We start from the raw sequence: 72,089 nt of genomic DNA, 5'->3' as shown, positions 1-72,089 counted from the left end.
GAATGTCTTACACGAAGATCCTGAAGCAAATAGAAAATCCATTGAAACTTACATGTGGTAACAGTTAAGGTCCTGTACTCTACTTCAGAAGAAGACTTAGACAACACATTCTATTTCTTGGATTTTCAGCTTATCAAGAACTATCAAGAAAAACGTTATACCCAGTAACAGATCTTCTTTTGTCTTTACAGCCACTCCAATCTAAATCACTAAAGTGAGTAAGTTTTATCATAGAATCAGAAAGAAAAAGTAGACCCAGTTCAGGAGTGGTTTTAATAGATGTAAGCACTCTGTGAAGAGCCTTTTAATGTTGATCAGTTGGAGCTGATAGAAACTGACTTAATTGATGAGTAGCATAGGAAAGATCATGCCTAATTATAGTCAAATAGATCAACTTGCTTACTAGCTTTTGAAGGAAGTGATATCGGCCAAAGGGATGTCTTTATCTTTAGACCGTTTAAGACTAGAATATATAGGTGTCTTTGTAGGCTTGCAATCTAAGTATCCAATTTCTAAAAGTAACTTTAGGGTATATTTCCTTTGATAGATAGAAATGCCAGTTCTAATTCTGTCAATTTCAAGTCCCAAGAAGAATTTTAGTTCACCAAAGTCCTTGATCTTAAAAGAAGAATTTAGAAAATTTATTGTGTTTATCTCATTGAGACCATTCTCATCCAATACCAAGTCATCTATATATACTAAAATTGACGTGAAAGAACCTAAAACAATTTTAGTGAACAAGGAGTAATCAACTTTGGATTGAACACATCCACAAGAAATAAGAGACTGAGATAACTTGAAAACTCATTGCTTACTAACTTACTTTAAGCCATATAGTGAATTTTTCAATCTACAAACTTGATTATCTTTGGTAGAGGAGAATCTAGGAGATAATACCATATAAACTTCTTCAAGGTCTCTATGTAAAAATACATTGTTAACGTCCGATTATTGCAAATACTAATTGTTGATTGAGGCTAAAGACAATAAAATTCTCACAATAGTCATCTTATAAACCGGAGACAAGGTGCCAAAATAGTCAAGGCCCTCCGTTTGAATGTACCCTTTAGCCATCAATCTTACTTTATATCTTTCTATTGATCCATATATTTTATACTTGATTTATAGGGTTTTTTGCCAATTTAGGTGTAGAATATTTTTTTATTTGTGGATTTGGAGTTGAGAAAAAATTATTTGTGAATTTAGGGTTGGACTGTCAAGTGGCAGCAGAAAAAAATGTCTTGCGTCTATTTGATAAGCGCCAAAGCATTATTTATTTATTTTATTTTTTTTAAAAATGGCCTAAGTGGTAGGGTGAGCATTCGGTCGGTTCGGTGTAAAATCAAACCGAACCGAATAAATTGAAAACCGAAATTTTAGTGTTTATGAGAACCGAACCGAATCGATTTTGGTCAGAAACTGAATCAAACCGAATCGGTCTGATTCGGTTCGATTCGATTTCGATTTTTAATAATTTTTTTTATTTTTTACATTTTATTTTTAGTATTTTAAAATTTAATTAAAATATTTTAATCTTAATATAATTTAATTTCTCTATATTATTGAAAAAATATATTATTATCACTAATCGGTTTGGTTCGGTTTTTTTTATTTTTCTGATCAAAACCGAACTGAACCGAAATAACCAAAATTTTTGAAATTAAAAATCGAACCGAATTGAAATATATAAAAAACCGAATCAAACTTTCAATTCGGTTCGATTCGATCGGTTTTTCGATTTGAACCCAATACTGCTCATCCCTACTAAGTGGCGCCAGTCCATGTTTTTTTTATTTTTTTAATTATTAAAATATTATAATTATATTAATTAATTAATATATTATTTTTATATTATATTAATTTAATAATTATATTTATATTATATTTTTTATTATAATAAATTTTAATATATTTTTATAATAATATTATAATTAAATAATACTAATTATAAATTTATTTACCTGTTATTAAATATATAAAAAAAATACTGAATTAAATAATTAATAAAAAATTAATTAATTAATTAATATAAATATTTAAAATTATAAAAATTAGATTTATTTTTATTAAACTGCTTTGTGCAATAGTACTAACCACAGAATAATATTAATTTATAACAATATACATAATTACATAATAATATTAATTTTATAACACTAAAATTATATAAAGTGAGTAATATTTTTAATTTAAATATTAATAATAAAATATATTAAATATTAATATATAAAATATATTAATATTTAAAATTATAAAATAAAATTATACTATTAATTAATTTATTATGTAATTAAATTAATTAAATTATTTATTTTTCTTTGATAATTTATAATTCAGTATTCTCATATAATATCTAATAGTACATTAATATAATAATTTTAAATATTTTATATGTATTGTTTATAAATTATCAAAAAAAATAAAATCACTAAATAAATATACACAATAGTATTGAATTATTTTTATATATTTAATCAGGATAATTCAGAATAATGAGATTGACAGTAGTCGGGACTTCTCTCCACGCCAGGCGGCCATTTAATTTTTCCGGCATGTATGCGGGCAATGCTGTTGTACTTCTTCAAGTCACATCACCATGCTGAATTCCTCGTGCTGGACCCGGACTTGCGAGCGGCCCGATCTGTCCCGTGTCTAGATCAGGACCGAAGATGCTGGACTGGCTAAATAAAGTGGACTTCTAAAACCTTGGGCGTATTTTACTTTTTTAGGTTTAGCATTTCCTAGAGTGAGATAAGTCCAGTAGTTATCAAATCATATAATAATATATTTCATAACTTTCTCAAATATTAGGACATTAATATTATTTTGTGATTATATACGACTATATAATAGCATTTCAATAAAAATAAATTTAATTTTTATAATTTTAAATATTCATGCACTCACAAATTTAATTTAGTGGTAAGTACATCCGAGAAAATCTAAGAGATTTCATATTTACTCCCAATTTCTGTTTTTTAAAAAAAATTAAATATCCATATTAATGAATTAATCTATTTTTTATTAATGATTTAATTCAGTATTCTTATATATATATTTAATAATAGATAAATAAATTTATAATTAGTATTATTTAATTATAATATTATTATAAAAACATATTAAAATCAATAAAATATATTATAAAAAATTTATTATAAAAAAATATAATATAAATATAATTATTAAATTAATATAATATAAAAATAATATATTAATTAATTAATATAATTTTAATATTTTAATAAATAAAAAATAAAAACAAATAATGGTCTGGCGCTTCTCTAAGTGGCGCCAGGCCATTTTTAAAAATTAAAATAATGGTCTGGCGCCAGATTTTGGCGCTTATCAAATAGGCGCTAGATTTTAGCGCTTATCAAATAGGCGCCAGATTCTGGCGCTTATCAAATAGGCGCCAAACATTTTTTTTGGCTGTCACTTGGCAGTCCAACCCTAAATTCACGAATAATTTTTTTCTCAACCCTAAATTCACAGATAAAAAGTCTTCCACACCTAAATTGGCAAAAAGCCCTGATTTATACACCCATTTATAGCCAATAGGAGTCTTTCTTGGAGGCAATTTCACCAAAGTACCAGTATTATTTTATTGTAAAGCTGAAATCTCAGCTATCACAGCCGATCTTTGCTCTTCAAACTTAATAGCTTGCTTATAGGTTAATGGTTCAACAGTACTAGAAATAGCTAAGGTGAAATAGAGATGTGATAGAGACAAGGATTGATAGGAAAGGACAGAAGATTATGGATAAAGAAAATCTGGTGTGGAATTTATGTGTGGAAAATGGCCAAGAGTAACCAAATTATAGTGATAATCTTGAAAGTATATAGGTGGTCTTTTAAGTCTTGTAGAGACTCTAAAAGGAAGAATAGCTTCAGAATTGGATGAAGGAATAGACTGAACCTCAAAGTAGAAAGAAGGTTCAGGGATAAGGAACTAGTGAAGTATATAAGTAGTTAATGAAAGAAGGAAAAGATTGTAGAATAAATGAATGAGATCACATTTTGAATAAGAAAAAACATCATATTAGAAAGATACATTCCTGGATATAAAAACTTTTCTATTCTATAAGTTCATAATAAAAAACCTTCAGTGCCTTTTCTGTATCCAAGAAAGATATACTTTCTTGCTCTTGAATCAAACTTTGATCTTTATGCCACAATGATTGATGCATACCATAATGAACTAAAAACTTTTAGATGCGAGTAATCAGAAAACTTCAGGAAGAAGAATTCAAAAGGTGTCTTCTCTTTCAAAATTAGAATAGGTAATCTGTTTATGAGACCATGAGTGATACAGTAAGACCATAATAGCTTCAATAACTTGAACTGAAATAATAAAGCTCTTGCAACATTGAGAATATGTTAATGCTTCCTTTTCACTATTACATTATGGTGAGGAGTCTCCACACATGTGGTTTGATAGACAATGCCTTTCTTGTTATAAAAATCTTGCATAATGAACTATGAACCATTATCACCTTTGATCTTCTTCACTTTAGCTTCAAATTGAGTTTCTACCATCCGAACATATGTCTGTAAAATATGCATTGCCTCAGACTTACTATTTATCAAGAAAACACATATGTATCTACTATAATAATCCATTATAGTAACAAAGTGCTTATGTCCACTTATTGAAAAAGTAGAGAAAGGACTTCAAATGTTCGCATGAACAAGCTCAAAAGTTTTTTCAGATCGAGTTTTACTAGAAAAGAAAGGTAACTTATTCTGTTTTGCAATATGACAGATATTACAAGAAAGGGAATTATTGACGGGTAGTATTGAAGGACAACAAGAATATAAAACTGATAATCTAGTATTAGAGGGATGCCTAAGCCTATAATGCCAATCATTGAAGGAGTTAAAGATGACATTGACAATATTCTTGATTGAATGGAGAGCACCGAAATCAGATTTGTGGAAGACATACAACCCTCATTTTGCCTCAATTATATCAATCTTCTTCAAGGATTTCCATGCCTGAATATAATAATAATTTTTTTAAAAAAATAATAACAATTAACTATATTAGTAAGCTTAGTAACTACTATGAAATTAAAAGTGAATGAGATATGTAAAGCACATCTGTGAGATAGGTCTCGCCGAAAATAATAGTCTTTGAGAAATGTGGTAAACTCACAAATAGAGGACTAATCTTATTGTAATTTGAGAATAGTGATAGAGAGAATTAAATATGATTTGTTGCACTAGTGTTTAAGATCTAAGAATGAGATTGAAAGGTATATGATAGAGATACTGAGTTTCTTTTAGAATTGAGAATGAAACATTGCTAGTACTGACTTGGTTCGAGATATGTGAAGTTGTTGGACTTGATGGATGAATGAGAGTTAACTATTGCTAAATCTGTTCTGGAGTGAGTAAAATAATTGAATTATTGCAATTTGCAGATGGTAGAGTGGAAATAAATTGTTCACTCTCAATGGTATCTTTATCATCTCAAATATTAACTTGATTAGCATATGAACTAAAGTTCCTAAATTTGAATCCAGAAGGAAAACTATATTTATTGTAGCACGTATCAATTATATGCCTCAGTTTGCTATAATAAATACATATCTTAACATTAGCAAAAGCACTTTTATAAAGACCCAATAATCAGACCGCTATCGGCGCTAGGATTCAAATCGATTTAAAGTCGCCGAACCTCATAGTAAGTCTACTATACATCTTGCAATACTTGATGCAATCCCCATATGATCTTAAAAATGTACATAAAATATTATCACAACATGAACCAAACTAGGTATGTCTACACTTCCATAACTGAAAATATAAACCTATACTACGACCCTCATTAAATGCCTCAATATAGTCATCATTATATACCACAATTCGATTCAATATAAACACAAAAATTAAAATTTTTTACATACTAAATAATTAATAAGGATATCATAAAAGAAATCCGAACAAAGTATAATACTAAACCATAACATCATTTTATATCAACAACTAACTATTACATAAAGAGTTATACCCATGATAAAAGTTGCACTCCCATCCTAACTCTGAAACCAGTATAGCCTAGTGCATAGAAACATGGCATAAACAATTGCCTAATGTATGTGTCATAATACAGGTAAATCACAACAAAATAGACTTATCACCAATAACCCTCCATAAAATTCAATAATGCATGGCTCATAACAGGTGTTTTTTAAGACTTCCTCGTAAATATAACATATTCATAGTATTAAAGGCATAGAATGATCACCCTGATCTTTCTCTTACATAGTGCCAAAGGCATAGAATGGGTTCTCGACCTGAACTTCTATATTTATCATAGATAACATAACATATCATGCTCGAGAACAATTGAATCATCCAATATCTATTCACAACAACAGTTAAATATGTAATGCATCATATTTTTGAATTAATATAAACAATCTATTCAAATATACATGGCATTCATGATGCATGAATATATTTAAAACATTTGATTCGATTAAAATAAGAATTTAGTTATATTCACCTCTTGTAGACACAAGCCTCGCTATGTAGCAGTTACCTCACTACTGGCCTTTACGGTCTCCCAAGTCCGATCCTAAATATACAACTTAAATGAGGAACTAAATATAAATTTTACAACTCTTAAAACTATCTCAAGTCACTCTAAAGGCATATAAGAAAACACGTAGAAAATGGATTAGATTAGACTTGACAAAGGACTTTCGGCTGCAGATTTAGCGGCTTAAAAATTTCTTACAGACTCGAAAGTCTCAACTTTCTAAAGTAGTTTAGGCTGCCAAAGGTGGCAGTCTTCACTGGTAGGTTCGGTGGCGGAACCTGGATTCTTTTATACTGCAAAACCTAATTCAGCACAAAATCTGAAAGCCTCAAATATAGCCAAACTCTATAGAACCACAAAGAAAACATACTATACTAACTTAGAAGGTTCAAAACGACTTAGGAAACACAAAAACACCAACATGCATCTCACTTCCAACAAGATTTAAACAACATCAAGGCTCAAGAACAAAGTAAGAATAAACCAACACTTACCATTGAAAGAAACCACCTTGAAACCCACATGCAAAAAAACCATTACACATAATATCCTTCACACAACTCATGTGAGATACGAGGACTGGTATGCTACCTTTTGCAGCAATTTCCTAGACAATCTTAAGGATTTTCAAATAAGGAAATCGAATTTAAAATTACCCAACTTCTAAACAAAGAAACAAATTTTTAAAGGAGAGAAGGAATTTAGTTAGGAGATTAAAAGGACTTAGAAACAATAGTCATAACCCACCTCTGCCTGGAATGGATAGAAACCTCTCTCCATTTTCGGGTTGAAAGTCTTTTATAAGTAGGTTTGCCACCTAATGCTTGACAGCTAAACTTGGGAGGTTCGACAATCGAACATTAAAGTTATTTAATAATTTAAAACTCGAAGTACATTTTCAAAATACTTAAACATACTTAAAAAATAATTAAAACTCATTTTATAAAAACTCATTTTACCTTTCTAAAATTTCTTATCCTGAAATTTCTAATTCCAACGGAGATTCCATCGAAAATTTAGAATTTTGACACTCGATTTTAGTTGGGTATTACATTCTTCTCTCCTAAAAAACATTCATCCTTTAATATTCAACCATACATATAAAACACATAGCACATACACACAAAGGTAAAACTGCACACACACAAGGAAACATATAAAACTATCTAACACCTTACTTTAAATAAGATGAGAGTATTGCCTAAGCATCCACTCTCTAGTCTTCCAAGTATACCCTTCTTTATTGTGGTGATTTCATAAAATTTTCAATATTGAGATTTTCTTATTTCTTAACTTCTTGATTTATGTGTCTACAGTCCGTACTGGCTGTTCAATATAGGTAAGATCTTCTAGGATCTCTACATCAGGCTCACCAAGAACTTTGCTTGGATCTAACTCGAATTTTTATAATATAAAATATAAAAAACCAGATGGATTATGTCCATAGAAGCAGGTAAATCTAACTTGTAAGATATATTTCCAATCTTTTGCAAGATTTCGAAAGGTCCGATGTTCCTTAGAGTTAGTTTACATTTCCTTTCAAAGCGAATCATCACTTTTAAAGTGAATCACCCTTCCAAATGATATACCTTAAACAATACCATATCTCCCTCCTGAAAAATGATTTGTTTTATATGGATGTCTGCATAACTTTTCTGCCTATTCACATCTGTTCTGACTCTTTCTCTGATAATGAGTACTATTCTGTTAGTGATCTCTACTAATTTCAGCCTTGCTAAAACTTTTTCTCCTACTTCTTCCCGATAAATGGATTTCTAAAGGATATTCAATCTACCACTCATCTCTTATATTTTTCTTGTTAATAGTCACATACAGTTGGAGGTTATGGGATTGATGATGGACTTTGTCCAAGTAGGTGAAGGCCAAAGGATGGTAGTTCACTAAATTTCAATTTGGAAGGTGTGGCTAGGATGTAGAAGAGCTGTGTCTTCCTTACTGTTGTTGATGCTTTTCTCTTCTCTTTAAAAGTCTCTCTTGACCTGAGTTGTTACTAAATTTCTTGGCGATCCATTTAGTATTTTAGTGATCCTCTTTCTAGTCTTTTTTTTTTTATTATTTGTAAATTATAGATTTACTTATTATGTTATAATGCTTTTGGTGCTTTAGTATATATTTCTTGCCATCATGAATGATTGAAAAGTGGTAGGCATGGTAGCATTAAAAGAAGCTTCTAGTCTCTGAAGAGGCTAATCATCGGATCAATTCGGGTTAAGATTTGAGCTTCTTGACTTTGGATTGTAAATGTAACTTTATTTGCAATTTAAGCCATAGAGACCTTTGTAGGCATGGGCAGTTTTCTTTTTAAATGAATTATATGTCTTGTAATAAATACTTAAAAAAATAAAAAAATAAAAAAAAAACACTGGTCTGGCACGAAAAGTATCAAAAAAATAAGCTGCATGCCGTCCACGCATCGATCAAAAAGACAAAAATTGCCAACAGGATCCGGCAGGCCCCACTTGTAGAAAAATGCAATGGTTGGTCTGTAGGATATAATAAACTATTGTTAAAAAAGCTATTTAATTATTTAGAACTATTATAGTTACAATATATTAAATTTAAATTAATTTTTAATGAAATATTTATTTTTTGCAATAGCAACTCTAATAAATAAGAATCCCTTATATCATTACCAAGCGCCGCCTTCGAAATAAGAACTCTCTCTCCCTCTCTGGGTGTTTACTAGTTCCCATATCCCAGAAAGTACAGTAGCAAGAACAAGAGAGATGCCTAGTGAAGTTGCAGTTGAGGAATCAAAGGTTCCTCTACTAGGAGATCATTTTACTCCGAAACCTGTAGAAGATGATCAAGATCAGAGACTTACAAAGAGGGTTTGGATTGAATCAAAGAAACTCTGGCAGATAGTAGGTCCAGCAATCTTTAGCCGCCTTACCTCTTACTCCATGCTTGTCATCACACAAGCTTTCGCAGGTCATTTGGGTGATCTCGAGCTCGCAGCCATTTCCATTGCCAATAATGTCATTGTCGGCTTGGATTTTGGTCTCCTGGTACTCTCTCTCTCTCTCTCTCCCTCTCTTGTTTTTTTCAGTTTCTTTTTTCCAGTTTAATATCTTGGTTATATGTATCAGCTGGGGATGGCTAGTGCATTGGAAACATTATGTGGGCAAGCTTTTGGTGCAAAAAAATACTACATGTTGGGTGTCTACATGCAGCGTTCATGGATAGTGTTGTTTTTGTGCTGTGTTCTACTTTTGCCAATGTATATCTTCGCTTCTCCAGTGTTGAAGCTATTGGGGCAACCAAAAGACGTAGCAGAGCTTTCTGGGGTAGTTTCTGTGTGCATGATACCATTTCATTTCAGCTTTGCTTTTCAGTTCCCGTTGCAGAGATTCCTACAGAGCCAGCTTAAGAATACAGTGATTGCATGGGTTTCTTTCGTAGCTCTGTTGGTTCATGTGATGGTGAGTTGGCTGTTTGTGTATAAGCTTCAGCTTGGAGTGGTGGGCACTGCCATGACTCAACTTTTCTTGGTGGGTTCTTGTGTTTGGGCATCTGGGGTACACTATTTGCGGTGGCTGCCCTCTCACATGGACTGGTTTCTCTACTGAAGCTTTTTCTGGTCTCTGGGAATTCACAAAACTCTCTGCTGCTTCTGGCGTCATGCTATGGTAGTAACAGCACAGATATATTAATTTCACTCGTCCAAAAATAAATTTAATGCAACAAATATAAATTATTATTTTATATATTATAATTATAAAATAATGATTTATCTAAATCTTAATATGTAGTAGCGATTTTTCTATCTTCCGTCTCATGACCATCTATCTCCAAATCTTTTTCTTTTCGTGGTGATAAAAGCTTGGGGAATTGGTATTACAAAATACTGATACTGATGACTGGAAATATGAAGAATGCAGAGATTGCTGTAGACGCCTTATCCATATGGTATGTATTTTGATAAATTTACTCTACAAATTTCTTAATTAATTTGACTATCTGTCAATTTGTAGTAAAAATAAACACGAATCCTGTTACGTGTTGTTTTGATTTTGGCAGCATGACAATCAATGGCTGGGAAATGATGATTCCTCTGGCATTCTTCGCAGCTACCGGGTACCTCTCGTTTCCCTTTTGGCTTTTTCTACCACCTTCTTCTCGATTCTCATTAATTGACGTGTGACGAAGGGAATTTAGACGATACAGTATCATCCCAGAATGATGGCCAACTTTCCACAACTACTCTTGTCGTGTTCTATTTTTGGTCTTTTGGACATAAATGCATTGGTGGATTTCGTCCATACATCATTAATTGACTGAAATCACCCTTTAATCATTGTTAGTTTCAGTTGAATATTTATTAAATCACAAGTAAATATTGGGTGGAATGGTAAAATTCATTGATTTTTAAGAAATTTAAATTCAATTTTTAGAAGAAAAGGTAAAAAGCTGAGAAGATAGTCAATTTACATTCGTCATGTGATACGGACCTTAGGTTGAGAAGAGTTATTTATCGTATTGTGTTATGGTGCAACATGCAGAGTAAGGGTTGCAAATGAGCTTGGAGCAGGAAATGGGAAGGGAGCAAAGTTTGCAACACTGGTGTCTGTAACAACATCAATTATAATTGGGCTTATCTTCTTGGTATTGATCATGATTTTCCATAATCAGCTTGCCTTGATTTTCACTTCCAGTGCACCTGTCCTTGAAGCAGTAAGCCACCTCTCTCTTCTCCTGGCTTTCACTGTTTTGCTCAACAGCGTTCAGCCCATCCTCTCTGGTACTCCCCTTTCTTCTTTCAATATCCTTGCTCTGCATGTTAATGACAGTTCTATTAAGCTGAAGTGATACACTCAGCCAATAGCGATAAGAAAAGTGGAAACTGAGGATATTTAATTATTGGGTTATATATATATTTGTTGTTTGTAGGGGTTGCAGTGGGATCTGGATGGCAAAAGTATGTGGCATATATAAACTTGGGTTGCTATTATTTGATTGGGATTCCAATGGGATTCCTGATGGGTTGGCTCTTTCACTTGGGAGTTCTGGTATGTGTTCTTTCTGTTGTTTCTCTGATGCTTTCCCTCAAAGGAGAAACCATCTATATATAGATTATTCCATTGATCTAACATTGATCAATACATGAAAATGACAACAATCAGGGGATTTGGGCTGGAATGATTTTTGGTGGGACAGCAATTCAGACATTGATTTTGGCCATTATTACCATTAGATGTGACTGGGAAAAGGAGGTAATTAATCTCTCTCTATATATATAGAGAATTTTCACATCTTGATTTGTTTATGCTTCTGTAAAAGCTGAATTATTATGCACATAATTCTGTGTGGGATTTGCAGGCAGAGAAAGCAGCTTTGCATTTGAAGAAATGGTCGGAAGTAAAGTGAAAATATATGAAAATGACGAATTGGTTGCAGCAAAAGGAAAGCAAATATGTACAATGTGGGATTAATTTTTTTTGTTATTTGCTAAGTCATCCCCTTAGAGTAAACTGTAACAATTAATTATGGTAGATTTAATATGAATTCCATAATGAATTTATTGTATATATAAAGGATAAACTAAATAATTTTTTTTCAGACTCCATGAACTAATTTTTAATTTAATTTTATTAAACGAGTTTAAATTTTAGCTTCACGTATTTATTCATTAAATTTCATGAGCTGAACTATTTTCTAAATTAATGAATAAATTTATGAACACGTTTTACTTTAAAAAAAAAATTCATGAACACTTTTCTAAACAAACTCATTAAGTAAACACAGTTTAATAAGAGAATTGAGATCAAAGTCTATAAATTTCCGTGAGCTGTCAATTTTATATAATTTTATTTTATTTTTATGGTTTATAGATATTTTATATTATTTATTTAAGCTTTTTTTATACATATTTCTTTAACTAAAATTATTTAATTTTAATTTTATTAATTTTAAATTAAAATTTATTATAATGGTAATAAATTAAACTATTCATAAATTATTTAAAATTAGGTATGATCAAGACTTATTTATTAATTTTAAATTAAAATTTATTATAGTTGTATATTAATTATTATGTGAGTTGAGTACTTATGTTTTAAAATTTGAGTATTTAGTCAATAAATAATTTTTTCTATTAAATTAAATATTATATTTTAAATATTATACATATATTTAAAGTACAAATATTTACGTCATTTTTATAATTATATTTTATTTATTTTCTAAAATTTAACATATTAACTAAACGCATTTACATTATATTTTAAAAAATATATATATACTCTCCAAAAAATTAATTTATTTGTAATTAGACATTTTAAATAAATGAGACTTTAGTTTAATTAAAAAAATATTATCTATTTTAATTTGAGAGAAAAGATAAGATAAGAGATGCTGACCTGGCTCTCACATAAACATTAAAAATAATAATTTAATATGAATTCCACGTAATATATATCTCGTCATCATACTAAATGGGCATCAACTCGAAATTTCAATTCATTTATTTCATTTCATTTATAGGATAAACCAAATGCAATATTTACGCCTTCTTAATTCTTTTTTAGAGAAAGGAATATATGAAAATCTCTCTTGATATTATTTCCTTCACTATCTTGATTTTCCTTCTTACTTTTTTTTTTTTTTTTACATATAACATTTCCTAAAAAAAATATTTTTAGTAGAAATAAATAGTCTTTACTATCTTAGTCTTCTCTTTTATTTTCTTTCTCATCTAACTTTTCTTTTTAAATTGGAGTTAAAATTGAAATAAATCATTAAAAAATAAAAAATTCATTTTAAAAAAAAAAACTCTAAGATAAAGTTACATTTTTATTATTTGAAAATAACCTTAATTTTTTGTCCTCTTTATAGATTTTTTTTTTCTTATTTTACTTTCCATATTTCCTTGGTCAACTCCAGACATAACGTGAATCGGACTGAAATTACATCGGTTCTTATTTTTAAATTAGACTGAAATTTTATTTTAACATGTAAATAATATTATTTATATTTAAATATAATATTATTTTATATTTTATATCATGTAAATAGATATATTCTTTACAATTTACTTATTTAATAAAATATATATTAAATAATATTTAAAATTTATATTTATTTTTTATATTTTATTTAAATTTTTTACTTTTAATTTTTTTCAAATCAAAATTAAATTAGCTATTTATAATTTGAATTTAATTAAACAAGAACCTGAACTGCTTTAAAATCAGATCAAAATTATTAAAAAATTAAAACTCTTTCGAACTATTTTTAAATCACATCGATTCCTATTCAATTCTAAAAATACATTGAACCGTTTGGAACCAGCATGTGGCCACGTCTAGCCTTGAGTAGACTTGTGATTGAGAAAATCATGATGCTCGTGATTTGGGCAGTTGAGATCTGCTTTGCGTAGAAGGTGAAAACTTGAAATGAAGCTTTTGAACTTCTGGGTCATAAATCTTGGACCAAGGAGGCTTCAGGCCTCAGGGTGATAATGATGGGTGCGCAACTCCACTCTATCAATATTAGCAGCCCCTTTCAATCTCTTCCTCTCTCTCTCAAAGGAAAAATGTGTAAGTATGCTTTTTAGATGGAGAGTAATTCTTATATACATCTAGCTACACATATATTTAATAAATAAATAAATAAAATTATAATAACTCTTATTTTGATGTTCAAATTAATAATTATTATTTTTTTAAAAAATATATAGTTAAATAATATAGCTTGTTTCACGGAGGAGTGCATACCTCTAAAAAAAAATCTATTATCCTTTTTTATAGGCATATGTAAAAAAGTAATCCTACTCAATTTGATATCAAATTCAATATTTAGAGAGAATAGGCATTGCCTCTTTTCCTTGGTTAAAAAGTTGTGTCTAATAAAAATGAAGCAAGCAAAAGTTGGCCCCAAAAAAAAAAGTGAACCTTGAAAAACTGACTTGTAAAAAGCTTTTCTTTTCAATAATTATATTCACACGTGCTTTTTGTAACTAGTGAGCAGTAATCAGTTAAATTTAAAAATTCAGAATGATTTTTTTATTTTTTAATTTTAATTATTTTAATTTAATTTATATATTTAAAAATATAATCAATCAAATTAAATTAAATTAAATTAATTCAATTTTAATCAATTTTTATTAAAATCAATTCAATTTATTTTTTTTAAATATTAAAATTTCAATTTTTAAGGTTCAAATAAACGCACTCACCCAATATTTATCATCTCTAGTATGGATTGGATTGTGTATGAATTTTCCTGTACGTATGAATGGCTCATATGAATTATTAGCCTTTGCCATTCTCTACATTTCTTAATATTCAAGTAAACTAATTCTAAAGGAGAATAGATAACTGTAGTGATCACATGAAGTGAACTCCCCAGAAAAAAACAAAAACAATAACTGTAGATTCTTCCAAAACAACTTTTTTCTTTGTCAATCATGGATATCATAATCGATCTCCATTGTCTTTTTAATCATGATTATCATAATCTATCACCATTCACTTTTTAAGTTTATAAAAGTGAGAAAAAACCTCAAATTCAATTCTTTTTATTTATTTATTTTTAGATATTTACTTTTATAATAAAAAATAAAAAAAATATATTTATCATAATGTAATTCTTTAAAAAATCGTAGACATAAATTATAAATGTATATTAATATCAGTATAAATAAAATACAATAAAACAACTTTTCCTCTGCTGGACATCTGAAACTCATTTAGAAACTTCCCAAAGTCTGACTTGCTCTCCTTCATGCAACGTACGAGCCAACCTAAATTGCCCAAAATGCACTTTCTCCTTTCGGCTGCTTTAAATGAGTTCCCATGTTTTCTCATTTCACAGGAATCTAGCGCTGATGGCCAACTTTACGTCTACTCAAAGTTGCAGAACAAATGTTTGCTGAAATGACTTCAATGGTTGAATGCATAGTACTCGGCTGCTACACTCGTATTCCAATCTCCAACCTCTCTCAATAACTTGATACGAGAGAATAGATTAAAAAAATTGAAAAAAAGAAACTAAATCTGCAATTACCAAGCTAATTTTCTTCAAAGCAAGCCACCCCAGAAGGTTAATTATGCATAAAAATGGCTGTCAAGCCCATATTGCATTTATCAAACCATAGGCCGAACCCGAGTGGACGGTTCTTCGGCTCCATCAACCCTCACATTTAAGCAATTTAACGGATTCTTAACTGATGCCAACATGTTTCTACTACCGTTAAACGAATCTCCATCGTTTTCAATCTTACTTGATTTGAAGGAATTACCTCCGGAAATCAAGAATGCCCACCGGCCGATTTGCTTTCCTCTGCTACTACCTTCTCCACTGCTCCTATATCCTTTTCTTGAACTACCTTCCGTTGCTAATATCACATTGAAACTCACCGCACGTTTCAGTTTCGCGCTTGCCATTATCTGCGTCCTCATCTCCTCTGGGAATCTCAGTGTATACCTTTCAATGTTCTCTCCTGCTTGAACAAGTGAATGCCCCGTCGAATGCGATCTTGGAAACTTCTCCGAAAATCCTAATCTCGGTGGCCGATTCTTTGCCTGACTCGTGGTTGGAGTAACAATAACCTGTGGGTGTGAATCTCTGTTCTCCTCTTCATTCACGGTAACCGCCACTTCTTCGGTCACAGTAGGAACAGAGTCGTGTTGATTCGACTCTGTTGTTGTTGTTTGTTGCGGTGAGTTTTTCGGAATTTCAGCGGATTCCGGCGTGAGCTTGGCTCGGCAAACCGGGCAAGTGACATGAGAAGCCAACCATTCATCAATACATTCAGGATGAAAAACGTGATTACATTTAGGCAATAAACGCAGCGTTTCATCGTCTTCGAATTCACTCAAGCAAACTGCACATTCCAGTGTTTCTCTACCAATTTTAATATTTTTCACCTCAGAGTAAACGAAAACCGGAAACTTCTCAATCACGGCAGGATCAAGGCCAGCCCGCCGTGATCTACTCCCGGAGACAGTAGCGTTGGCGAGGTTAGAAACAACAACAGTGTTCTCAGAACACTGACGAATGAAGATGGAGAACATTCCGACGAAGAAGAAAGCGCAAATGAGAACGACGATCACTATGGCCATCGTCGGATCAAAATTTGAGTACAACACGTAGCGGTCCTCTTGTTTTCCAGTGGTGGTGTTATGTTCACTGGCGGAGCACAGCAGGAGAACGTGGAACCATATGATTCCATGGTGGATGATCAAACGGCTGAGATTAAGTGTGATTCCTCTCATTTTTTGCCAGCGCTGCTGCGTCTACTCAAGAAGAGTAGGGTTGGGATCTGAATAGATATAAATACAGAATTAAAGAAAATAATTAAAAGGGAGAAAGAGGAGTGAAGCAGAGGAGGATATAAAAGGAGAGCGGAATTCAAGATGGGAAGTCGTGGGCGCCAAGAAAAGCAGTATCGTGAGTGCTGACATCATAAAATTGGAACAGAAAGGATTTTCCACGTGGCGAGCGGATAAGGCGCGGAGCACTAGGAACTAGAAGGACCCGAGAGTTTATTGTGTGTCAAAATTTTATCGGTCACAAGAGACTGTTCAACCTCCACAAACCTCAATAACAATTAAATTAAATATTTTATATATAATTTTATGCACAATTAATAAAAATATATACGAAAATGTAAAAAAAAATTATGAGATTTTATTTGTTTTTAATTTGTATGGTTAAATATGAATTAAAATATAATATTTTGTGATATCATGATATTAGAAAATGATAGCAATTTTGTTATCTAAATAAATTAAATTTAAGATTTCATTTATTTTAAGAAAATAACTTAAATATAAAAAATATTTTGTATAGAAGATATTTACTTTCAATTATTCTACTGCAATATTTTGCATCGAATTTTGTTTTTAATAAAGATGAAATTAGTTTTTTAATTAAAATAGTATAATTTTATTTTTAATGTTTATTAATCAATTTTTCTAATATTCGTTTACGCTCTAGCCGTTGGAAGAACATCGTCTCCACTCGAATTCAATCATATCAAAGAAAAAGTTGCTCCTAACTTATTTATTTATACATTTAATTTGTAAAGTTCAAAAAAGAATAATTATAAACATAAAAAAAAAATTAAATAAGTGAGCTTTACAAGTGTGCAGCGGAAAATGAATAATGATAAAAACAAAACAAGTGAAGCCGTGGGCGACGGAGAAGAAGCAGAAGCAGAAGTAGACTAGGGGAAAAAGGAGTAGGGCCAATGAAGAAGATGCATAGGCTAAAGATTGAAACGACTCAACCAACCTTTTGAAAAAGGAAAAAAGAAGATAAATTTGGAATTAAGTGGGAAATGAGCTAACAAGATAAGTTTTGTAGGCTATCTTTGTTAACTTTTTTCCTTTTAACTATATATACCACTTCTCATGGACCACAGATTTGTCTTTTCATTATTGGGGTTGGTTTGCAATCTTTTCTCGTTTAACCAACTTTTGTTTTGAGGTTGCACTGTCTCTACGAGACTGGTGTGGAATTATTTTAAAGAAAAAAAGAAAATTGAACAGTGATAGCATAATAACTATAGGTTCACTAAGATAGCACGTGTAAAAGCCTCCTATGTTAGGAGTCTGGTTCAATCAAGTTATGTAAAGTCGGTTTTATATACTAAACTTCCTACACTTCTAAAAATAGTCATATTTGGAATAGGTGAATCAACCTTATCTATATTTGGAGTTAGCTGATCAGCCTTTTCACTATATATATAGTCTCTGTAAGACTGGCAAAACAATACACAAGACAAATAAAATATGGGCGAAGCAGCTGAGCATTAATTAGCCGACTACCTGCCATTAATGAGTCATCTGACATAAAGGTAAATACTCTGAATCAACCACGTTTGAGGACAAATTTTAGCTATCACTGAACCACCAGAAACATACAACCTCTATTTTTTAAATTTCAATCTCCATGAACCAAAAGCTTATCAGCCCTATTGACTCACAACGACCCTATCAAAGCTATTAACTTCCCCGTGATCAAACCTTTGTTTACATGTTCTCATCCTATTACCTTACCGAATCTTAGACATGTCAAATAGTTTAGTGAATAAAATCTTTTATATTTAAAACGGTAATAGCTTTGAAAAATGATAAGAGTAAAAAAAATAAAATAAATCAATATATTTGAGTGTTTACACTTAATAAGATTAAAAAAACCCATTGATTTTTTATGGGATTGAAAAATCCTACTTTAATAGAATACAATTACCTCTTATATTTAGATAAAATGTATTAAAAAACACCGATCATATTTAAAAAAAAGTCCAACATGCTAAAATTTTTAAAATTTAAAATTTTTTATTAATTTTAAATTTCGAGTACTCCCCTATATATTTTGACTATTTAGATAATAAATATAACATTAGTTTTCATATCTAATAGTGATAATCTCTTTTTTGTTTTTTTCTTATCATTATTCAATGGAGGTTTACAATAAATTGATAATAATTAGTAAGCAACATGACAAAAATGGTTCCTTTTTTCTTTTTTAAAATCAATGTAAGGATGAAATAGTTCGTAACAGGAAAATATAAAGACTCCAAGATCAATCATTTAAAATACCTTAATGGCAAAGAAATCTTGATGTGCTCTTTTTTGTCACTTTAATATTTAATTTTTAATAAAAATATATAATTTTTTTTTTATTAAAATCGATATGCCGCTCTATCTCCACCTCTCATAATTGAAACTATTTTTATTAAAAATGGTTAGCGGTGCATTATTATTATTAATAATCACCGAATCTCATCCATTTTAAAAAGGTCAGATTCAAAGAATCGGGACAAGTCTATAATTTTTACCGTCCACTTTAACTGACTGAATCAATATTTTCAGTTCTGAGTCAAACATGTAGGGCAGGTCGAGTCGCTCGCGAGTTCAGATTCAATGAGATGAAATCCAGTTTAATGATGTGACGTGAGGAAGAATAGTAGATTTAGTCAATTTACAACCCTGTCTACATGCACGCCGAGAAAATTAAATGACCATTTAGCGTGAAAAGAGATTTAATATATCCGTATATACGAACCTAAATAACAGAAACATGTAGCATTATAGTTAAAAGACCATTAGACGTCACTAACAGATAAAAAATAATGAATAAAAAAGAAAAAACGTCTTCTTCATACGTTAAACTAATACAATTACATAAAATTTTTTTTAAAAAAAATTTAAAATATTAGTTATTATATTATTAAAAAATTTTATTTAAATCTAATTTATCATAAATTTAAAATATAAATATATTTAATTTTTCTTATATAAGGATCCATTTAGCTATAGTTTGGATTAAACTTTTCACATGTTATTGATATTAATCTTCTCAATAACTCCATAGAATTTGACTACTCCGAAGACGAATTGAAAGATAAGTCACAGGTAAAAAATGTAACCGTACACATTAAGAATCAAAGAACGCCACGTGTATCAAGTCATGTTTTTCTACAGACAAATTATACACTATTAATGTGACACCAACCAAAATTTTAGCTGATGTGGCAATCCAAAAGTATTTTGTCTGAATTTAGTCACTTTTTTATATTAAAAAACAACTTATTAGTTACTTATTATTTTACTTATAATTATTTATTTTAAAAATATATATATATTTTAAGTTTTTTTTTTTTATAAAAAAAGGTTTATTTGGTTTTGAATTCAATATTATTTCCATGCATACTTGTTTCGTGAAGGGTGGTGAAACTGATTTGCCATGAAATATTCATAGTTGCGTGTTGGAAACTATAAAATATTTGCAAGTGCACGTGTTTTTTCCTTTCATTTTATGCTACTTTCAACTATATTTTAATTATTAAAAAAATATTTATGGATTGAAAACTAAAAAAATATTCGGAAAAGTGTATTTTAAATATCATTAAAAAAATAATTTAATTATTTTGAAGTTTTTGTTATAAAAATATGTTAAATATAAATTTAATTTAATTTTTTATTAAATAAAATGTAAATTTTTGTTATTTATTTTTAACAAGGAACTGAAGTTACGTTGATAAGCAAGTCAAATTTAGGTAGCACACTTTGGAGATGTGGAGAATTTCTATTAGTAGTGACAATGCAGGGTTATGGATAGTGCACGTGTTTAACTTTAGATAGATCTAGAACATACCATCACATATTTGGAATACTTAAAATTTTAAAGAAAATAATATTTAATTTTTAAATATAAAAAATAATTGGTGTTCAAATTTAAAAAATACATCTGTCTCTAATATATTTTAAAAAATTTATTAATAATTTGTTTGATAATTTTAATTATTAACTATTATAAAAAAATTTTAAAATTTTTTAATATAAAAAAATTAATTAATAAATCTTTTATAAAATTAATAGATTAATTAATAAATTTTTTAAAATTATATAGATTAAATAATAAAATAATTAACAGTAAGTATTATTAAAAAGATTAATTAATAAATTTTTTAAAATATTAAAAATATTTTAATATATTTTTTAAAATAGATAAATTAATTAATAAATTTTTTCTTACTAATTAATTTTTTTAAAATTTAATTTAATTAACTTTTTTTATCATTCCCTTATTTACAATAAAAACTATAAATTTTTAAATTTATTTAGAAAATATATTAAAAAATAAAAATCATGTGAGAATCTATTTAAATTATTTTTTATTACAAAAATAATTATTTAAAACGAAACGTATTAAAGTGGGTTGTTTGTATATAAGTAAAATGAAAGATGAGAACAGCCATAAATTTTGCCTTATATGAACGCCAAACTTTGAGTTGTCTTATTAATTTTCAGTGCTTTCAAAATTAATCTTTTAATTTTCAAAAATATATTAAAATATCTTATAATTTTAATTTTAAAAATTCATTAATAAATTTATCAGTTAATTTTTTATACTATATAAATTAAATAGTAATTAAATAATATTTTTTTAATTTTTTTTTCATTTAGTCGTTTTATTTTCATAAGCCCATTAAAATACCCTTAATCTTTGATTCCATAAAACATTTTTATCTACCCATCCACTTGACCTTAATAATTAGTTATTTCAGTTATATTAACTGTTAGTAATTAGTTATTTATGTAGTGATTTAAAGTAAAGTATTAAGTATAAATAAATATTGAATTACGTTTAAAATACAAAATGACAGAATAAAGAATATAAATAAATATTATTTAAATATTGACATAAATTATAAATTAACATAAATTAATATCTACTCAATAAATTAAAATGCTCTTATAAATTTCTGCTTTATATACTTAAATTTTAATTATATTAAAATTTATATTTTCAAAAAAAAATATATTAAAATTTATAAATTAAAATATAATTTATACGAAAATTTATTTGTATTTATAATTTAAAATTATTATTATTTGTATCTATTAACACAATATTTTTGCAGCCACTGCTGTCTAAACCCCAAATCATAAATTCGTCCTCCATATTTTTTATTATTTAAATTTTAAAAACAATAAAACAAAATACTAATTAGGAAATAGACTGTTTGAATTTTAAAAGATGGGGTATTGAATAAAAAAATTTAAAGTGTATAAGAAAATTTATATTTATATTTAATATTTTTTTTGAAATGAATTTATATTTAATACTTTAAACTTTAAATAATAAAAATAAATTGTTTAATTTGTTACGATGACAGTGAAGAAGAGTATATTAAATTTATATAAATTAATAGTAAATTATAATATAATATTTAAAATTTTATATTATTAATAAAATATATAATTTTTTTAATTTTAAATTTTATATTAAAGCATCATAACTTTGAAAATGATTTTTTAATCGAATTACATGAATGACGTACTTTAAAAAATATAAATAGCACCGCTCCCTTTCTGAACAGTTTCGACCACTAGAAAGAACAAATCCAAAGGCCAAGAGTTTTCCGTAACAAATGTCATTTCTTGCCATAATCAACATATTGAAACTCCGAAAATCACAAGAAGGCCGCCTACTACTCTACTCTATTTATCCAAAGGTATAATAGATAGCAAGAAGAAAACATGCACTTATCTTAGATCATTTATGTAGAAGGATATGACTATTTGACTAAGCGACAACCGAGTTGACTACTAGGCAATAATTGGGCCGACTATTTATTAGTGTATATGCCCTACACCATTATCTTATACCTTTTTGTATGTCATTTTGGTTATTAATAAAAGATGTTTTTATCATTATTATTTGTCTGCATGTTACATAATAATGATTTTCATCCCTGATTACTTATTATTATGTTGATAATAATAAAATATAACTGGTATGATTATTGATTGATAATCATGAGATGATTATGTATATGTTGATATAATTCAATAATCATAAATACTTATTAGAGAACAAAGTATTGGATGGATCCGCATTGACATCACTACATGGGTCATTGTCATAAGTGAATCTCAAAGTAGTTATGTCTTAATCCTTTGACTTGAGATTGTCATAGTTTCCAACATAAGGACTATTATGTTTTGACATAACTAAACGTTGTCTTTAATCGGACAATCATAAAGGTTATGATTGAGCATGATAGAAATTATGTAGAGGATAATGAACAATCAAGATAGGATTTGTCCCTCTCTTTGAGAGAGATATCTTCTGGGCCCCTCGATAAGTGAGACTGAGAAATGCATGGCCGTGCTCAAATGAATTGATAGTGTGATCAATATCATTTGAATTTATCAGTCTACTTAGAGATCGAGAAATCATAAGTTTGACATTGACCATAACTTATGTTCAAACTAGATATCGTGTGACAAAGGGATTAATTCATATTCTATTTATTAGGCTTTATTGGACTATTGATCCTCATATTAGTTGGGTAGTCATAATGTCTTGCTAGAGGCCACTTATGACTTATGGGCCTTGTGGGACTGGGCCTATTGCCAATTAATGTGAGCCTATTGGGTCACACACAAAAGGACGTTGTTGATGTGCTATATCATATTAGTGGGCTAAAAGCTCAAAGCCCATTAATATAATTAATAATAATAAAGTGTTATTACTATTAATATTTAATAATAATAAAGTGTTATTATTATTAATCATTTATTATTATGAGATAATAATATTTAAAAGATCTACAGTCTATCTGTAAGTGTTACAGATAAAGGACTCTATCACATAAGATATTTGAGTATCTGCGAGATTATGATAGTTGGTTATGAACACAACTCCTTTTAGGAAAAGGAGTTGTGGGAAAAACACAACTCCTTTTAGGAAAAGGATTTGTGTGAAAACAAAAGACTGAAACATATAAATACCCCTTCTACAAATTGTGGAAGGGACGTGTTTTTTGCGAAAACTCAGTCTAAAATATTGCAGATTGTGGAGCACATAATCTATCCATCTTTGAGAGAGCTAGCACTCTAGAAGGATAGAAGACGTTCGTGTGGATACCATAGAGGGTGTTCGTTTGAAAAGGCAGCACCATCAGTCCGGTAGTATATCTTCTTGACGAGATTAACAGGTTAGTCTCATATCCATCTTTTGAATTAAACGAAGCACTCGGATTCTGGGAAAGGAAATCAAAAGAGATTTTATTTTTCCGCTGCGCAACTGGGTTGTAATAATCTCAGGATTTCCCAACACTATTTATTCAACGAGACAACCACTTGACCGACCTTATAAATAGTTATGACGACCAGGTGGTTAGGCAAGGTGATAAGACAACTAGACGAGATATGCAAATCCGATGAGGTACCACCTAGCCGACCTAATAGTTAATCATGACGACCAGATGGTCAGGCAAAACGACCATCCGAAGAGAAGGATATGACTTGGCCCAATCGGATTGTTATAGAAGACTACTAGAGTAATAGTTAATCACCTCAGAAAATTTAGATGTTTGTGTTTTACTACCAGAGTTGGTTCTCATAAAGACAAATTTGAGCCAAGGTCTATTAAAGCTATTATGATCGGATACAGAGGGAGTCATAAGACTTACAAACTTTATGATTTACAAACTAACAACATTTTGGTCAACATATATGTAGTTTTTTATGAAGATGTTTTTTCTTATGCTAATATTACATATTTACATTTATCTCCTTTCCATTGCGAAATCTGACATTGTAGACAAGGCCCATGTAGATTCAAATCTTCACTTTATGGTTGACCAATCTGATAGCGATAGCTCAGGTTATTCCATATTTGATCAATTCGACTAGGTCAATTCAAGTCACTCCATGTCCGACTAGGACAATTCAGGTCAATCCATATCCGACCAGTCCAACCAGGTCAATTTAGGTACGTCCCCCTCTCACATTGAATTAAGGAGGTCCACTAGAGTTGTACGCAAGCCAGCTTGGTTGCAAAACTTCATTGGTTTTGCTTCTAGCTCAGACCAACATATTTCTGAGGTGTGCTTTGAGTCACACCATCAGTCCTTTGTCCATAATATAGTGGTTGTTAATGAGCCCATTACATATGCATAAGCTTCTCTTAATACTTGGTGGTTGCTGCTATGCAACAAGAATTGATGGCTTTGGAGAAAAATAATATGTGAGTTTTTACATACTTGCCTAAAGGGAAAAAGGCCATTGGGAGTAAGTGGGTTTATAAAGTAAAGTATAAGTCTACTGGTGAGATGGAGAGGCTTAAAGCTCGTCTAGTAGCCAAGGAATACAATCAAATTGAAGGTCTGGATTTTAAAGAAAGGTTTTCCACTATTGCAAAATTAACAACTGTCAGTATCTTAATTGCTTTAGCCACTTCAAAGCAATGAGCTATTTATCAGCTAAATGAGGAGGTGTACATGCTACCTCCATAAGGATATCATAAGGCTTTACCCGATCAGGTTTGTTTGCTTAAAAAGTCTCTCTATGATTTAAAATAGGCCTCCATGCAATGGAATATTGAGTTCACTAGCTTCCTCAAATCTTTGGAGTTTAAACAGTCTTCTCATGATCATTGTCTATTCATTAAGCAGTTAGAGCACTTGTTTATGGTACTCTTAATATACGTTGATGATATAATTATAACAGACACTTTCCTTGATGATATTACTGTTATTAAAATTGCTTTACATAATAAATTTACTATCAAAGATCTAGGTCATCTTAAATATTTTATTGGGTTTGAAATAGCTCGGTCCGATCAGGCCATCATTCTTAATCAAAAGAAATTTATTACTAACTTGTTAACTGATGTTGGTATATTAGATTGTAAACCTGCTTCATTTCCTCTGTCTAAGAGTTTACATTTATCATCAGATGTCGGTGAGCCTCTTGCTCAACGGGATTGTTAAAGAAGGCTTATTGAGAGACTTTTATATGTCAATCTCACTAGGTCGGACAGTAGCCATGTTGTGCAGCATCTAAACCTGTTTACAACTACCTCTAAAAAACCTCATTAGGAAGCAACCATGTATATTTTAAGATATCTAAAGGCTACCTTTAACAATGGTCTATGTTTTTCTATCAATTGTAATTTTCAAATTACAGCCTATTGTGACTCGGATTGGGCGTCTTATTGTTTTTCTAAAAAATCTTTAACTGGATTTAGGATATTTCTTGGATCTTCAATGATTTCCTGGAAAACAAAAAAAATTAAACTATTATTGTCAAATCCTCTACTGAAGCGGAGTATAGGGCTATGACTGTAACTGTTTGTGAATTGCTTTGGATTATATCGATTTTACAAGACTTGTAGGTTTCGGTTATTTATCCAGTCTAGCTTTATTGTGACAATAAGGCAGCGATATAAATTGCAGCTAATCCGGTTTTCCATGAGAGAACTAAGCATATTGATATTGATTGTCATATTATCCGAGAACAATTTCAAAAAAATTTTCTAATTACTTCACATGTATCAAATCAAGACCAGATAGCAGACTTATTCAATAAGTCTTTATTAGCAGTGTTACATCAACAATTTTTTTTCAATTTGTCTTTGGTGTCTCTCCCAGCTCCATCTTGTCGGGAGGAAGGGATACAGAAGGATATGACCATCTGACTAGACGACAATTGGGCCGACTATTTTTCTCGCTAGATGACCACCTGGCTGACCTTATAAATAGCCATGACGAGCAGGTGGTCAGGTAAGGTGATAAGATAACCAGACGAGGTATGCAGATCTGATGAGGTACCACCTGGCCGACCTAATAGTTAATTATGACAACCAGGTGGTCAGACAAGACGACCATCTAAAGAGAAGGATACGAAATGACCTAGACGACTAGACAAGACGATATGAGGCGAGGTATAGACCTAGACGATTTGACGACTTTGTGAACGACCTATTAATGATCAGTCCGACCTTATAAGCAAATGGAGTCGGTGGGACGACTTGACAAGCAAATGGTCGGACCAATGACTAAGCACTCAAAGGGACAACTTGATAAGCAAATAGTCAGACCACTGATTAAGTAGTCGGAGGGACGACTTGATAAACAAATGATTGGACCAATGATTAAACAGTTAGTAGGACGATCTAATAAGCAAATGGTTAGACCAACAACCAAATACGGATCATTTTATGGATAGTGTGTAGTCTGATGACTGGTGTAATAACCTGATTAAGCAGTACCATATTATTTTATACTTATATTATTTTTATAAAAGGACACATTTTAATTTAGTTTAAATTCTTTAAAATTTTGTTGTTATGGATTCTTCTAATCTGTACCATGCACATGCACGTGGGTTAAACCTATAAATAAAATATAAATAGCCCTTCTTATGGAGAGAAAATTAATAAATTTTATCATTTATTTATTTCTTAAGTGCATTATAGATTTAATTTAATAATAAAAAAATATATATATAATTCATATTGAGAAATAGATTTCTGTCTTTATTCTCCATCCCTTACTAAAATAAGTGAAAGTATTACCGTTCGAATATTCAAATGTTTTGCAAAGAGAGTGAAACTTTCCTGTTATCCAAACGAATTTCATAATTACATGCTAATTATTGCTTATTCAATTTTGGTTTTCATGTTAATAAATTTTACTTAAAATCCCAAATTTCTTAAAAAAATACTTAAAATAATGAATTTAAAAAAAAATCTCATTCAGATGTGCATTATAAAATATATCAACGGTTGATAATATGGAATGAACTACTGGTTCTTGCGAGGACCTATTATGGAGGAAGAACAAACAGTTTTAAGAAAAGATAAAGAAAATGGAGTTTGGTTAAATAGAGGAAACCAATGCCTCAACGTTAACACGTTTAAGTATTTTTTATCTCCCCTGGTCTTGCTTTATTCATTCACTTATATAGCAGCAAAGACATAACAGAATAGCTATTTACAAGGAAACTAACTCTGCTATTCAAAAGCAGCTAATAAATCTAAACAAACAATTACTAGACTTATTCAAAGACTAAGACTTATTCAAAGTAATAAAAAGGCACGTGACAAGTCCCTCCCACTTAAACAATTCTCTTGTCCTCAAGAGAAGCTTCTGGGAAATTTTCTTTAATCTTGGACAGCTCCTCCCAAGTTGCTTCAGCAGGAGATAACCCATGCCACAAAATCAAAACTTCCAGTTTCTTCCCACGTTCCCTGCTGTCCAGAATGGCTATTGGCTGTAGAACTCCTTCCTCATCCAAACTTGGCAGCTGTTGGGAAACTATTGGCTTGGTTCCAACCTGCTTCTTGAGAAGTGAAACGTGAAACACAGGATGTATTTTTGCATTCGCCGGCAACTCCAACTTGTAGGCAACAGCACCAATCTTCTGCAGTACTTTGTAAGGACCAAAATATTTTGCTACCAATTTGAAACTCTTCCGTAATGCTAGGGACCTTTGCTTGTAAGGATGTATTTTGAGGAAAACCCAATCACCCACAGCAAACTCCCTCTCCTGGTGCTTCAAATCATAAATCTGCTTCATTCTATTCTGAGCTTGCTGTATTTTTCCTTTAAGTTCTTTGATCATGGTATCACGGTCAACCAGCTCCTGTTCCACTGCTGCAACTTTAGTTGTGCCCCACACATACGAAAGGAGGGTAGGTGGGGGCCTCCCATATACAACTTCAAATGGGGACTTCCCTGTGGTCGAGTGAACACTCGTATTATAGCAATACTCTGCCCACGACAGCCACTTAGTCCATAACTTGGGCTGTGAACTCGTAAAGCACCTGAGATACATCTCCAAAGTCTTGTTCACCGCTTCCGTTTGACCATCAGTCTGCGCATGATACGCAGAGCTGAAATTGAATCGAGTACCATTCAGCTGAAACAGTTCCCTCCAGAACAAGCTAGTAAAGGCTAGGTCGCGATCGCACACAATTGTCAACGGCATTCCATGGAGCTTAAATATATTATCAAAAAATATTTGTGCCACCATCACAGCAGTATAGGGATGAGAAATAGGGATAAAATGTGCATACTTCGAAAGCCTATCTACCACTACAAATACTGTGGTTTTGCCTTTCGAATTTGGAAGGCCATCAATGAAGTCCATGGATATTTCTTCCCAAATTCTGTTAGGAATTGGAAGGGGTTGTAAGAGCCCAGCAGGAAGGGTGTTCTCCGCTTTGTGTCTTTGGCAAACTTCACATTGCTGTATGAAACTTCTCACCTTATTCCGCAGGTTCGGCGAGTAAAAAGTGGACCGAATCCTTTGGAGGGTCTTATGAAAACCTTCATGGGTATTGTTATAGTACTTGTAACGACCCGAAAATCGGACCGCTACCGGCGCTAGGATCCGGGTCGACTTAAGGCCGCCGGGACCCGTAGCAAGCCAAACATATAATCTGTAAACCTGTATAATCCCATACATGATCAACAACAAGCATAAAAATTTAAACTTTTCTTTCAAACATCCAACTCAACCTGAACGTATACTGTGCATAGTCATAATCATAATCATGATCCCTCTGTGGGATCTCAACAATGCCTCAATGGGCAATACATCATGAGATGAGTTGGCTTTCATAAACATTATAAAACATAACTATAGATCATGTATCAAAAGGGATAACAATACACATAGGGTCAAGCACATCTATAACCTCAATATACCTCATTACATAACACACTGTAATCTCTTACATTACATCATAGTACAATTGTCATGTCCACAATCTAACTATTACATAAACATACTTCAAAACTCTGGCTAACCTCCTGGTCTACCCTGTACCTGCACATCTGGGGTTAGGGGAGAGGGGTGAGCTACAAAGCCCAGTGAGCAGAATAGTGAAATCATATATTTAAAAATCTCACGCCATTATGTAATGCAACACATCACAACAAATCACATCTCGGACGGTATTGTCACCAATAGTCCTCTACATAGTCCAACTGTGCCGGGACGTAGAATGGGTACAACCGGTCTTTCTCTTAACATAACATATCATACAGTCCAACTGTGCCAGGGACGTAGAATGGGTACAACCTGGACTTCTTCTTACATCGTGCCAGGGACGTAGAATGGGTACAACTTGGACTTCCATACCATATCATGCCGTAACATCATCATGCCATATGAGGACTAAAGGATCATCCAATAACCAATCCACATCAACATCATAAATGCAATGCAACATATTCGTGAATACTAATGCAAACAACCTACTATATCTCATGGCATTCATGATGCATGGATCATGCTCGAAATTCATATTTCATTTATTTTAAAACTTAAGGTTTATTCCACTCACCTCTGGCTAGCTCTGATAAACTCTGTAGCAGCTGGCTCACTGCTGGGGTCCTCGGTTCCTCGGGTCCGAACCTACACAGGTGGACTCCAATGAGGGACCAAACATACATAAACATAACTCTAATATGCTCCCCAAAAACCCCCTAAAACATCATAAAACAACTACATAAAAACATGCAAGAAATGGCTGGACAGGGCACTTTCGGCGGCAGGTTCGGCGGCCGAAAGTCCCTCCAGAGCCGAAAGTCAGGCAGGTTCGGCGGCACCTTTGGCGGCCGAAAGTCCCAGACAGAGACGAAAGTCTCTTTTCGGGGGCAACTTCGGCAGCCGAAAGGCCTGCCTCCACAAGGGGGTTCGGCGGCCTAAACTCCCTTCGGCTGCCGAACCTGGTTTCTCCCAAAAGGGCAGAAACTAGATTCAAACGAACCTCCTGCCTCCCAAGACCTCAAATCATGCATATAGCTCAACTAAAACATGCATACAAGTTCCTAGGGGTCTCAAATAATCACATACCCCAACTACAACACTTCAAACACACACAATCAACACACATTGCTTAAAACATCAATATTAACCCATAACTCAACATATATCCTAACATGCATTCTACCCCATAAAACAACTTAAAATTTACTTAAAACACATAAGGAGCTTAAGATCGGCTCTTACCTCTTGAAGATCGAGAGGGAGACGACCTAAACTTGGAGATCCACGAAAATGAGCTCCTGAGTTCCCAAAGCTCCAAAACTTGTTTCAAAAGTTCAAAACCCTCAATGCAAGCTTAAAACTCAAGAAAAATGGTGGGGATTTGAAGGAAGAACACTAGATCTGGGGAGAGGGAGGTCGGAAGCTAGCTGTGGCCGAAAATGGGAGAAAGCTCGCCCATTTCGGCTAAGTGACCCTTTTATAGTGGCTGGCCAGGCCACGTTCGGGGGCCGAAAGTGCTTCCGCATGCATGCCATGTTCGGCGGCCGAACTTGACTTTCGGCGGCCGAACCTGAACTTCCCTCACTCATGCTTTCGGGGGCCTAACGTGCCTCCAAAACGCATGCATGTTCGGCGGCCGAACTTGGCTTTCGGCGGCCGAACCTGGGTTTTCCTCCAAAGACTTTTCATGCAAAAACTCATTAAATTTTCATACTTAAAACCATGAAATACCTTAAAACATTTTATGAAAACATGTTTCTACCCTCCTAGAGGCTTCCGACATCCGAGATTCCACCGGACGGTAGGAATTCCGATACCGGAGTCTAGCCGGGTATTACATTCTCCCCCCCTTAAGAACATTCGTCCCCGAATGTACCTCAACTAGCATACATAGCATGGCATAAAACATAACATACATACAAAGCACATAAAACTCACAGGGAACTAACCTCAGAAAAGATAAGGGTATTGCTGGAGCATGGACTCCCGTGTCTCCCAAGTGCATTCTTCCAAGTTGTGGTGGTTCCACAGGACTTTCACCATTGGGATTTCCTTGTTTCTTAACTTTCTAATCTGGGTGTCTAGGATCCGTACTGGCTGTTCAACATAGGTGAGATCCTCTTGGACCTCCACATTAGGCTCACTAAGAACCTTGCTCGGATCTGACACAAACTTCCTCAACATTGAAACATGAAAAACCGGATGGATTCTTTCCATTGAAGAAGGTAAATCCAGCTTGTACGACACATTCCCAATCTTTTGCAAGATTTCAAAGGGTCCGATGTATCATGGGGCTAGTTTACCTTTCTTCCCGAAGCGAACCACTCCTTTCATTGGAGACACCTTGAGCAATACTAGATCCCCCTCCTGAAACTCTAACTGTCTCCTGCGGACGTCTGCATAGCTCTTCTGTCTGCTGGCAGCAGTCTTGATTCTCTCTCTGATTATGGGTACTACCCTGCTGGTGATCTCTACTAGCTCAGGCCCTGCTAAGGCCTTTTCTCCTACTTCCTCCCAGCAAACAGGTGATCTGCACTTCCTTCCGTACAAAGCTTCATATGGAGCCATCCCGATACTAGCATGATGGCTGTTGTTGTAGGCAAACTCCACCAAAGGTAGATGCTGCCTCCAAGAACCGCCAAAGTCCAGCACACACATTCTAAGTATATCCTCTATGGTCTGGATGGTCCTTTCGGACTGTCCGTCCGTCTGGGGGTGGAAGGCAGTGCTGAAATCCAACCTAGTACCCATGGCATTCTGCAGACTCCGCCTGTAACGACCCGAAAATCGGACCGCTACCGGCGCTAGGATCCGGGTCGACTTAAGGCCGCCGGGACCCGTAGCAAGCCAAACATACATCCTGGAAACCTGTTTAATCCCATACATGATCAACAATACTCATAAACCTGTAAACATTCTCATATAACAACCAAGCTCAACCTGAACATAAACATCAACATAACATAAACCTCCACTGGAGCCCTCATCAAAATGCTCCAATGGGGTATCTCATCATACATAAGCTTGGTTGAAACATAACCTCATATCTCATATCATAAAGACCATGTACATACAAGTGGGATTAACAATCTGTATTGGTCAAGCACAACTCTATCCTCAATATTCAAATTACATAACATAACTTAAAACACTTTCACATTACATCATAATACAATTGTCATGTCCACAGTCTAACTATTACATAAACATATCTTCCATACTCTGGCTAACCTCCTGATCTACCCTGCACCTGCACATCTGGGGTTAGGGGAGAGGGGTGAGCTATAAAGCCCAGTGAGCAGAATAGAGAAAACATATATTAAGTATTTCATGCTTCCATGAAATGCAACACATCACAAACATATCACATAAGGATGGTATTGTCACCTATAGTCCTCATCATAGTCCAATCATGCCAGGGGCGTAGAATGGGCCTCACTGGTCTTTCTCTTACATACATAACATAACATAACATTCCAATATGCCAGGGGCGTAGAATGGGCCTCACTGGTCTTTCTCTTAACATAGTCCAGAGGCGTAGAATGGGCCTCACTGGTAATCCGTACCGTATCATCATCATATCATGCCATAGGAGGACTAGAGGATCATCCAATAGCCAATCCGCATCCACATCAAATTATGCAATGCAACATATTCGTGAATACTAATGCAAACAACCTAATATCACATGGCATTCATGATGCATGAACATGCTCAAAAAGTTATATTTCATTTATTTAAAAACTTAAGGTTTATTCCACTCACCTCTGGCTAGCTCTGACAACTCTGTAGCAGCTGGCTCACTGCTGGGGTCCTCGGTTCCTCGGGTCCTAACCTACACAGGTGGACTCGAATGAGGGACCTAACATTATGAACATAACTCTAATCTACTCCCCAAAAACCCCCTAAAACATCATGAAATAATCATAGAAACACATGCATGAAATGGCTGGACAGGGCACTTTCGGCGGCAGGTTCGGCGGCCGAAAGTTCCTCCAGAGCCGAAAGTCAGGCACTTTCGGCGGCACCTTCGGCGGCCGAAAGTCCCAGACAGAGACGAAAGTCTCTTTTCGGGGGCAACTTCGGCAGCCGAATGCTGCCTCCACAAAGGGGGTTCGGCGGCTTCGGCGGCCGAACCTGAGCTTCTCCCGAAGGGCAGAAACTCAGCTCCTCTATGCACATTTTGCCTCCCAAGCTCAAATCATGCAAAAACTAGTTCTAAAACATGCATACATATCATACATTACACCTAGGGGTCTCAAACCAGCATATACCCCAACTACAACACTTCAAACACACAAAAACCAACATACATTGTTCAAAATCATAACGTAAGCCCAAATATTCAAATAACCCTAACACGCATTTCTACCCCATAAATCTACTTAAAGCTTGTTAAAAACATACATTGAGCTCAAGATCGGCTCTTACCTCTTGAAGATCGAGAGAGAGACGACCTAAACTCGGAGATCCAAGCAAATGGGCTCCTGAGTCTCCCAAGCTCCAAAACTTGTTTTAAAAGCTCAAAACCTTCAATGCAAGCTCAAAACTTAAGAAAAATGGTGGGGATTTGGAAGAAGAACACAAGAGTTGGAAAGGGAAGGTCGGAAGCTTGCTGTGGCCGGAAATTGGAGAAAACTCACCCATTTCGGCTAAGTGCCCCTTTTATAGGTGGCTGGCCAGGCCACATTCGGGGGCCGAATGTGCCTCCGCATCCATGCAATGTTCGGCGGCCGAACTTGACTTTCGGCGGCCGAACCTGGACTTCCCTAACTCATGCTTTCGGGGGCCTAACGTGCCTCCAAAACGCATGCATGTTCGGCGGCCGAACTTGACTTTCGGCGGCCGAACCTGGGTTTTCCTCCTATGTCTTTTCATGCAAAAACTCATTTAATTTCATACTTAAAACCATTAAAAACATGAAAACATTTTATAAAAACCTGGTTTTTCCCTTCTAGAGGTTTCCGACATCCGAGATTCCATCGGACGGTTGGAATTCCGATACCGGAGTCTAGCCGGGTATTACACCGCCAAAACCTGGAGGTGAACTGGGGCCCTCGATCTGACACTATTGAAACAGGAACCCCATGCAGCCTGACGATCTCGTCCACATACACCTGCGCCAACTTGTCCACAGAGTAGCCACTCCTGACAGGAATGAAGTGAGCAGATTTGGTGAGTCTATCTACGATCACCCATATGGAGTCCACCCTGTTGGACGCTGCCGGTAACCCCACTACGAAGTCCATAGCTATATTCTCCCATTTCCACTCTGGAATAGGTAGCGGGTTAAGCATTCCAGCCGGCTTCTGATGTTCCAGCTTCACCCTCTGACACACTTCGCAGGCTGACACGAACTGTGCCACTTCTTTCTTCATAGCTGGCCACCAATAAACCTTCTTTAGATCTTGATACATCTTGGTGGCTCCGGGGTGAATGCTGTATCTTGCATTATGAGCCTCTCTCATAATGTCTCCTTTTAGCCCAATGTCATCTGGTACGCATAGTCTGCTCCCATAGCGGAGGATCCCCTTGCTGTCGAATCTGAACTCACTACCATTGCCTGACTGAACAGTCCTGGCAATCTTCACTAACTCCGGGTCCTCATGCTGTTTCTGAGCCACCTGCTCCAGAAACACGGGTGCTACTCTCATCTGGGCCACCAAGGCACCTGTACCAGACAACTCCATCTGTAGACCTTCCTCAATAAGCTTGTAGAACTCCTTCACCACTGGCCTCCTCTCTGCCGATATGTGGGATAAACTGCCTAGTGACTTCCGGCTTAGGGCATCTGCCACGACATTCGCCTTACCCGGATGATACTGAATCTTGCAATCATAGTCACTCAGCAGCTCCACCCATCTCCTCTGTCTCAAGTTCAAATCTCTTTGACTCAGGATGTACTGCAGGCTTTTATGATCTGTGAAGATCTCACATTTTACCCCGTAGAGGTAGTGCCTTCACATCTTGAGTGCAAAGATTACTGCTGCCATCTCCAGGTCGTGTGTGGGGTAATTCAACTCATGCTTCTTCAGCTGCCTAGAAGCATAAGCAATCACCCTCTCATTCTGCATCAGTACACAACCCAGTCCCACACGGGACGCATCATAAAAGACTGTAAAGTCTTCATCACCAGATGGCAGAGCTAAAACTGGTGCTGAAGTCAACCTCTTCTTAAGCTCTTCAAAACTTTCTTCACACTGGTCGGTCCACAGAAACTTCTGATTCTTCCTGGTTAACCTGGTCAGAGGAGCTGCTATCTTTGAGAAGTCCTGAACGAACCTCCTGTAGTAACCTGCCAAACCCAAGAAACTTCTAATCTCTGTTACTGAAGTGGGTCTAGGCCAGTTAGCCACAGTTTCTATCTTCTTGGGGTCCACCTCAATCCCATTCTCTGACACTACATGCCCCAAGAACGAAATGCTCCTCAGCCAGAATTCACATTTAGAGAACTTGGCATACAAGCCGTGTTCCCTCAAGGTCTGCAAGACCAACCGCAGATGATGGGCATGCTCCTCTGCATTCCTGGAATACACTAAGATATCATCTATGAAGACAATAACGAAGTGATCCAGGTACTGGCTAAATACTCTGTTCATGAGATCCATGAATGCTGCAGGGGCGTTGGTTAACCCGAACGGCATCACAAGGAACTCAAAATGCCCATATCTGGTCTTGAAAGCTGTCTTCGGCACATCTTCATCCCTTATCCTTAGCTGATGGTACCCCGATCTCAAATCTATTTTGGAGAAACAACCCGCTCCTGCTAGCTGGTCGAATAGATCATCGATCCTTGGCAGAGGGTACCTATTTTTGGTAGTGACTTTGTTCAACTGCCTGTAGTCGATACAAAGTCTAAGGGATCCATCCTTCTTTCTCACAAACAAGACCGGAGCACCCCAAGGTGAGGTACTCTGTCGGACGAAACCCTTTTCTACCAGCTCTTGCAACTGCTCTTTCAACTCCTTTAACTCGGCTGGAGCCATCCTGTAGGGAGGGATAGAGATCGGTCTAGTTCCAGGCACCAACTCTATCTCGAACTCTATCTCCCTAGCAGGTGGTAAACCTGGAAGCTCATCCGGAAAAACATCTTGAAACTCTCTGACAACTGGCACCGAGGCCGGCTCCCTGACCTGACTGTCTAGCTCTCTCACATGAGCTAAGTACCCCTGACATCCCTTCCTAAGCAACCTACAAGCCTGAAGAGCTGATATCAGACCTCTAGGTGTACCCCTTTTGTCTCCTCTGAAGACGACCTCTGACCCGTTCTAATCTCTGAACCTGACTACCTTGTCTCTGCAGTCCAAGGTAGCACCATGGGTAGATAGCCAATCCATCCCTAGAATGACGTCAAAGTCTGTCAAATCTAGAACCACAAGGTCGGCGGAGAGGCATCTTCCCTCAACTAAAACTGGACTGTACTGGCAGACTGACACTGCCACCGACGGGTCACACTTGGGTCCACTGACCCATAGGGGACACTCTAACCCAGAGACTATCAGACCCAACCTCTCAACGGCTCTCGGAGCAATAAATGAATGAGATGCACTCGGGTCCATTAATGCATACACATCAGAACACCCAATGACGAGATTACCTGACACCACGGTGTTGGATGTGTTAGCCTCCTGCTGAGTCATGGTGAAGATCCTGGCTGGAGCTGATGGACCTTCACCTCGGGAACCAGAAGAAGAGGCTGCCCCTCTCCCTCTACCTCTGCCACTGCCCTGAGTTGTGGCTGGAACTGCTGGCTGTGCCACACTACCAGAAGCTGTCTGCTGGGGCTGGCCTATAAAAGGCGCTCTAGGACACTCCCGAGCTATGTGTCCCTCCTGTCCACATCTGAAACATGTATTAGTCCCAGCTCGACACACTCCCCTGTGCGGTCTTCCACATCTCTGGCATTCTGTACCATCTGAGCCTGAGCTCGAGCCACCGCCAAATCCCAGACCGGATTTCAACTTGTTCCAAAACTTATTCTTCTTCGGCTTCCTGGTGGTGTTATCCCACCTCTTCTTACCTGAGCTCTGAGAAGAGAAACCTGGTCCTCCTCTGCCTGGGGTCTTAACCCCTGAAGACTGGGTCACTGACTGCTTCACTGACCCCTCAACTATAGCACTTGCTTCCATTCTTCGAGCCATATCCACCACAGTGTGGAAACTTTCTCTCTCAGCTGACTGAATCAACGAGGAGTACCTGGAATGCAGCTTCATAACATACCTCTTGGCTTTCTTCGTATCTGTATCTAGAGCTTGCCCTGAAAAAGGCAATAGCTCTAAGAATTTATCCGTGAACTCCTCTATACCCATGTGCTCTGACTGCCTCAGTTGCTCAAACTCAATCATCTTCAGTTCTCTAGAACTGTCTGGAAAAGCCCATCCAGCGAACTCATTCGCAAATTCTTCCCATGTCATACCGTCTAGTCTCGGGTCCACATAACACTTGAACCATTCCCGTGCCTTCTTGCACTTCAAAGTGAACCCTGCCATCTGAATGGCCCTGCTGTCACTTGCCCCTAGCTCATCAGTTATTGTCTTCACCACTCTCAGATACTCAAAGGGGTCATCCCCTGACTTGTATTTGGGAGCATCTAGCTTGAGGTAATCTGTCATCTTTACCTTGCTCCCATCAGCTGAGCTAGGTCTAAGAGGTTGAGTAACTGGGGCTGCTGGTTCTGTAGGTGGTGGAGGTGCAGCATTCCCCGAGGTGGGGTTTGCCGGGTTAGGATAGAAGGGTGAGGGTGGATAAGCTGGGTACTGTGTGTAAGGTGGATAGAAAGGTGGATAAGGCATGTAGGTAGGGTAGGGGTTAAAGCTGGAGTAATCCGATGTACCTCCCATCGGATACCCTGAACCCTGTGGGAAAGGTGGATAATGGGGTGGAAAACCATACCCCGAGGCCTGAACGCCTCCCTGAGACTCCCCTGTCCCTTCTTCCTCCATGCTCACATCCAGGTTCCCATCCCTTCTCTGCTCCTCTTCCATAACCTCCCTCACATCTGAAGAACTTCCTCCTCTATCAGTCCCCCTTCTGCTAGCATCAAAAGACCTTCTAGGGTCCCTTGACACTCTTTCTCTGTTGGCTCTACAAGACATTGCCCTAGGCAATGTAGGAGGACGGGCACTCGTGCCCTCATCCTCAGGTGGCACTCTAGTCAATCGTGCTGATCGACGAGTTCCCCTCATCCTGTTTTCTGAAAAACAGCTCATAACAAGCAAACATTAGCATCATATGGTTCATGTGGGCACACATGAACCCTCATCACATACATCACATAGCATAGCATATCATTAATGCACATGCACGAAATCATGGCATTTCACATCATCATACAAGACAGGACTCCACATCCTATCCTAGTGGACATGATCTCCTATTGTGCTTGACCTTCTATAACATCTATGAGCCCGACACTCTAGGTCCGATCCTATGAACCTAGGGCTCTGATACCATTCTGTAACGACCCGAAAATCGGACCGCTACCGGCGCTAGGATCCGGGTCGACTTAAGGCCGCCGGGACCCGTAGCAAGCCAAACATATAATCTGTAAACCTGTATAATCCCATACATGATCAACAACAAGCATAAAAATTTAAACTTTTCTTTCAAACATCCAACTCAACCTGAACGTATACTGTGCATAGTCATAATCATAATCATGATCCCTCTGTGGGATCTCAACAATGCCTCAATGGGCAATACATCATGAGATGAGTTGGCTTTCATAAACATTATAAAACATAACTATAGATCATGAATCAAAAGGGATAACAATACACATAGGGTCAAGCACATCTATAACCTCAATATACCTCATTACATAACACACTGTAATCTCTTACATTACATCATAGTACAATTGTCATGTCCACAATCTAACTATTACATAAACATACTTCAAAACTCTGGCTAACCTCCTGGTCTACCCTGTACCTGCACATCTGGGGTTAGGGGAGAGGGGTGAGCTACAAAGCCCAGTGAGCAGAATAGTGAAATCATATATTTAAAAATCTCACGCCATTATGTAATGCAACACATCACAACAAATCACATCTCGGACGGTATTGTCACCAATAGTCCTCTACATAGTCCAACTGTGCCGGGACGTAGAATGGGTACAACCGATCTTTCTCTTAACATAACATATCATACAGTCCAACTGTGCCAGGGACGTAGAATGGGTACAACCTGGACTTCCTCTTACATCGTGCCAGGGACGCAGAATGGGTACAACCTGGACTTCCATACCATATCATGCCGTAACATCATCATGCCATATGAGGACTAAAGGATCATCCAATAACCAATCCACATCAACATCATAAATGCAATGCAACATATTCGTGAATACTAATGCAAACAACCTACTATATCTCATGGCATTCATGATGCATGGATCATGCTCGAAATTCATATTTCATTTATTTTAAAACTTAAGGTTTATTCCACTCACCTCTGGCTAGCTCTGATAAACTCTGTAGCAGCTGGCTCACGGCTGGGGTCCTCGGTTCCTCGGGTCCGAACCTACACAGGTGGACTCCAATGAGGGACCAAACATACATAAACATAACTCTAATATGCTCCCCAAAACCCCCCTAAAACATCATAAAACAACTACATAAAAACATGCAAGAAATGGTTGGACAGGGCACTTTCGGCGGCAGGTTCGGCGGCCGAAAGTCCCTCCAGAGCCGAAAGTCAGGCAGGTTCGGCGGCACCTTCGGCGGCCGAAAGTCCCAGACAGAGACGAAAGTCTCTTTTCGGGGGCAACTTCGGCAGCCGAAAGGCCTGCCTCCACAAGGGGGTTCGGCGGCCGAAACTCCCTTCGGCTGCCGAACCTGGTTTCTCCCAAAAGGGCAGAAACTAGATTCAAACGAACCTCCTGCCTCCCAAGACCTCAAATCATGCATATAGCTCAACTAAAACATGCATACAAGTTCCTAGGGGTCTCAAATAATCACATACCCCAACTACAACACTTCAAACACACACAATCAACACACATTGCTTAAAACATCAATATTAACCCATAACTCAACATATATCCTAACATGCATTCTACCCCATAAAACAACTTAAAATTTACTTAAAACACATAAGGAGCTTAAGATCAGCTCTTACCTCTTGAAGATCGAGAGGGAGACGACCTAAACTTGGAGATCCACGAAAATGAGCTCCTGAGTTCCCAAAGCTCCAAAACTTGTTTCAAAAGTACAAAACCTTCAATGCAAGCTTAAAACTCAAGAAAAATGGTGGGGATTTGAAGGAAGAACACTAGATCTGGGGAGAGGGAGGTCGGAAGCTAGCTGTGGCCGAAAATGGGAGAAAGCTCGCCCATTTCGGCTAAGTGACCCTTTTATAGTGGCTGGCCAGGCCACGTTCGGGGGCCGAAAGTGCTTCCGCATGCATGCCATGTTCGGCGGCCGAACTTGACTTTCGGCGGCCGAACCTGAACTTCCCTCACTCATGCTTTCGGGGGCCTAACGTGCCTCCAAAACGCATGCATGTTCGGCGGCCGAACTTGGCTTTCGGCGGCCGAACCTGGGTTTTCCTCCAAAGACTTTTCATGCAAAAACTCATTAAATTTTCATACTTAAAACCATGAAATACCTTAAAACATTTTATAAAAACATGTTTCTACCCTCCTAGAGGCTTCCGACATCCGAGATTCCACCGGACGGTAGGAATTCCGATACCGGAGTCTAGCCGGGTATTACAGTACTGCTCAATTATATCAGAAATTAAGACTGAATTTTTAGACAAATAAATTCTGCCTTTGAAAAATAAAATACCATTCCAATACTCCCACGGTCCCAATGCCTCCCCACTGTTGACTAGTTGCACCTTTTCTTTTATTTCTGGTAAAGAATTAGTCTCCTCTCTGACTGCTTCCGTCCAGTTTAGAATTGGACAAGAAATCGCCAGAACTTGACCTTCCTTTTGTTCGTCCTCTGCTCTCCTGGACAAAGCATCTGCCACAATGTTTTCTTTGCCTCCTTTATACTGAATGACAAAGTCAAACCCCATCAATTTGAACAACCACTTTTGTTCGGCAGCAGTGGTGATTTTTTGACTCCACAGGTGTTTTAAGCTCTGATGATCTGTTCTAACCACAAAAGTCTAGCCAAGAAGGTATGATCTCCATTTCTGCACATATAGAACAAGTGCCAATATTTCCTTCTCATAAGTAGACAAGAGGAGATGCTTACCATGTAAAGCTTGACTAAAAAAAGCAATTGGCCGATCTTGCATCAGTACTGCTCCCACACCAGAGCTTGAAGCGTCACACTCAATAATGAATGTTTTGCAGAAATTTGGCAGAGCTATAACTGGTGCACTAGTCATTGCTTCTTTTAATTTAATAAAAGCTTCCTCTGCTGCTGGAGACCACTGGAACCCCTCCTTCTTGAGCATATTAGTTAAAGGGTTGGCAATTTTCCCAAAGTATTGTATAAACTTCCTGTAGTACCCACAGAGCCCCAAAAATCCTCTTAAAGCTTTCGGTGTGGAAGGCTTTGGCCACTCTCGAATAGATGCAATCTTCTCTGGATCTACAGTAACTCCCCCATTAGAAATTATATGGCCAAGGTACTTAACTTCCCTTTGACCGAACTGACATTTTTCAATTTTTACAAATAATTGATGAGATTGCAAAATTGAAAATACAGTTCTTAAATGCTTGATATGATCTTCCCAAGACTTACTGTATATGAGGATGTCATTAAAGAAAACAAGCACAAATTTTCTTAAATATTTCTGGAATACCTCATTCATAAGAGACTGGAATGTTGATGGGGCATTTGTGAGGCCGAAAGGCATTACCAGGAATTCGTAGTGGCCTTGGTGAGTTCTGAAGGCTGTTTTTTCAATATCCTGTGGACGAACCCGTACTTGGTAGTAACCAGACCGGAGGTCTAACTTGGTGAAGTATTGGGCGCCATCCAATTCATCCAGTAACTCCTCAACAACAGGTATGGGGAATTTATCTTTGACTGTATTTTTGTTTAATTCCCGATAATCGATGCACATTCGCCAAGATCTATCTGCCTTCTTTACTAGCAAAACTGGGGCGGAGTAGGGACTCTGACTTGGCCGTATAATTCCAGCAGTGAGCATCTCGGAAACAATCCTTTCAATCTCAGATTTTTGATAATGAGGGTAGCGGTACGGCCGAACTGAAATGGGTTTTGGATCCTTCAAGGGTATTTTATGATCATGACAGCGTTGAGGAGGGAGGCCCATTGGCTCGGTCAAGATGACTCTAAATTCTTCCAACAGGTCTTGTATTTGAGGATGTAATTTCGGCACTTTGGTGGTAGCGGTCGAGTCCCCAATTATTTGCAGCAAAAATCCTCTTTTAAGTGCTTTGACGATTTGCTCCATTTGACATGCAGAAATGACTTGGTTTCCTGGAATTTGGGAGCCCTGAAAAATAACATGTTTGCCATCTAGAAAAAATGCCATAAGGAGCTTTGAAAAATCCCACATAATTGGACCTAATGTGCGTAGCCATTGAGTCCCCGAAACCACATCATACCCTTCCAATGGTAATATGTACATATCCACATATACTGAGACTCCTTGGATAATTATTTGAATTTGGACACATTTACCTGAGCTTGTCAATTCCTCTCCAGAGGCTACCTTCACCTTTAGTTTCTTTCCAATCGTTGGCTCAATTCCTGTTTTCTTCGCAAACCGTTCACTCACAAAATTGTGGGTGCTGCCCGTATCGACCAGAATTGTTCCCAGCGAGTTTCTCACCTTCCCACTGAGTCGCATTGTTTCCGACCCTTCAAACCCTGCAATTGCATGTAAGGAAATAGCCGGCACCACTTCTGTAGACTCGTGCTCCTCTATTTTCATCTCTGTATCCTCATCACTAACTTCGAGGACAACCTGTATAGAGAAAAGCTTTTTACATCTGTGTCCCGGTCCGAACTTCTCATTACATTTGAAGCACAGACCCATTTTTTTCCTTTCGTTAAGCTCATCCCATGTCAGCCGTTTGATGTTACTGGTGGACTGCTGATTTGAAACAGGAGGGGGGCGTTGAACAGGAGTTAATGAACGGTTTGAGGATGGAAAATTCCTTCCATGTGATGAGTTTCTTGCTTCGTAAAGTCGTGCTAGTGCAATGGCTTCAGTTAGAGTCTGTGGTCGATTAGCTTGGACATCAGTTCTTATAGATGGTGAGAGTCCACTCACAAAACAACTGACCTGCCTTGTCTGTGATAATTGCCCCACTTTAGCTAGCAATTTTTCGAACTGAACTTGGTATGTTTGAACAGTACCATTTTGCTGTAGCTTGGATAGCTCACCGAAAAAATCAATGAGCTGATTAGGTCCGTATCAAGCATAGAACCCTTCCTTGAACTCTGCCCAAGTGACCGAAGGCTTTTCTTGTTTCAACAATTGGTACCATAACTGGGCATCACCTATCATGTGGAAAGAAGCTATTTCCACTCGATCTTCGTCCGGTGTTCGGTGAAATTGAAAAAACTGCTCTGCTCGACAAATCCAACTGGTGGCGTCTTCTTTTTCATCAAACCGCGGAAAGTCCAATTTAACCATCTTGGGAGCATAAGAAGAAGTAGCTCCTGAGATGTTCGATTTATTTTTGGATTTCGGTGTTGATATTTCAAAATCATTTCCCTTTGTCTGGGAATTGTTGCCCTTCACCGGAGAGGCTTGAGAAGACAATTGATCAATCCGTACATTCAGTTGGGAAAAAAGCTCCTCCAGACGTTTCGCAATTCCCTCTTGGCCCCCAGAAAGGGACTGAACAGTCTGTTCTAGTTGCTCCACTCTCTGGTCCATCCCAGAGCTCTGATACCACTTTGGAACGAACTGCTGGTTCTTGCGAGGACCCATTATGGAGGAAGAACAAACAATTTTAAGAAAAGATAAAGAAAATGGAGTTTGGTTAAATAGAGGAAACCAAAGCCTCAACGTTAACACGTTTAAATATTTTTTATCTCCCCTGATCTTGCTTTATTCATTCACTTATATAGCAACAAAGATATAACAGAATAGCTATTTACAAGAAAACTAACTCTGCTATTCAAAAGCAGCTAATAAATCTAAACAAACAATTACTAGACTTATTCAAAGACTAAGACTTATTCAAATTAATAAAAAGGCATGTGACATAATATATAAATTGCTAAAATATCTTTATTTTTAATTAATATCTATAATTTAAAATAATAATTATTTAGTACTTATAATTTTAAAATAATAATTATTTAATTGTGTAAGTTCAAAATAAATAATTATTTAATTGTTAATAATTAATGGAATAAATTATATTAGTATTTAAAGTTAAATGAGTGATTAATTAGAAGTTATCATCCCTTGGTCATCAATAAGTAATTATTTCCTTTATATTTATACCATTTTATTTCTTACAAATTTATAATTTTAATGCTTAATATATAATTTCTTGCTTATTATCTCTTTTTCGTAATTTATTAATATGATTATTTTTTTATTTAACATTATATTTTAAACCATTATATAAATAATTAATTATTAATAACTCATCGCTATTAAAATATTTAATGATTATCAAAATAGCTGGTATTTTTAATTCTAATAACGGTTAGGTTGTTTTTTTTTTTTCAAATGGAAGGGCTTTGTCATTTACCTGAATTTAAAAGCGGCCAAATTTCACTATCCACTATACTAGAAAAGACTGACAACCAATCCAATCAACAATTCCAACCATTCCTATTTCTTAGGTCTCGAAAATACCAACGAAACATTCAATTAGTGGATCATAATTATCTTATTCAAAAATATTTTTCATGATTTTTTTTAAAATAAATTATTTTTTATAAATAAACAAAGGTTTAAAGTATGATTTTTTCTAATTTATGATTAATTAAATACATTAGGTTGCATTTTGCACTAAAATTTATTCATTTTAAAGTTTTTATATAGCTAAAAATAATTTTTATTTCTACTACTAAATTATTTATAATTATAAAAAATGTAAATGTAAGTTTAAAAATTTAAACTGGTTATATTATTTATTGTTATATGATATTACATATATAATATAAATATTTTTAATTTCTTTTTATGTATAAGAAATTAATAATTAGACATTTACCTTTTAAATTTTAGAGTGCGCCCTCTCCATACGCTAAAAATTTTCCCGCTAATTTCAAATTTCTTGACCAAAAAAGCCGCACAACAAACTAATCCTATTGGTTGCTCTGCCTCGCACACGGATCGCGTTCCATATCAATCTTCTCTCAACAACTTTGAACCGTCGATTACTACTAAATCCACGGTTTAAATCCTACCCTCCAAAAATCTAATCTTCCCGCCTCTCTCTCTCCTCTCTCCCCCCTATAAAACAATCCCCACACATCATCCTTAATCACCAAAATATTATTTCTATTCCATTCGTTTTCTAGCCAAACAAACAGCCCCCTTTTCTTTTTTTTTTTTATTCCAATGGCTCGCACAAAGCAAACTGCTAGGAAATCTACAGGAGGCAAGGCTCCAAGGAAGCAGTTGGCCACCAAGGCAGCAAGGAAATCAGCTCCGGCAACCGGAGGTGTGAAGAAGCCGCACAGGTTCAGGCCGGGAACTGTTGCCCTGAGAGAAATCAGGAAGTATCAAAAGAGTACAGAGCTCTTGATCAGGAAACTTCCATTCCAGAGATTGGTGAGGGAAATCGCTCAAGATTTCAAGACTGATCTGAGATTCCAGAGTAGCGCTGTAGCAGCTCTACAGGAGGCAGCTGAAGCATATTTGGTTGGGTTGTTTGAGGATACAAATTTGTGTGCTATTCATGCTAAGAGGGTTACTATTATGCCCAAGGATATTCAGTTGGCAAGAAGGATTAGGGGTGAGAGGGCTTAGACTATGGTTTTTGTGTTCTATTTTGTCTTACAAAAAATTCTAGATCTAGATTTTTAATTTATTAGGGTTCGATTTATGAGTGGTTGTGGTGATAATCAAATGGAAAATCAATACTTTGTTTTGCACTAGATCGCTCTTCCTCCACGAATCGCAACTCTGATCTGCACAAATACCAAATGATATGGAACCGAATCTTTTCACAAAGCACTTATCAATGTAAAGATGCAGCGGAAGTGGTTTATTACTTTTAACAATATTTTTACGGAAAAATAGCAATACCTTTATTTTTTTTAATAAAAATAATTATTATTTTACAGAAATAAAGCTCTAAGTTTTGTTAAATAAGATTTTACCCGTAAAAACCATCAACATGCTAATTTCTCCCTTCAATAATGTGTACAATGCCTTGTTACATGTAAAATAGCTACATAAACACTAGATAAGTTGAGATTCTGCAACGTTTATTTTATACTTTTCTCATTTCATAATTTTTATTTATTTTTTTATATTAAGAAAAATAATTTATTTTATTAATTTTTCAATTAAATTTATTTTATGCAAATGTGATTTAATTTGTTGGTTAAAATTAAATCTAATAAATGTTATTTGGATTGTTTATTGATTATGGTTAATTAGTAAATATTTTTTTATTTAATTTACACTTAGAAAAGATTAGTTATGTGGAGTATTTTTCATAATTAGAATTAATTTATTAAAAATTAATAAAAATATTTTTATTTTAATTATCAATTTTTATAGCTGAAATGGATTCTCACATTTAACTTAAATTTATTTGCATTGATTTGATTTTCTCTTAATGATTGCTTTCTTTAATTGTCTTAATTTTTACTTTGGTTTTACTCTTAATCAAAACTTCTATTTTTTATTTATTATTTATTTTTCTAGTTATTATTTGGAGATTTTTTAGTGTTAATTTTCTATGAGCTCGATCCTATTTATACTATATGTAATTTATATTTGTTGGATTTGAATATGTTATTTTTTGACTTTGACACTTACTAAAAAATTGGCGCTGTTGCTTTAAACTAATTTACTCCTTTTATGAACAAGTTGGGATATGAAGAAGATTTGATTTACGATTCAAAAATCGAAAGAATTACTAAGAACTTGCGAAAACAAGCCTCATTAGCATTTTCATCTACAATCAATAAAGAAACCGTCACAGAATTGGAGTCTGCTGCACAAGCTGCAAAAAACATAGCTTCTGCTGTAGTTGTTGCATCAGCTATTGCACTAAAAATTCTGGACAGAACAACTGCAGCTACTGGACCAACAACTATCGCCATTGAACTGAAAGTTGAAAATATTGAAAGAAGAGCTCCAATGGCACAAGAGAGGAACCTGTGTGAATTAGCAGCCCCTAAAGGTGATCAAGCACCATTATGCATTACATTCTCACCTCTAGCAGTCCCTTTTGAACTGAGAACTAGTTTAATTGACTTGCTTTTCAAGTTCAGAGGACTGAAAAATGAAGACCCATACAAACACCTCAAAGAATTTCATATTGTCTGCTCAACCATGAGGTCTCAAGGGATAACCGAAGAGCACATTAAATTGAGTGTCTTTTCCTTTTCACTTGATGAATCTGCAAAAAACTGGTTATTTTACTTATCACCTAGATTCATTACTATATAGGCTGGAATGGTAAGAGTCCTCTTGAGCAAATACTTTTCAACCTAAAAAATTATTGACATTAGAAGAGAGATCAGTGGTATCAAGCAAAAAGATACTGAAGAATTATATAAATATTGAGAGAGATTTAAAAGGTTGTGCACAAGTTGCTCCCAACATGACATTTCCGACCAATCTCATATCCAATACTTATATGGAGGTCTTCTACCCTCCGAAGGAGACTCATCGATATAGCATGTGTAGGATCTATTGAGGATAAAATGCCTTAAGCAATAAGAGAGTTGATTTCTATCATGGCTGTAGCTTTCAAATAATATAGAGATCAAAAGGAGCAATCTAGAAGGGTGAATGAGGTAAATATATCTTTTCTTAAATTTAAAATTTCTAAATTAATATTTGTGGTGCAAAGTCTTGTTGTAGGAAATAAGCTACAAGCAAGAGCATGTGTGATTTGTACAACTTATGGACATCCAATGTATATGTATCCCACACTCCAAGAAGATCAACAACGTGTCAATGCCATATAAAGTTTTGAGGGGCATTAACAACAAAGGAAGTGTGACCCTTACTTCAACACATACAATCTAGGATGGAGGGATCACTCTAACTTCAACTATGTAAGGTCCAACAATTTTCAAAATTTTCAGTATAATTACCCTCAACAAGCACCTTTTCAAAAATAAGGTATTTTCCTTGAACATATTATTAAGTCTTTTGCTACTTTTGTGCAAAGTTTGGAATAATATATAAGCTAACTAGCTACATCCGTACGTAGACGGGAGTATCAAGAAAAATTACCATCATATACAATAGTCAATCTAAAGCAAAATGTAAGTGCAATAACTTTGAGGAGCGAAAAAGAGTTGCAAATAGTTCTATGCGGGCAGAGATTTGGGCAAATCTCAGTGACAGATCTGCACAATGCATCTACTGAATTCCAGCAGTAGATAGTTTCACGCGGACAGAGACTTGGCAAACCTCAGTAACAGATCTACATAATGCATCTACAAAAACTTAGTAGAAAAAAGGGAGAAAACTTGCTATAAAAACAGACCAGTAGGAGAAATTTGTTATTCCACCATCTTTTCTTGAGAGATTAGCCAAAAATAAGAAGGAAAAAGAAGAAAAAGAAATTATTAAACTTTTCGGAAGGTTGAGGTAAACGTTTCTTTATTTGATGTTATTAAGCAAGTACCTAAATATGTAAAATTTTTGAAGGAGTTTTATACCAAAAAGAAAAAGCTGTCCAAGAATGAAAGGATAAGTGTGGGAAAAAATATTTCTGTAATTATTCAAAAAAATTACCTCCTAAATACAATGATAGATATATATTTGTTATTTCTTGCATAGTTGGTAATATAGGATTTAAAAAAGTTATGTGTAATCTTGGAGTCTTAATTAATATTATGCCTTTATCTATTTATAATTTATTGAATACTGATCCCTTAAAGAAAATCAGTATTATCATCCAACTTGCTGATAGATCTATTATTTATCCTGAGGGTGTTCTTGAAGATATATTGGTATAAGTTGATGGAATGGTATTCCTTGCAAACTTCTACATCATCGATATGAAGAAAGACGAGACCAATATAACATCTGATATCCCTTTGGAAAGGCCTTTTCTTGGCATAGCTAGAATAAAAATCGACGTACATGATGGCACATTGACAATGGAATTTAATGGAGAAGTGATTAAATTTAATATTTATAATTTTTTGAAATTTTCTAGTAATGTAACTAATGGTAATGATACTGATGTTCTTGATACTTTGAGCCAAAATGCATTTGAGTTGAGGCATGATGATAAGCTAAATATTATTTTATGTAGAACTCTAGTCACGGGCAATTTGGAGGATCATAATTCCAAGACAGATGCTGAAATTAAAGAAACAACTTATTCTTTAGGTTTTGTACAACCACTGCCTAGGTCAGGCTTGAACGAAGATTTGCCCAAATCTAACTCACAACTACAACAATCTCTTATAAAGGTACCTGAATTGAAGATTAAATTGTTTTTCAATCACCTCAAAAATTTATACATGGGGGCTGGAGACACACTTCCCTTAAACAAGGAGAAACTAATCATATTACTTCATGAGTATATATAAGTAATAGGATGAGTTATAACTAACACAAAAGGAAAAGTTAATTATTTTTTTAGAGTTTATAAGCTAATTTGGCTACATTATACACTTAAACAAATATCCTCAAAGCTCAAGCCATATATTAGTATTATGACACATATCAAAGATACAAAAGGAAGAGGTGGTGACAGAAGCGGGAAATTTACTATCCTTAACCAAGAAAACAAGAAAAGATGGCACTAAAGAGATCTAGGTACCTGAACATCCATATGCAAAACCAAGCCCTATGAAAAAATGGCAAATCTTGTTATTGGTGGAAGCACTTGAGCCAGAAGAAGCACTTGTGAGAAGATTAGCGTCTCAGTCTCTTATAGGCAGTAAAGGACTAGATATTGCTAGAGCAACATCGTGAGTGTCCCTGTGATAACATCTCCTTAGAAAATAACTTAGATACAGCAACACAGAGACAAAAATGGTTGAAAGCAAGATCAAATACCCTCGTCCATTAAGCACAACTTGTAAAACAGAAATCAAAATTAGAATATATATATATATATATATATATATATATACACACACATATAACCTACCCAACAATGGGAGATGGAGAACTTATGCTCGTTAGAGGCAAGAGAAAACTGCGAACCTAAAGGGAAAAGGAGTCGGGCTTCTAAATTTAAAAGGACGAAGAAGAGTTGAGAAATTCTCTCTCTATCATAGACTAGGAGTGAGCATTCGGTCGGTTCGGTTTAAAACCGAACCGAATTGAATAAACTGAAAACCAAAATTTTAGTATTTATAAAAGTCGAATCGAATCGATTTTGATTAGAAATCGAACTGAACCGGTCTGATTTGATTTGATTTGATCGGTTTCGATTTTTAATAAATTTTTTATTTTTTACACTTTATTTTTAGTATTTTAAAATTTAATTAAAATATTTTAATCTTAATATGATTTAATTTCTCTATATTATTGAAAATAATATATTATTATTACTAATCGGTTCGGTTCGATTTTTTTAATTTTTTTTCTAATCAAAATCGAACCGAACCGAAATAACCGAAAATTTTAAAATTAAAAACTGAATCAAATTGAATTGAATAAAAAATCGAATCGAATTTTTAAATTAATTCGATTCAGTCAATTTTTTTGGTTTGAACAGAATACTGCTCCCCTGTCATAGATTAGAGAGAGATTCTAGATTCGCTATCCTCTCCGATCTAAGTTTAACTCACAACAGTGAAAATTTTACTTATTTGCCATTATCCCTAAAGCATACTTGCTTTTTTTGTTTTTTTAGCTTTTTTAAAAATTGGAGAAAAATAATTTGAAAAACCAAATGAATATTGGTCTAAAACTAATTCATTATCATGTGTTTTCAAAAATATCATTTGAGGGATTCATTGGATGAGGACTTTTATGTAAAGAGAAAAATATAAATTTTTATTAAATTTTACTTAAAATCCCAATTTTTTCTATAAAAATATCCTTAAATTAATGAATTTTAAAATTGATATCAATGGAGATGTGCATTATAAAATGGATATTAAATGATTAAGGGATGACTTCTAGATTAACTCAGGATATACATTATAAAAAATTTATAATATTTAAAAGAAAATTAACTATTTAATTCATATAATTTAGTTTAATTAATTACTTAATTTTTTATTTTAAAAAAATATATAAATAATTTCTATTTTTTAAAATCATTAACTATTTAGTCATTTTCATTTTAAATCATTAACTATTTAATACTTTAATTTATATAAATGGTTAATAATATATAAATTATTAAAATATTTTTATTTTAATTAGTATCTATAATTTAAAAAAATGTAAATATTTAATATTTATAATTTTAAAATAATAACTATATGGTTGCGTAAGTTCAAAATAAATAACTATTTAGTTGCTATAGTTAATGGAGTAAACTCTGAATTTCCAAGTTATATGTATCTTTAATTATTGGATTAAATTAAATTAAATATTTATTTTTTAATTTAATACTGATTAAATTATAAAATTCACTTAATCCATTATTTAAAAAAAATGAGTATTTGAGATAATTTTTTTTAAAGTCATTATGTCATTAAATTTTTTAAAATCATGTTTGGAAATGATATTAAAGGGTTGTTTAAATTAAATCAACATATTATTTTATTTTATTTTATTTTAGATGAAAACTAAAGATTAGAAGACTAAAATTTAAAATCTCTCATTTTTATTTAGATGCACTTACTATCGGTTAAGTCTGTGAGTATCATATTTTTTATGAATATTTATTTATATTAATTTTTAAAATTTAAATAAATGACTAATTAAAAGTTATCTCTATGATATTTAGATAATTAATTATGTTTTTTTACATTTATATCATTTTTTTTTACAAATTTACAATATCAACACTTAATAATATATAATTCCTCAATTATTATCTCTTTCTTATCATTTATTTATATTATTTTTATATTATTAAAAAAATATTATTAAATTATTTACAATTATAAAAAAAGTGTAAATATAAATTTTAAAATTTAAACTGGTAATATTATTTATTCTTTTATATATATATATATATATATATATTTAAAAATATGCAAATATTTTTAATTTATTTATATGCATAAGAAATAAAAATTAGACCTTTATTTTTAATTTTTAGAGTACGCCCGCTCCATACGATAAAAACAAAGTTCCTCTAATTTCAAATTTCTTGAGCCAAACCGCCACAACAAACTAATCCTATTGGTTGCTCTACCTCGCACACGGATCGCGATCCATATGAACCTTCTCTCAACAACTTTGAACCGTCGATTGCAGCTAAATCCACGGTTCAAATCCCGCCCTCCAAAAATTTTATCTTCCCGCCTCTCCCCTACCCCTCTCCCCCTATAAAACAATCCCCACGCATCATCCTTAATCATCAAAACACTCTTTCTATTCTATTAATTTTCTAGCCAAGCAAAAAGCCCCTCATCTGTTACAATGGCTCGCACAAAGCAAACTGCTAGGAAATCTACTGGAGGCAAGGCTCCAAGGAAGCAGTTGGCCACCAAGGCAGCAAGGAAATCAGCTCCGGCGACCGGTGGTGTGAAGAAACCTCATAGGTTCAGGCCTGGAACTGTTGCCCTGAGAGAAATCAGGAAGTATCAAAAGAGCACAGAGCTCTTGATCAGAAAGCTTCCATTCCAGAGATTGGTGAGGGAAATCGCTCAAGATTTCAAGACTGATTTGAGATTCCAGAGTAGTGCTGTAGCAGCTCTACAGGAGGCAGCCGAAGCATATTTGGTTGGGTTGTTTGAGGATACAAATCTGTGTGCTATTCATGCTAAGAGGGTTACTATTATGCCCAAGGATATTCAGTTGGCAAGAAGGATTAGGGGTGAGAGGGCTTAGATTATGGTTTCTGCGTTCTATAATGTCTTGATTTTTATTTTTTGAATTCTAGATCTAGATTTTACCTTATTAGGGTTTGATTCATGAGTGGTTGAGGTGGAAATCAAGTGGAAAATCTAATGGCTTCTTGCTAAATCCCATGTTGCAGTTTACCTGTTTGTGAAAATTACATTTGGGTTTGATTATCACTAGCATTAATCATTGCTTCTGCTAATTATGCCAGCCATGGTTGACTTTTCAAAGCACGTGTTCCTTTGAATCTTTTTGGTTCTGGAATATTATAAATAATCTTTCTCCAGATTAAACAATTCAGACAAGGAACATAGCGCACTTTGTTCTGTTTCAGATCCTCTGCTTCTCCGCAATTTCCATCTTTTAATCTTGATCATCTTTTATTGAAGTGCCTTGGCAAAAGAAAGAAAGATTTCGTCTAAGATTTTGCATTTGCAATCCCTCTCTTGTTTAAATTTTAACAACTTGGGATTTGAATTAAAAATTTATAAAAATGTGACTAAATCAATTCTCATTATGATTTTGTTGATGGGGATACAATTAGTACAAAAGGAAAATGAAGGGTCAGTGTTACTCATAAATGCATACAATGTTTCAAAAGAATTACCACTAAGATTTGGTATGTTGAAAATGGAATTATATTGGACACATCAAAGATAGAAAAATGAATACAAGTTTTATGTGGTTTAACCATAATATTTATGTTATATGTAAAATATAAGATGAAAGTTTGATTTGATGAAAAAAAAGTAAAATATAAGAGGATGAGTCAAAACAAGATCTAGAAGCTAAAAAGACAAGTGTATGAAGGAGATCATAGGAATTATTTAGTGTCTTGTAGAAGGGACGATTAAGGTAAATATAAGATTGTGGGATTAGGTCACAAGATTGTGGTAGTACTGATCACTATTGATCGACGATTTAAAATAAAACCCACAATCTTGTGTTCAGTACTACCATAATTTTATCACCTAATTCCATTAACGAGTCAAAACAACGTCTATTTTAATGTGGATTAGAAAAAATGATAAGAAGGTTAGATGGCCCTCTAAACTCAATTCTAAGAAAGTTGGTAGACAAGACAAGATCAAGTATTGCCATTTTCATAAAGATCACAGGCATACAACGGATGAATGCTGACAGCTAAAAGATGAAATCGAGATATTCATAAGTGACGACACACTTCAAAAATTTTTCAAAAAAAGCAAAGAAGAAAGGAGACCTAAACTTAAGGTAAGAACTCCTGAGAACACCATTGATAGTGAACCTGTTGGAGTTATACATGTAATCACAAGTGACTCTAATGATGATAAGGGTAAGAACAATCACGTTGCTAAGGACGTCTTGTCCATAGAATAGGAGCCATAGGCAAAACAAAAGATAAAGTTTGGACTTGTAGATAAGGTGACGAGGTTTTTCCATAATAACCCATTAGTTATCCGTGTCCACTTAAACAGGTATGTCATAAGGCAAGTTTTAGTCGACACAGGTAGCTCCATCAATCTCATTATTCTAGATGTTTTTAATAAGTTAAGTTTAGACAAGAATAACCTTACTAAGGTCTCCTACTCGTTAATGGGATTAGGTAACAAGATTGTGGTTGTACTGAGCACCATTAATCTTCCTCTTGTGCTTGGTGATGAGAAGCACAAACAAGAATTATATGCATAGTTCACAGTGATAGACGTTCCACTCGCCTACAATGTAATACTCGGTCACCCAGTCTCAGTGTCTAAAGCTGTTAGCTCCAGGAGGATTAATTATTGTTCATTACTCTAGATGTTTTTAATAAGCTAGGTTTAAACAAGAATAACCCTTGCTAAGATCTCCTACCCATTAGTGGGATTAGGTGGCAAGACTATGGCAGTACTAGGGACCATTAATTTCCCTCTTATGCTTGGTGATGAGATGCACAAATGGGAGTTGTATGCTGAGTCCGCGGTGGTAGACATTCCACTAGCTGATAATGTAATACTCGGTTACCCAGTCTTAAACTGTCACATGATAGTTATTAATATGGGTATTATGTATCTAAAGCTGCCAGTTCTAAGAGGATTAGTTGTTGTTCCAGACAGCCAGAAATCAACAGAGGAATGCTATAAGCAGTCAACAAAAAGCCTCGAAAAGGCAATGATGCTATCGATTTGCTGGTAAGACTAGAATCCCATACGAAGCCAGAGGTAGTAGACCTGGTGGAAGAAGTCCAGCTAGAAACCCACAAAAAGGTACGTTTTGGAACTGCATTAAGCAATGAAGTAAAAGATAGCTTGATAGAATTGCTAAAATACAGAATGACCACTTTTCCTTGTTCTCCAGAAGATGTAACAGGTGTTGACCCATCTCTAACCATCCACAAGTTATCCATTGACGAAACAATAAAACCAATACAACAAAAGAAAAGAAAGTTTCACCGGGGAGACAACACGTGATTAAGGTGGAGATTAACAAAATCTTAAGTGCAAAGTTGATAAAAGAAGTTCAGTATTCTATATGGCTTGTCAATGTAGCACTGATTAAGAAGGTAAACGAGAAGCGGAGGATGTGTGTGGACTTCACTGAGCTAAATAACATGTGTCCAAAAGATAGCAATCTGCTCCCATCCACTGATATGTTAGTAGAGTCCACCTCGAGACACATAGTGGTATATTTTCTTGATACCATTTCAGGTTACCACCAGATTTTGATGGACCCTAAAAATACAGAAAAAATTGCTTTCATCATTGATGGAGGAGTTTTTTGTTACAAGGTGACGCCGTTTGGATTAAAGAATGCGGAGGCGACCTATCAAAGGCTGGTGTCAGGCATTTTCAAAGACTTGGAGGGAACAACAGTTGAAGTATATGTGAACTATATGGTAGTGAAAAGCCGATCCTTAGAAAATCACCCAGGCGATATCCATATAGTTTTCGACGTGTTGGATAAGGTAAAAAATCACCCAGGTGATATCCAGATGATTTTCGACGTGTTGGATAAAGTAGGTATAAACCTTTACCCTGAAAACTATACTTTTGGGGTAAGAGTTGGAAAATTTCTAGGGTATATAGTCTCCGAAAGAGGTATAGAAGCAAACCTGAAAAAAATTAAAGTCATCTAAGACATGGAGACACCCAGATGAATAAATGACATGCAAAAATTAAATGAACAGGTCACAGCTCTTGGCCGGTTTATATCATACTCGGCCAGAAGGTGCCTCCCATTCTTTAAAGCCTTAAAAGGCAAAAATAAGTTTGTGTGAGGGGAAGAGTGTGTGGAAGCATTTGAAAACTTGAAAACTTTTTTTTATCATCTCCTCCTTTGCTAAGCTCACCTTTCGAAGGCAAAGTGTTATTTTTGTATCTGTCTATCAAGTAGGAAATAGTGAGCTTTGTGCTAGTACTAGAGGACAAGGGGAAGCAAAACCCCGTCTAGTATGCCAGACAAGTCTTGAAAGGGGCGGAGTAGAGTTATCCCCCTCTCAAGAAGTTGGCATTCGCAGTCCTGATATATGCCACAAAATTATGTCCTTATTTCGAGTCGTATACCATAGAGGTAAGGACAAACTATCCTCTACGAAAGGTACTTCACAGGCTAGAGTTGTCAGAGCAGTTGTCCAATTGGGCGGTGATGCCATCAGCCTATGACATCAGATATGTCCCAAGAAACGAGAACAAAGCCCAGATTGTAGCTGATTTCATTGCAAAAATGACTCCAACTTTGAAGACTTCAAAACCGATGGTTGAGGAATGGAAGGTCTGGGCAGATAGTGTCTGTGGAGCCAAGGGTTCTGGAATTGAAATCCACCAACAAAGTTAGATTGGAATAAAGCTTCGTTACACAGCAAAACTTGCATTCAGTGCTACTAACAACATAGCCGAGTACGAGGCCATAATTATGGCACTGAAAATTATCGCAGAAATAGGTATATAAAAGTCTATCATTTTTAGTGATTTACAGTTAATTGTTAATCAATATCAGGGATAGTTGAAAGTCCAAGATCCTAACCTCATAAAAAATGAAGAAAAAGTCTGGTCATTAATAGCGAGGATCAAATGTAACGACCCGAAAATCGGACCGCTATCGGCGCTAGGATCCGGGTCGACTTAAGGCCGCTGGGACCCGTAGCAAGCCTAACATACATCCTGTGAACCTGATTAATCCCATACATGATCAACAACATACATAAAAATTAAAACTTTTCCTTTTCAACATACACCAAACTCAACCTATGCATGCACTATACATAAACATAACTTAAACATTAATCCCTCTGTGGGATCTCATCAAAGCCCCCAATGGGTGGCATAACAAGAGTTGAGTTGGCTAAACATGGACATCAATAACATTAAGATCATGTTTCAAAAGGGATTACATTAAACTATGGTCAAGCACACTTCTAACCTCAATATCATTACATTACATATCTATACATCATTATACAATCTGTCATGTCCACTTTCTAACTATTACATACATAAGACTTCATTACTCTTCTTGACTTCTGGGTCTAACCCGTACCTGCAAACCTGGGGAATTTGGGAGAGGGGTGAGCTACTAGAGCCCAGTGAGCAGAATCATAAAGTATTTAAAACACATGCTATCATGGAATGCATCACATCACAACTAATCATATCAAGGATGAACTTGTCACCATTTAGCCCTCTACATAATCCAATCATGCCAGGGGCGTAGTGCAGGCCACACCTGGTCTTTCTCTTATACATAACATAACATAACATACATAATCCATGATGCCGGGGGCGTAGTGCAGGCCACATCCGGTCTTTCTCTTACATAGTGCCAGGGGCGTAGTGCAGGCCACACCTGGACTTCCATATCATATCATCATGTCATAACATACGAGGGCTAATGGATCATTCAATATTCATCCACATCAACAACATATTATGCAATGCAACATATTCGTGATTTCTAATGCAAGCATCCTAGAATATCACATGGCATCCGTGATGCATGAACATGCTCAAAACTGATTTATTTATTTATTTAAAAGCATAAGAGTCATTCCACTCACCTCTGGCTAGCTCTGACACTGACTGAAGCAGCTGACTCACTGCTGAGGTCCTCGGTTCCTCGGGTCCAAACCTACACAAGTGGACTCAAATGAGGGACCAACATACTAGAACATAACTCTAAATTATCCCCCAAAAACCCCCTAAAACACCTCAAAACAAACATGCGAAAACATGCAAAGGAAGGCTGGATAGGGCAGGTTCGGCGGCACCTTCGGCGGCCGAAAGTCCCTCCAGAGTCGAAACCCAGGCAGGTTCGGCGGCACCTTCGACAGCTGAAAGTCCCAGACAGAGACGAAAGTCTCTTTTCGGGGGCAACTTCGGCAGCCGAAAGGCTTGCCTCCCCAGCCATGTTCGGCGGCCGAAAGTTCCTTCGGCTGCCGAACCTGGTTTCTGCCAAAGGGCAGAAACTTGGCTCCTTTATGCACATTTGCCTCCCAAATCTTTCAATCATGCATATAGTTCAACCAAAGCATGCATACAAGCTCCTAGGGGTCTCAAACTACCTTAAACCCCAACTACAACACACAACAACAACACAAAACAACATACATTGCTCAAAGCATAACATTAACTCAAAAACCTAACTATGAGCTAAACATGCATTCTACCCCATAGATCTTGCATAAAACTTACTATAAACATAAAATGAGCTTAAGATCGGCTCTTACCTCTTGAAGATGGAGAGGGAGACGTCCTAAACTCGGAGGTGGGAGATTTTGAGTTCTTGAACCTCAAAGCTCCAAAACTTGCTCAAATCTCTTCAAAACGACATAAACCTTGTTTAAATATGAAGGATTGAAGGAAAATCATCAAAAACGAACCATGGAGGGGCAAGAACTCACCGTGGTCGAAAATGGGGAGAAAACTCGCCCGTTTCGGCCATGGAGCTCTTATATAGGGGCTGGCCAGTTCACGTTCGGGGGCCGAACGTGCCCCCACATCTCATGCATGTTCGGCGGCCGAACATGAGGTTCGGCGGCCGAACCTGGTTTCTTTCAAACAAAACTTTCGGAGGCCAAAAGTGCTCCCAAAACCTATCCACGTTCGGCGGCCGAACATGACTTTCGGCGGCCGAACCTGGTAAAGGTTCCATGGTCTTTTTCATTTGAAAACTCAAATTCATTCTTACTTAAAAATAATTAAAACATGAAAACATTTGTGAAAACATGATTTTACCCTTCTAGAGGTCTCCGACATCCGAGATTCCACCGGACGGTTGGAATTCCGATACCGGAGTCTAGCCGGGTATTACATTCTCCCCTCTTAAGAACATTCGTCCCCGAATGTTCCTCAACTAGCACCTAGCATGGCATACACATATCATATACATAAAACACATGAAACATACAAGAAATTAACCTTAGAAAAGATAAGGGTATTGCTGGAGCATGGACTCCCGTGTCTCCCAGGTGCACTCTTCCATATTGTGGTGGTTCCATAGGACTTTCACCATCGGGATTTCCTTGCTTCTTAACTTTCTGATCTGGGTGTCTATGATCCTGTGATACCCGGCTAGACTCCGGTATCGGAATTCCTACCGTCCGGTGGAATCTCGGATGTCGGAAGCCTCTAGTAGGGTAGAAACATGTTTTCTTAAAATGTTTTAAGGTATTTCATGGTTTTAAGTATGAAAATTTAATGAGTTTTTGCATGAAAAGTCTTTGGAGGAAAGCCCAGGTTCGGCCGCCGAAAGTCAGGTTCGGCCGCCGAACATGCATGCATTTTGGAGGCACGTTAGGCCCCCGAAAGCATGAGTGAGGGCAGTCCAGGTTCGGCCGCCGAAAGTCAAGTTCGGCCGCCGAACATTGTATGGATGCGGAGGCAAGTTCGGCCCCCGAACGTGGCCTGGCCAGCCACTATAAAAGGGTCACTTGGCCGAAATGGGCGAGCTTTCTCCCATTTTCGGCCACAGCAAGCTTCCAACCTTCTCTTTGCAAATCTAGTGTTCTTCCTTCAAATCCCCACCATTTTTCTTGAGTTTTAAGCTTGCATTGAAGGTTTTGAACTTTTGAAACAAGTTTTAGAGCTTGGGAACTCAGGAGCTCATTTTCGTGGATCTCCAAGTTTAGGTCGTCTCCCTCTTGATCTTCAAGAGGTAAGAGCCGATCTTAAGCTCCTCATGTGTTTTAAGTAAGTTTTAAGTGATTTTATGGGGTAGAATGGCATGTATAGGGTTGTATGAGTTTTTAAGCAAATGTTAGGTTTTATGTGATTTATGAACAATGTGGCATGTTTGAGTATGCTTGAAGTGTTGTAGTTGGGGTATTTGATGTTTTGAGGCCCCTAGGATCTTGTATGCATGTTTTAAGTGAGGTATATGCATGATTGGTGAGTTTGGAGGCAAAAATGCACAAAGGAACCGAGTTTCTGCCCTTTGGCAGAAACCAGGTTCGGCAGCCGAAGGAGCTTTCGGCCGCCGAACATGGCTGGGGAGGCAGGCCTTTCGGCTGCCGAAGTTGCCCCCGAAAGGAGACTTTCGTCTCTGTCTGGGACTTTCGGCCGCCGAAGGTGCCGCCGAACATGCATGAGTTTCGCCTCTGTCTGGGACTTTCGGCCGCCGAACCTGCCGCCGAAAGTGCCCTGTTCAGTCATTTCTTGCATGTTTATATGTGATGTTTTCATGATGTTTTAGGGGGTTCTTGGGGAGTATATTAGAGTCATGTTTATGTATGTTTGGTCCCTCATTGGAGTCCACCTGTGTAGGTTCGGACCCGAGGAACCGAGGACCCCAGTAGTGAGCCAGCTGCTACAGAGTTTGTCAGAGCTAGCCAGAGGTGAGTGGAATAAACCTTAAGTTTTAAAGTAAATGAAATACGAAATTTGAGCATGATCCATGCATCATGAATGCCATGAGATATAGTAGGTTGCTTGCATTAGTATTCACGAATATGTTGCATTGCATTTATGATGTTGATGTGGATTGGTTATTGGATGATCCTTCAGTCCTCATATGATATGATGATGTTATGGCATGATATGGTATGGAAGTCCAGGTTGTACCCATTCTACGTCCCTGGCACGATGTAAGAGAAAGTCCAGGTTGTACCCATTCTACGTCCCTGGCACAGTTGGACTATGTAGAGGACTATAGGTGACAATACCATCCGAGATGTGATTAGTTGTGATGTGTTGCATTACATAATGGCATGAAATTTTAATATATTGTTTTCACTATTCTGCTCATTGGGCTTTGTAGCTCACCCCTCTCCCCTAACCCCAGATGTGCAGGTACAGGGTAGATCAGAAGGTTAGCCAGAGTTTTGAAGTATGTCTTATGTTGTAATAGCTAGATTGTGGACATGACAATTGTAGTATGATGTAATGTAAGAGATTACAGTTATGTTATGTATATTGATATTGAGGATTAGAGGTTGTGCTTGACCCTATGAGTATTGTTATCCCTTTTGATACATGATCTATAGAAATGTTTTATTATGTTCATGAAAGCCAACTCATCTCATGTTGTATCGCCCGTAGGGGGCATTGATGAGATCCCACAGAGGGATCATGTTTATGATTATGACTATGTTCATGAATGTTCAGGTTGAGTTGGATGATAAAAGAAAAGTTTAAAATTTTTATGCATGTTGTTGATCATGTATGGGATTATACAGGTTTACAGGTTATATGTCAGGCTTGCTACGGGTCCCGGCGGCCTTAAGTCGACCCGGATCCTAGCGCCGGTAGCGGTCCGATTTTCGGGTCGTTACAGATCCGCACTGGCTGCTCAACATAGGTGAGATCCTCTTGGATCTCCACATCAGGCTCACTAAGAACCTTGCCCGGATCTGACACAAATTTCCTCAACATTGAAACATGGAAAACCGGATGGATTCTTGCCATTGAAGCAGGCAAATCTAGCTTGTACGACACATTCCCAATCTTCTGCAAAATTTCAAAGGGTCCGATGTATCGTGGAGCTAGTTTACCTTTCTTCCCAAAGCGAACCACTCCTTTCATTGGAGACACCTTGAGCAATACCAGATCCCCCTCCTGAAACTCTACATGCCTTCTGCGGATGTCTGCATAACTCTTCTGTCTGCTTGCAGCAGTCTTGATTCTCTCTCTGATTATGGGTACCACCCTGCTGGTGATCTCTACTAGCTCAGGCCCTGCCAAGGCCTTTTCTCTAACTTCTTCCCAGCAAATAGGTGACCTGCACTTCCTCCCATATAAAGCTTCATATGGAGCCATCCCGATGCTAGCATGATGGCTGTTATTGTAGGCAAACTCCACCAAAGGTAGATGCTGCCTCCAAGAACCGCCAAAGTCCAGCACACACATTCTAAGCATATCCTCGATGGTCTGGATGGTCCTTTCGGACTGTCCGTCCGTCTGGGGGTGGAAGGCAGTACTGAAATCCAATCTAGTACCCATGGCATTCTGCAGACTCCGCCAAAACCTGGAGGTGAACTGGGGCCCTCTATCTGACACTATCGAAACAGGAACCCCATGCAGCCTGACGATCTCATCCACATATACCTGCGCCAACTTGTCCACAGAGTAGCCACTCCTGACAGGGATGAAGTGAGCAGATTTGGTGAGTCTATCCACAATCACCCATATGGAGTCCAATCTGTTGGACGCTGCCGGTAACCCCACTACGAAGTCCATAGCTATATTCTCCCATTTCCACTCTGGAATAGGTAGCGGGTTAAGCATTCCAGTCGGCTTCTGATGTTCCAGCTTCACCCTCTGACACACTTCGCAGGCTGACACAAACTGTGCCACTTCTTTCTTCATCGCTGGCCACCAATAAACTTTCTTCAAATCTTGATACATCTTGGTGGGTCCGGGGTGAATGCTGTATCTTGCATTATGAGCCTCCCTCATAATGTCTCCTTTTAGCCCTATGTCATCTGGTACACACAATCGACTCCCGTAGCGGAGGATCCCCTTACTGTCAAATCTGAACTCACTGTCCTTGCCTGACTGAACAGTCCTGGCAATCTTCACTAAATCTAAGTCCTCATGCTGTTTCTGAGCCACTTGCTCCAGAAACACAGGTGTCACTCTCATCTGGGCCATTAAAGCACCGGTACCAGACAACTCCAACTGTAGACCTTCATCAATGAGCTTGTAGAACTCCTTCACCACTGGTCTCCTCTCTGCCGTGATGTGGGATAGACTGCCTAGTGACTTCCGGCTTAGGGCGTCTGCCACGACATTCGCCTTACCCGGATGATACTGAATCTTGCATTCATAGTCACTCAGCAACTCTACCCATCTCCTCTGTCTCAAGTTCAAATCTCTTTGACTCAGGATGTACTGCAGGCTTTTATGATCTGTAAAGATCTCACATTTTACCCCATAGAGGTAGTGCCTCCACATCTTGAGTGCAAAGATTACTGCTGCCATCTCAAGGTCATGTGTGGGGTAATTCAACTCATGCTTCTTTAGCTGCCTCGAAGCATAAGCAATCACCCTCTCATTCTGCATCAGTACACAACCCAGTCCCACACGGGACACATCACAAAAGACTGTAAAGTCCTCATCACTAGATGGCAGAGCTAAAACTGGTGCTAAAGTCAACCTCTTCTTAAGCTCTTCAAAACTCTCTTCGCACTGGTCGGTGCACAGAAACTTCTGATTCTTCCTGGTTAGTCTAGTCAGAGGAGCTGCTATTTTCGAGAAGTCCTGAACGAACCTCCGGTAGTAACCTGCCAAACCCAAGAAACTCCTGATCTCCGTCACTGAAGTGGGTCTAGGCCAGTTAGCCACAGTTTCTGTCTTCTTGGGGTCTACCTCTATACCATTTTCTGTCACCACATGTGTAACAGCCCGGAAACCGATACCCCCCTGTAACGGCCCGAACCGCCACCGGCGCTAGGATCCAGATCGGCTTAAGGCCGCCGGGACCCGTAGCAAGCCATCATACATACTATTACCTGGTAAAATCCCATGCATGAACAAAAACTTTAACATAAAACCTGTAAAACTGAACATACACCAAGCTTGATCCGTATGCTACAACATAACTGTGAACATAAACTTTCCCATGCTAGAGCCCTCATCACTTGATCTAGCTGGGTCAACATTACATACATCAAGCCTGGTTCTCAAATCAACATTTTAAAACATTACATAACCATGCATCAACAGGGATTAACCAGTCTATAGGGCCAAGCACACTCTAATCCATAAACATAAACTCTACTATCAGTTACATACGTTATCTCAAATTACATTACATCAACTTATATTACATGTCCACTTCTAAAACTACTAAACTGATACAAAAACATAAAGTATCACATAAAACACACGTCTCTTAATCTTTACCCTGCTGGCTTCTGAGCTCTGACTTAAACCTGCAACACTGGGGTTAGGGGAAAGGGGTGAGCTAAAAGCCCAGTGAGTAGAAACAGAGAAAACAGTTCATTAATTATGATTTCATTTTACTAAAAAACATTTGCTTTAATTCCTCCATTTTTAGGTATATTATTACTCATTTAACTTCTTCTTTCTTTCTTATTCATGCTTTCATGAAATGCGTCATAACACAGAGAAATCACATAATCTTGTCCGTCTCGGGGCTCATGCAAGATTTATTCCCCACGGACCCTGGTTTCTGAGGGTCTGACTTTTTGCATGCATCTTTCCTCTCAGAGGATGGACATGACATCAAAAATCCCTCTGTCGGTGCCCGGCTCCCCCATAGGAGCTCACAAAGGCCTGTAACATACATGACATGGTGTCTGGTCCACTGAGAGCTCACATGGACTTTCCTACAGGTACTTGTCCGGCTCTCAAAGGACTAAGACAAGACTCGTGACAGATATGGGCTATTGAAGTCGCCTCGGTCCACCCTACCTCAACATCAACATGAAATAATGCAATGCAACATATTCGTGAACTAGTGCAATCAACCTACTATACATAATCATGATGCATGCTCATGCTTTAGGCATTAGATTTTGTGCATAAAAGATTAAGTTTAGTTCTACTCACCTCCTGGCAGACGTTGACTGACTCTGCAACTGCTAGCACTACTGGCCTCCTCGGTCTCTCGGGTCCGATCCTACACAGGTGGACTCGAATGAGGTGCCAAACACCTTCTAACAACTCATAAACAACTCCCCAAAAACCCCTCTAAACATCACTTAAACATGCATGGAAAACACCCAAGAAACGGCTGGACAGGGCACTTTCGGCGGCACCTTCGGCGGCCGAAAGTCCCCTCCAGAGACGAAACTCGGGTAGGTTCGGCGGCAGGTTCGGCGGCCGAAACCCTAGGACAGAAACGAAAGTCCCTCCTTCGGGGGCACATTCGGCAGCCTAAAGACTGCCTCCCATGCAGGTTCGGCGGCCGAAACTCCTTTCGGCGGCCGAACCTGGTCCCCTCTGGACAACAGGTCCGATTCTGCCAAGCCAAAAACTAAACTCAAATATACCCAAATCCTTACATACTCTCTCCCAAACATGCATACTCACTCCCACAAGCATAAAGGAGCATAAACTAACATAAACTCCTCAACACAAACATCACATAACATACATTGGGTATAGGACCCACATAAACCTTAAACATGCATTTTCTACCCAAACTTAACCATCAAACTCTATAAAACTTACTTAAAACTTCATTAAACATAAGGAAAAGCAAGGATCTACACTAACCTCTTGGAGATCGAGGGTGGTGTGACCCCTAACTCGGAGGTGTGGAGAATCCAAGCTCCAAAAGCTCCAAGCTCCCAAAACTCCTTTTAAGCTTTAAATCTTCAAACACAAGGGTAGAAATCATGAAAAACTTGAGAGATGGGTAGAGAAAACACGAAAACGACCAAAGGAAGGCATAAACTCACCTGAGCTCGAGAATGGGGAGAAAACTCATCCATTTCCGATCTGAGGGCCCTTTATAGGTGGCCTGGTCGAAGACCTTCGGCAGCCTAACGTGCCCCCTAAACTCATGCATGTTCGGCGGCCGAACTTGACTTTCGGCGGCCGAACCTTGGCTCGTTTAAGCAAGACTTTCGGAGGCCAAAGGCGCTCCCGAAGCCTTCCCATGTTCGGCGGCCGAACTTCACTTTCGGCGGCCGAACCTCGCAATTGCCTCCTTGGTCTTTTTCCTTTCAAAACTAAATTTATTTCCTTTTAAAACCATGAAATCATGTGAAAAACATTTTAGAAAACACATTTTACCCCTTCTAGAGAGATCCAACACCCTAGATTCCGCCGGAAGGCAGGAATCCCGATGCCGGATTCTAGCCGGGTATTACAACATGCCCCAAGAATGAAATGCTCCTCAGCCAGAACTCACACTTAGAGAACTTGGCATACAAGCCATGTTCCCTCAAGGTCTGCAAAACCAACCTCAGATGATGGGCATGCTCCTCTGCATTCCTGGAATACACCAAGATATCATCTATGAAGACAATAACAAAGTGATCCAGGTACTGGCTAAATACTCTGTTCATGAGATCCATGAATGCTGCAGGGGCGTTAGTTAACCCGAACGGCATTACAAGGAACTCAAAATGCCCATATCTGGTCCTGAAAGCCGTCTTTGGCACATCCTCATCACTGATCCTCAGGTGATGGTACCCAGATCTCAGATCTATTTTGGAGAAACAACCCGCTCCTGCTAGCTGGTCGAATAGATCGTCGATCCTTGGCAAAGGGTACTTGTTCTTGGTAGTGACTTTGTTCAACTGTCTGTAGTCGATACAAAGTCTAAGGGACCCATCCTTCTTTCTGACAAATAAGACTGGAGCACCCCAGGGTGAGGTACTCGGTCGGATGAAGCCCTTGTCTACCAGCTCTTGCAACTGTTCTTTCAATTCCTTCAACTCGGCTGGAGCCATCCTGTAGGGAGGGATAGAGATCGGTCGGGTTCCAGGCATCAATTCTATCTCGAACTCTATCTCCCTAGAAGGTGGTAAACCTGGTAGTTCGTCTGGGAACACATCTAAGAACTCTCTAACCACTGGCACCGAGGCGGGCTCTCTAACCTGACTGCTAAGCTCTCTCACATGAGCCAAATACCCCTGACATCCCTTCCTAAGCAACCTACGAGCCTGAAGAGCTGATATCAGACCTCTAGGTGTACCCCTCCTGTCTCCTCTGAAGACAACCTCAGACCCATCCTGACCTCTGAACCTGACTACCTTGTCCCTGCAGTCCAAGGTAGCACCATGGGTAGATAACCAGTCCATCCCTAGAATGACGTCAAAATCTGTCAAATCTAGAACCACAAGGTCGGCGGACAAGCATCTTCCCTCTACAAACACAGGACTACACTGGCAGACTGACTCTGCCACTGATGGATCACACTTGGGTCCACTGACCCAAAGAGGACACTCTAACTCAGAGATCATCAACTCTAACCTCTGAACGGCTCTCGGAGCAATAAAAGAATGAGATGCACCAGGGTCCATCAAGGCATACACATCTGAACAACCAATGACTAAGTTACCTGCCACCACGGTGTTAGATGCGTCTGCCTCCTGCTGAGTCATCGTGAAGATCCGTGCTGGAGCTGATGGACCTTCACCTCTGAAACCCGCTGAAGAAGAGGCTGCCCCTCTCCTTCTGCCTCTGCCACTGGCCTGAGTAACGGCTGGAGCTGCAGGCTGCGCTACACTACCTGAAGCTGTCTGCTGGGACTGAGCCATCGGGGCTGCCCTCGGACACTCTCGAGACATATGCCCCTCCTGACCACATCTGTAACAGGCTGTCGTCCCAAACCGACATACTCCCCTGTGTGGCTTACCACACCTTGCATAGACTGCATTATCCGCACCAGAGCTTGAGCCACTCCCTAGTCCCAGACTGGACTTAACCTTGTTCCAGAACTTGTTCTTCTTAGACTTCCTGGGACCTCTGCCCCACTTCTTGCTACCTGAAGTTGCTGCACTCATTGAAGAAGAGCCTGGGGTCTTAGAACCAGAAGGCTGTGCCACTGACTGTTTAACTGTCCCCTGAACGATGGCACTGGCCTTCATTTTCCGGGCCATATCCACTATGGCATCGAAGCTCTCCCTATCTGCTGACTGGATCAAGGAGGAATATCTGGAGTGGAGTTTCATGATATACCTCCTTGACCTTTTCTGGTCTGAGTCAAGGTTTTGCCCTGCAAACGGCAACAACTCTAAGAACCTGTCTGTGAACTCCTCTACACCCATCTCATCAGTCTGCCTCAACTGCTCAAACTCTATCATCTTCATCTCCCTTGAACTATCATGAAAAGCCCAACCTGCAAACTCGTTTGCAAACTCTTCCCAAGACATGCTGTCCACCCTCGGGTTCACATAATTCTTGAACCACTCTCGTGCCTTCTTGCACTTAAGCATGAACCCAGCCATCTGAATGGCTCTGCTATCATCAGCCCCAATCTCATCTGTGATCACCTTAACCCTTTTCAGGTACACAAATGGGTCATCCCCTTTTTCATACTGAGGAGCACCCAATTTTATGTAGTCGGTCATCTTGACCTTGCTCCCACTGGCTGAGCTAGGTCTAGGAGGTTGGGTAGTTGGGGCTGCTGGTTCTGCTGGAGGAGGAGGTGGTGCAACATCCCCTGGGGTAGGGTTTGCTGGATTTGGATAGTAAGGTGGAGGTGGATACATTGGGTACTGGGGGTATGGTGGATAATAAGGTGGGTATGGCATCTGTGTGGGATAAGGGCTAAAGCTATGGTAATCCGATGTGCCTCCCATCGAATACCCAGGGTTTTGTGAGAAGGGTGGGTAGTAAGGTGGCTGAACAAATCCCGAGGCCTGAGTGCCTCCTTGGGATTCTCCCATTCCCTCTTCTGACATGCTAACTCCCAAACTGCCATCCCTCCTCTGCTCTACATCCATATCATCCCCCATGTCCTCTGACGCTCCTCCTTGAACTGTCCCTCTGACTGATCTGCTTCTACCCAGATCCAAAGACCTTCTAGGGTCTCTCACTGCTCTGTCTCTGCTAGATCTACTAGACTTTGCCCTAGGCAATGCTGGAGGACGGGCGCTCGTGCCCTCATCCTCAGGTGGTACTCCAGTCAATCTTGCTGATCGACGAGTTCCTCTCATCCTGTTTTCTGAAAACAGTACACATCACATAAACATTAGCATCATATGATTCATGTGGGCACACATGAACCCGCATCACACATCATAACATGTCATTCATATCATAACATTTCACATCATCATGCAAGACAGGACTCCACATCCTATCCTAGTGGACATGACCTTCCTATTGTGCTTGACCTTCTATAACATCTATGAGCCCGACACTCTAGGTCCGACCATATGAACCTAGGGCTCTGATACCATTCTGTAACGACCCGAAAATCGGACCGCTACCGGCGCTAGGATCCGGGTCGACTTAAGGCCGCCGGGACCCGTAGCAAGCCTAACATACATCCTGTGAACCTGATTAATCCCATACATGATCAACAACATACATAAAAATTAAAAATTTTCCTTTTCAACATACACCAAACTCAACCTGTGCATGCACTATACATAAACATAACTTAAACATTAATCCCTCTGTGGGATCTCATCAAAGCCCCCAATGGGTGGCATAACAAGAGTTGAGTTGGCTAAACATGGACATCAATAACATTAAGATCATGTTTCAAAAGGGATTACATTAAACTATGGTCAAGCACACTTCTAACCTCAATATCATTACATTACATATCTATACATCATTATACAATCTGTCATGTCCACTTTCTAACTATTACATACATAAGACTTCATTACTCTTCTTGACTTCTGGGTCTAACCCGTACCTGCAAACCTGGGGAATTTGGGAGAGGGGTGAGCTACTAGAGCCCAGTGAGCAGAATCATAAAGTATTTAAAACACATGCTATCATGGAATGCATCACATCACAACTAATCATATCAAGGATGAACTTGTCACCATTTAGCCCTCTACATAATCCAATCATGCCAGGGGCGTAGTGCAGGCCACACCTGGTCTTTCTCTTATACATAACATAACATAACATACATAATCCATGATGCCAGGGGCGTAGTGCAGGCCACATCCGGTCTTTCTCTTATATAGTGCCAGGGGCGTAGTGCAGGCCACACCTGGACTTCCATATCATATCATCATGTCATAACATATGAGGGCTAATGGATCATTCAATATTCATCCACATCAACAACATATTATGCAATGCAACATATTCGTGATTTCTAATGCAAGCATCCTAGAATATCACATGGCATCTGTGATGCATGAACATGCTCAAAACTTATTTATTTACTTATTTAAAAGCATAAGAGTCATTCCACTCACCTCTGGCTAGCTCTGACACTGACTGAAGCAGCTGACTCACTGCTGAGGTCCTCGGTTCCTCGGGTCCAAACCTACACAGGTAGACTCAAATGAGGGACCAACATACTAGAACATAACTCTAAATTATCCCCCAAAAACCCCCTAAAACACCTCAAAACAAACATGCGAAAACATGCATAGGAAGGCTGGACAGGGCAGGTTCGGCGGCCGAAAGTCCCTCCAGAGCCGAAACCCAGGCAGGTTCGGCGGCACCTTCGGCAGCCGAAAGTCCCAGACAGAGACGAAAGTCTCTTTTCGGGGGCAACTTCGGCAGCCGAAAGGCTTGCCTCCCCAGCCATGTTCGGCGGCCGAAAGTTCCTTCGGCTGCCGAACCTGGTTTCTGCCAAAGGGCAGAAACTTGGCTCCTTTATGCACATTTGCCTCCCAAATCTTTCAATCATGCATATAGTTCAACCAAAGCATGCATACAAGCTCCTAGGGGTCTCAAACTACCTTAAACCCCAACTACAACACACAACAACAACACAAAACAACATACATTGCTCAAAGCATAACATTAACTCAAAAACCTAACTATGAGCTAAACATGCATTCTACCCCATAAATCTTGCATAAAACTTACTTTAAACATAAAATGAGCTTAAGATCAGCTCTTACCTCTTGAAGATCGAGAGGGAGACGTCCTAAACTCGGAGGTGGGAGATTTTGAGTTCTTGAACCTCAAAGCTCCAAAACTTGCTCAAATCTCTTCAAAACGACATAAACCTTGTTAAAATATGAAGGATTGAAGGAAAATCATCAAAAACGAACCATGGAGGGGCAAGAACTCACCGTGGTCGAAAATGGGGAGAAAACTCGCCCGTTTCGGCCATGGAGCTCTTATATAGGGGCTGGCCAGTTCACGTTCGGGGGCCGAACGTGCCCCCACATCTCATGCATGTTCGACGGCCGAACATGAGGTTCGGCGGCCGAACCTGGTTTCTTTCAAACAAAACTTTCGGAGGCCAAAAGTGCTCCGAAAACCTATCCACGTTCGGCGGCCGAACATGACTTTCGGCGGCCGAACCTGGTAAAGGTTCCATGGTCTTTTTCATTTGAAAACTCAAATTCATTCTTACTTAAAAATAATTAAAACATGAAAACATTTGTGAAAACATGATTTTACCCTTCTAGAGGTCTCCGACATCCGAGATTCCACCGG

The 72,089-nt window shown here is 37.0% G+C and overlaps 2 protein-coding genes and 1 pseudogene across 2 annotated transcripts; 2 read left to right on the top strand and 1 right to left on the bottom strand.

Annotated features, from left to right (window-relative positions):
- Positions 1–9,202: 9,202 nt before the first annotated feature.
- On the top strand, positions 9,203–12,137 carry LOC110629686 (annotated as a pseudogene).
- Positions 12,138–15,173: 3,036 nt separating this feature from the next.
- LOC110629114 (E3 ubiquitin-protein ligase ATL31) lies at positions 15,174–16,893 on the bottom strand. The gene has a single exon (XM_021776020.2). It carries the CDS (start codon positions 16,786–16,788, stop codon positions 15,658–15,660), a length of 1,131 nt encoding a protein of 376 aa, XP_021631712.1. The 5' UTR covers positions 16,789–16,893; the 3' UTR covers positions 15,174–15,657.
- A 29,097-nt stretch (positions 16,894–45,990) lies between these two features.
- LOC110629262 lies at positions 45,991–53,804 on the top strand. Its single transcript, XM_021776172.2, has 4 exons — positions 45,991–46,476; positions 47,551–48,098; positions 49,865–50,123; positions 53,173–53,804. Exons 1-4 carry the CDS (start codon positions 46,069–46,071, stop codon positions 53,617–53,619), a joined length of 1,662 nt encoding a protein of 553 aa, XP_021631864.1. The 5' UTR covers positions 45,991–46,068; the 3' UTR covers positions 53,620–53,804.
- The last annotated feature ends 18,285 nt before the right edge of the window (positions 53,805–72,089 follow it).

Source organism: Manihot esculenta, chromosome 13, assembly GCF_001659605.2.
Source record: "Manihot esculenta cultivar AM560-2 chromosome 13, M.esculenta_v8, whole genome shotgun sequence".
Taxonomy (NCBI): Eukaryota; Viridiplantae; Streptophyta; class Magnoliopsida; order Malpighiales; family Euphorbiaceae; genus Manihot; species Manihot esculenta.
This window is presented reverse-complemented; position numbering and strand designations above follow the sequence as displayed.

Bases quoted from the DNA above. Each gene is read 5' to 3' on its own strand.
- LOC110629262 (XM_021776172.2), top strand. From the start codon at position 46,069: ATGGCTCGCACAAAGCAAACTGCTAGGAAATCTACAGGAGGCAAGGCT. The intron at 48,099-49,864 runs GTTATTTTACTT...GAAATTTTCTAG, and splicing joins GATGAATCTGCAAAAAACTG to TAATGTAACTAATGGTAATG. The intron at 50,124-53,172 runs GTACCTGAATTG...CTATTCTATTAA, and splicing joins TACAACAATCTCTTATAAAG to TTTTCTAGCCAAGCAAAAAG.
- LOC110629114 (XM_021776020.2), bottom strand. From the start codon at position 16,788: ATGAGAGGAATCACACTTAATCTCAGCCGTTTGATCATCCACCATGGA.